At 43.2% G+C, this 72,089-nt stretch overlaps 1 protein-coding gene across 1 annotated transcript; it reads right to left on the reverse strand.

The window, feature by feature from the left end:
* Positions 1-10,147: 10,147 nt before the first annotated feature.
* Positions 10,148-21,848, reverse strand: b3galt2 (UDP-Gal:betaGlcNAc beta 1,3-galactosyltransferase, polypeptide 2). Its single transcript, XM_069153003.1, has 2 exons — positions 20,954-21,848; positions 10,148-12,659 (listed from the first exon to the last, which is right to left on the reverse strand). The coding sequence occupies exon 2, from the start codon at positions 12,281-12,283 to the stop codon at positions 10,943-10,945; it is 1,341 nt and encodes a 446-aa protein (XP_069009104.1). The 5' UTR covers positions 12,284-12,659; positions 20,954-21,848; the 3' UTR covers positions 10,148-10,942.
* Positions 21,849-72,089: the final 50,241 nt, after the last annotated feature.

Raw genomic sequence — 72,089 nt, forward strand, 5'->3', positions numbered from 1 at the left:
AAACTACTTTAGGAAAAGATTTCTTTTAAGAATCCACGTCGCTTTTCGCGGACTCAAACTCTGATCTCGCGGGTGAAAGTCTCAAACCTGCCTCCGACGAGAACCTCGCTGCTTTTGCGCTTCATCAAATGAACTCGTCTACTTTTTATGCCAAGACGACCATCACGCTGACGCGGCGTCCTCTAGTGGACCGGCGGGTGTATTACACGCTTCGCGTCACGCAAACTGGGCTGGAAAAGCCTTGAAAATGCAGCTGAAGTGTTTGTTTTCTCTGATTTTCTTACTGATCATCGGGAACCATCGGTGTGCCCGATTGTATGCAGGAATAATAATAACTTTTGATGGTCTCCCCTAAAGATGCGCCTCCTACGGTTGCGACCGGGACCGTTGCTCATCGATGAAACCAAACTAAGCTGAAAATGAGGAAGGATTCCAACATGTTGCCTCAAATCGTCCGTTTTAGAAATGAAGTGCGATCCGGGGACTTAAATCTGCTCCAATTTAAAGACTGCCACTTTTATTTACCCCCCCCTCCCCCTCCCCCCGCTGTGTTAGTTTGATCTCTGCATTTTGTTTTAATGAAACTCTGGATGTAACAAGTTAGTGCACAGCATCAATCGTCTCGATTAGGCAAGAGGGAGCTTTCGGTCATAGTCTGTTCATCCTTTATTCCTCGGAGTGTGTGCAGGCTGCAAAGAAATAAAGTTACCTTGGAGACGCTCTCCATCTCGGTGTCCTACATTCAATACTTCTGCGTGCATATTTGCCGCTTTTATAATTCCTCCTCTCCTGATTGATGCTCGGAGCTGCTGCATTTGTCTGTCTGGATGCTGCCACTGTAATTTTGGTGGTAATTCTTCTCTCCTCTTTATTCCTCCCCTTTTCTCCTCCGCCGCCGTCGGACCACGGCCGCTCGGCAAACAGGAGGAACGAGCACAATTGTGAGGCTGTCAGACTCGTCCGCCGTCTGCAAAGAGAAGCTGTCACGATCGCTTCCCTCGGCCATATATCTGGCGCTCCGGCGAACGGCCCGCGTCCTCTCCTCCGTAACGTTCAGCCGCCGGGATCCACCAAACAAGGTCTCGTGAAGGTTCTGCGGAGGAGACGGCCGCGGTTCAACCGTCTGGGTCTGTTTTTTTTTAATTTTTTATTCTTGCGTGTTCGTTGCAAGAGATAAAGGAAACGGTGCCGAGCCGACGTCAACGACAGGACCGCCGACACGTCTGACCGCTGCATCGTTTGACATAAATAAGGTTTTCTCGTGTCGTGGGATTTATTATTTTTGACGTCGGATTAAAATACATTCACGGGTTGAAAACGCCATTTGAAGCGAGAGGTCAGATTGGATGAGGAGACGGACGTCACTCCATGAAATCTTTGCTTCTCGTCGAGGCCGGAAGCAGCGGGGAACGGTCAGCTCTGTCCGAAGTAGGGATGGACATCGCAAGCAAAAGGATACTATTCGAATATATCTCTGAACTTATCTGAACTGACATCCAACTTGTTTGACTGCACCTCATCTTATCTTTCTTGGTTGTTGTTTTTTTGAAGGAGTTACGCGAAGAACTTTTTGTCTTTGCATGTTTCTGCTGTCTAATCTCACCGTTTTTTTTTTTTTACCTGTAAAGCTCCGGAGTCTGGTACCAACGTGTTTTCTGTGTGTTGTTTAAAGGTGGCTATTAGAAAGCTTTTAGGTGCATTACCGCCACCTAGTGAAGGGAGGAACGCATTACAACCGGGCGCCGGTAAAAACGGGGGAAATAAAGAAGAACGACAGCAGCCTATACCGAGAAGTTTTATATATTTGAACTCGTCTTTAAATATTCCCAACATGTCCCATCCAACACTAGCAAACATGTCAAATCTAATATTGTTTTCTTTAAGTCCTGAAATCCCTGAGCAGATTTGACGAGATGGGCTCAACACCTTCGGAGAATCATCATCATCCTCCGCACGTCCGCTCGGCTCTGCAGAGCGAACCGGCGTCTCTGAACTCCTTTTGGTTTTATGGCCTCGACACCGTTACTGTTTGTTTAGTCTCGCCGCTCTCAACACAAGGTTTGCATCCGGCTGATAAACATCATATTTTCCTCAGGAGCCGGTGTAGAGCATTACAGAGGTAAAGAGAGTGTTGTTACCGTTATTAGTTTAATGTCCATATACTAAAAGCCTGCACATTTTGAGTATCGCTGGCTTCCTGCACAGATTTGATCCTTTGGGAAAGACTTTAGTTGTGTAAGTCGATGAAAGTACTCAACACTAGAACAAAGGAAATCCAACAACAGATCGCTCATCTGAATGGTAGCTCGCTGCGAATGATGAATTGACCTGTGGTACTTTAAAGAAAAAAAAAAAACATTGGATCCCATGGTGACACTCCAGCTGTGTCCCACTTCCACTCCAAAAAGTAGTTCAACATGTAATCTGCATATTTTGGCAGTTAAAGCCTCTGCGAACACATTAGTGCAGTTTGCCAAACGTAGAAGAAATTACAAGCAGTCTTAAAGCATGAATTCGAACCAGCGTGCAGTTTGAAACGGCTGAGATTTGGTTTCCTCGCGTTCCTCACCGAACGCCGTTTTAGAGAGCGACGCCGTCAGATCCTCCCAATTAAAACGATCAGCACGCCGCAGCTCCCCGGACGTGCGTCGCCAGACGTGTGCCCGAAGCTCGAAGAGGGATCGGAACATCGCAGGAGCTGTTTTCCACTTCTGGAGGATGACGCCCCCGAGGTTCTCCAGGAAAAAAAAAAAGCGTTTTGTCAGGCTTGTGTTTTCCCGGCACATAACCCAATAACCCTCCTGATGCACTCCCGGCCTGCGATTTGTTCTCGTTTGTCATCGCCGAGAGTGCGAGGGTAAACACCTCGCTGAAACACGAGCCGGGCGGAGGTGCGGGCGGAGGTGCGGGCGGAGGTGCGGGCGTTTGCACCGCCCGGCTGCCCTCCGCCACCTCGCATCAGGCGGAGAGGGCGGACCGCCCCGAGCAGAGATCATTACTACCTCCTTCATCGATTGATGTAGATTAATGTAGCTTTAAAAAAATAAAAAAATAAAAAATAAATAAAAATACAGATTTTCTATCTTTACTTGCTGTTTTTTTTGTTTGTTTTTTTTTTCCCGCGGGCGTAAATCGTTGAAGTCGAACTTAAAAACAAACAAACAGCATTTGCTGCATTGATTAAATAAAAGAACATCGCCACTCCATTTTTTTTTTTTCCTCTCTGAGCTCGGATGCGTAAAACTGCTTCTCATCACACTGGTACTGTACACGAGCTGCTTTTTCTTCTGTTCGTCACCATCTGCGGTGTGAATCATTCACTGCTGTGGTGTTTCTGCGCTGCTTCTGGCAGCCGGGAGATCATCCGTCAATCACAGCGGGAGCAACTGTGGCATCTCCTGCCGTGGATTTTTCTCCGTCGGTGAAGTTGGTCTCTCTTTGAAGCCGGTTGCTCTTTTTCCTCGTCACGGTTCCACTTCTGTTTATTTTGGAACAAAAGGGCGACGAATAAAACCCGATTGAAGAATTCCCCCAGAAGACCGAAGCGAAGTGTGCTTCTGAATGGAGCGCGGATAAAGGCCACGTTTATACACTCTGGTTTCTGAGTGTTGAAAGAGTGATGTGGGTTTTTTTTGTATCGTGGTGTCTCTGCCACACTCGATTCAAAATGAAGCAATGACCGTGTGGCTGAAAGGCTGATTTTAGCATTTAGTAAGTATACCTTTGTCCTCAGCAGCTAGGAAAACCCCCTTTTAGCAGAAATAACCTTTTGTAGGCGTTTTGCATGATTGTCCAGCGGTCTCTGACATCAGCTTGCCCCCCCCCCCCCCCCCCCCCCCCCCAAAAAAAAAAAAAAAAAAAAGCTTTTCAGCTGAATTTAAATCCGCGCTTTGACTAGATCCTCAATTTCGTCTTTTTGAACCGTCCCTTGGTGGATTTGCGAGTGTGCTTAGGATCCTTATCACGTTGAAAGGTTCACTTCCAGTTCAACCTTTTCGACAGATGGACTCACATCTTATTCGAGTTGCTGCCCGGTCCTCGAGTCGGCCAAGCAACCCAAAAGAAGCACAACACTTCCGCAATCAACGAGAAATCTTCCGAAGGTCAGAAAAGCCTCTTTAGATCTCGTGGTGATGACAACAACGTGCGCCTCAATTGCAAAAAACAACAACACACGACCTGAGATGTCTGAAGTTTAGAGAAGACCGTTTCCACCTGTCACTCCTCGACGAGGTTCTAATCATCGGCACTTATTCTGGAACCGCTGGCTTCAATTCTAAGAATTTATAGGCGTGGTAAATACTTATTATTTACAAGTAACCAATCGTTGTTGGTTTTTTAAAATTATTATTTCAATTGAAAATGACTTTAAAATGTCAGTTTGTAGTACAGCGATTGTAATTGGACAAACCAAGACCGACTGCTTCATCAGGATCATTTAAATTGTGGTTCCAGAAACAAAAATGTAAAATTGTAAAATGCTAATCACACGAAACAGTGGCTGTAAATAAAGTCATGTTTATTATTAGGTGGCAAATCCTTTTTCAGTCCGATGATGTCTGTAACTTTGCCTCTTCTCTCTCGGCCAGCCTCGCGCTGCAACACATCTTATTTCCTGCCGGTTTCTGGGACTTTTTGCCTTTAAGTTTGGTCTTCACTAATGCATGATCAGCAAGATCGAGATCGGAAGGCAAATCAAGAAACTTCCATTGTTTAGTCATAAAAAAAACAACAACGACAACAAACTCTTTGTTGCCTCTTCAGCATGTTCAGGATCATCTGCTGCCATTGTCCTAAAAAAGGGCCGTAAGTCCTCATGGCTCAGCGTCAGCGTTTTAACCGCGTGGTCGTGTGCTGCAGCACAGAATCCAAACGAAAAGCGCCGCAGTGCCTACGTACATAACGAAATGTAAGACAGTTACAGCTTAAAGCACGATAATTCCTATCATATGTGATAACTTCAAATTATACGTTTATATTTGCATGTCCACTCGACACCGGATAAATTATGGCTCACCATATTGCACGGCATTAACTATTCTGCTCCCGGTGGCTCTTGCACTCGGTGTGTCCATTATATAACAATGGCTCTCCTCCATTATGACTACGTTGCGTGGCTAATGGCCAGAGGGCTGTAATAACCGCGCCACACGTCTACGGAGGGCTCTTCAAAGTGCTTAACAGGGTTGGATTTGTTTATCTGGGCCCCGGCAGGTTGGATGTCCAGCAGCTCTCCTGCATTGTGGAGTGTCACTGTCAAATTACATGTATAAATAGATTTGGGCTCGTTGCTGGCACCATCCCATCATTGAGTCCTTGAGTCCTGGCTGGAATCTGCCATCTGTCTGAAAGCGTTAGGGATTTGTGCCTGCGCTCACGATGCAGAAGATGCTGCGCCTGCTTTGTGTGGAGATTTGACTGTAAGGGGTTTGTGTGCAGGTTGATGGTAATAGGTGGCTCTCGAAACTACAGGTCACTTTACGAGCAGCAGAAGAAATGGGGTTGGCAAAGGATTTCAAGTTTTGGGGGCTTGACGTGCAAACTTAGCAACAGATTTTCGCCCCAAATAAGACACTACATCCTTGAAAATAAACCGATTCTGCACTCCGCCTGCAGATCAAACAGCCAAAGTAGGTTTTTTTCAGCTTTTTTTTTTTTCCCCCTTTCTATTTATTAAAAAAACAAAAACAAAAATCTCCCATCTCGATAGCATTTGGATCAAACTGTTTTTCACTTCAAATTGGCTATTTATACTGAGATCACTAATTACTCTGTTTAATACTGAAATATGATTTCAAGATAGCTTTCATAAATCCTGTTTATTCTATAAAGTCAGAAGATGCAGTTGGACTCAAGCTCAGCTTTCTGTCTTTTAGCGGGACTTGATTGGACACTATTAAATCCAACATTTTTTTGTTTAAGTTGCAACCATATTACTTTAAATATTTTGTAAAAGGTACATCAATGTACAATATAAAACGTAATTATGATTTTTTTTTTCCTTATGTACCTTTTAGAGACTGAGGTGAGTTATTTTAAGCAACATATGTAAATCTAGCAGGTTTACAATTTCCACCTACATTTAGAGGTAGTTTGCACAATCTACTTGTTAGGTTATTTATTTATCTGCAGGTCTTTCTTTTACCATCTATTTTTTGTGTGCTATAAATTTTGAATTCTGTTTTCATGGGGAATTAAATACATTTTATTGGTTAGAAAAGACCAGAAAATGAACTTCAGATCTTATTTTTGGGTATTTTTTTTTTTTTTATCATTTAGAGAGCCGTGATTATCACGCGACTACATTTTCTGTACTTGAAAATACAATGTTGGTTTTTTTTTTTTCCCCATTGCAGCAGATGATATTCATCATTTCCTTTGTCAAATTCAATTATTCTTCACCTAAAACTTCCATCGGGATTCTTCAGTCGTGCCCACGGAGAGGTATTAGTCAGGTCGCGGACTCGGCTGTTATGGAAAGGTCAGGAGATTTGTCTCCTCCTCAAGTGTATTTTCTCTTCTGTGGTTTCTGAGGAGCAGTGAGCGGTGATGTTGAAGCCTCCACTCCATCATGGCAGACATCTCAATCCGTTTCCACTGTTAGCCTCTCTCCTTTTTTTCTTTCGCCACATTTACAGCAGCACAGGTTTTCAATACTGATCAGTCACTGCTCCTTTCCCCTTCATTCATCACTACCTCCTTCCTGCTATTTTTCTCCCCCCGTCCTCCCCCTCTCTCCCCCCACCTCATCCTTTTCTCTTCCACCCGAACAGCCACCTGACTTTACTCCATGTTTTCCTACTTCATCCCGCGGTGCCTCGTCCTTTCTCAGCAGAGCAGTCTATCTATCTCGGCCTCCGTTTTTTTTTTCTCTCTGACCTCTTTTAGCCTTTCCTGTTTTTTCATGCCCGCTTTTCCCCCCTTTGTCTTCCCCCCCTCCTCCCCCACCCCGCCCTGTAACTGTTGAAACAGCTGGCTGCTACCGGATGCTGGTAATCTGGTGCTCTGATTGCACAGGACATGCATGAATGATACCCGACCACATTCCCGATATCCTCCCGCTTAGAGCCACGACTTTAATCACGGTTTGAGTATTGCATCAACTGCACCGTGCTGGAACGAAGATTTTCTTGTCTCCCTTGGTGGTGATCAGAAGGTTTGGTTTAATCTATGGCTAGTCATAGTCAACTCTTACTTTCAAACCTTTTTACTTTCCAGTTTGGTCCAAACCAAAAATAGCAATTGTGAAAGAAGCCTCTGACTGCGTTCTGGACTAAAGGACCGTAATTTGGTCCGATCCAACGAGGCGGTCTCGGTCCAAATCAAACTGAACCATTGTTGGGTTTCTTCGCACTGTAAAAAACGGTTTATTTTTGGAAAGGTTTGGACTTTGGAACCAATTACTGGAAGTTGAGGCACTTTTTTTTGTTGTCACCTATTAAACAATAGAAGAAGAAAAAGAAGAGTAGGAGAAGTAGAAATGAGTCCTGGATGTAAGAATCACCTACACAGGTCTTCGGTGCACTTTAGAAAACCGCAACGTGAAACCAAAATAACCGAATCACACGTGTACGATATCACAAAAACATGAACATTGGTCTCGATTAGAAGTGAAAACATCCCAATGGACCAGGGTTCAGATTTCATTTTAATGCTGGTGAGTCCTTTTTTATTATTATTATTATTATTATTATTATTATTATTATTTGCCAGTCTTACGTTGTTTTGTAATAAACAAGACAAGGTAAAAAAGAAAAAAAAAAAAAAGTGTATAACTGAACTGTGTATGAAATCCTCGAGAGCTTGGACCCTTTTTCTCCACAGACCTCTGTTGTACAACAGTGAGCTTCTCCTGCTCCTCTTTTTTTTTTTTTTGTATGTTTACGCGACTGTCACACGTATCTGAAAGGAAACAGGAGAAAAAAACAACAACAACAACAAAAAACAAAACCGTTAAAGGCTAGAGAGGGAACTGTTTTGGGGATGTTGCTGACAAAGAAAAGATTCTCAGCACAACACCCCAAAGACTCGTCTCGTGTCATCAATAAAAAAAAAAAACTATAGATATAAATAATGTACGACCAGGTCTCATACTTCCAGAGGTAAAACCTGGAAGGAAAAAAAACAAACAAACAACAACAAAACAAACTTTGTCGTTGGCCAGCCTCAGTTTGTAGAAATAAAATCCAGCCGAGCCTCCGACGGCAGTGATTAATACAGAGAACGTGTTACGATGCGGAGCTGTGAGGATAACCGTTCAACCAAAGGCTGCTTCGATGGGATAAACTCTCACTTTAATGTGTGCAGAGTAACAAATACCGCAGTTGTCTGGTTGCACCAAATCTGAGATGAACATCTTGATATTCTCTCCCTCCGCTGTCTTCGCCAGTTCAGCTCCCTCCTCCCTGAAGACACTCGCTTACTGATTAGCGGCTTAAAATACACCATTGTGTGAACTTTACCCATTTTGCAGCGCCCCTTAACAGAATCACTCAAACGTACACACGGCGGGTGATTAAAACGAGACTGACGGGTTGTGCAGTGAAGTCTGTGGGAAAATGAAGCGGGAGCCCCGGCTCTCCATTAGTTTAATTAGATTACCTTAATCTGATATAGGCTATTTCAAGTCATCACCCAATTATAAATGCTCTTTTTGTCGGTGGCCCTGAGCACTGGAGTGTGTATTTATTTATCGCCTCCCTCCACCCCAACACACACACACACACACACATAAATAAATAAATACACACTCTCACTTGCACAAGCTGGAAGTTCAGTACCATCTGAAGTCACACTGGCGGCCTTTCAAAATCATACGCATTCATTTTTAATTAAAATCTAAACTTAGGTGTTTTTGCTGCGGGGTGTTCTCTATTCCCCGAGGACCTCGCGGAGTTCACCGTTTAATTCATTTCTCGTCATTCAGCCTTGAGATTGCTTGTTTCTCACGATGTTTCTACCTGACCTGAACTTCTCTGAATGTTTGACTTTTCTATCTTGGAAGTTAATGATTTTCTCCAAGGTCCACTGAAGATGATATTCCCTTTCATTAATAATCATTGGTTTTGTTTTGCGAAAAGACATTTTTCAGCAGCAGCGCAACCACCGGCGGTCGTACGGGGGAGTATCGAGGTGCAGGAGTGATGACAGAATACATTAAGTACGTCCCTTAGCAGACATTAATATATAGCACTCTTACATGTCTTACAATACACGCAGTTTCTGGACATAAAAATATGTAGCATTTGAATGCATTGCCTACCGGCTATATTGATTTTACCATTGCAGACAGCTTTTCGGTGAATTACCGCCACCTTCTGACGGGAGTAATGGATTACAACCAGGCACCGATATTCAAAAATCATGACCCATCCCTAATATATATAAGAAAATATATATATATACATTTATAGTAAATATGACATTTGGAACATGTGGTTAATTTTAGCCGTGAGTAATCCGATTACTCTACGTGTCTCTGCACAAATAATAACTTTGGCAACACGAGCCGATAACGTAACCTCACAAGATAACAGGTTCAAAGTGCCCCGAGAGATTTACTAGATCCCCTTGCCAACGCTGCTAAAATGTAACATGACTTCAGAGATAATGATACCCCTGCAGCTTCCAACAAAAGGGCAAAAACCCAGTCACACTCACCAAAAAGCTGGCATTGCATTTTATAATTCTACGTATATCGTTATTTTTATTGAATTATCTACTTTTTTTTTTTTTTTTTTTTTTTTTTTTAACTCTGAGCAAGTAATCGATTTATATCCGTTTAACTGGCAGAATATCAACAGCTATTCTCCGTGAAACCTCCAGTTTATGTGTTGCAACCCGTTTTAAATTGGCAGCGAGTAAATATCCAACATTAACACGTCCATTAGAAGTGCGTTTGACTCGTGTCAAAATCAGCTTTTGCTTTTCGAGGCTGACTGAAGTGGTCGAGTTCATTATCTCAATATGATGATGTTTTTTTTTTTAGGATTTATGGTCTGCAGTTGGCTAAACTGAAATCCAGTCAACTTTTCTTGTATAATGTAAATATAGATTCTGGAAATGTGAATGTTAAATCATAACAATACGAGCTGTTCTACTGGACGGAGTCCCGAAGGATCCCCACACAAAAAGACACACAAAAAAATGAATTCAGTACATTTAATTGTTAATTGCTTCATTGCACATTTGCTCCAGTGCAGACTCATACTCAATGTAAAGCTTTAAAAAATACAATCTCAGTCATCTCTGATGTGATTCTGGGTGCTTTCGTGTTGATTTTCTTTTCCAAAATAAAATAATCGTATATGACAGATAAACCTTCTCTTTAGAGGAGTGATAGCTCTTCGACAGCTCTGTTAACGTAAACACTGAGAAACAGGGCAGCATCACTGGTCAACGGCAAAGATTCATATCATTCATTCATATTTAGGTAGTGTTACTTCTCCACATATTACATGAACATTTCCCTTTGTCTGTGTAAACACAAGTGTGTCTTCGTTTTTTTTTTTTCTTGTCTTTTTTTTTTGATAGTATTTGTAGAGTGCGACATACTGAACTACTCCCTTCAGGAGGAGAACATGAATTACCCACCTTTTCTGTTGGCACCTGAATTATCATCGACACCGCTTCCTCCCTCGAGCTGCAGCCCTTCCTGTGCATGCTCCACATGTTTCCCCCCCAATTCTCCCTTTTTTGTTTTCTTTTTTTTTTTTAGAAAGAGCTCGATAGATTTTACAATACGTGACATTTTTTTTTTTTTTTTTTTTTTTCAAATTAAAAAAATAGTTTGGATCATCGACTGTACACAATACCAAAAAACAATGTGCTTTTCCCCCATATAGTGTATAGTGCTGAGTTCGACATGCCCGCCGCCGGCCGGAGTTGCGCCTTCCGTGTTTTGTTTTTTCCTCCCCCCTTCGAGGCGGGTTCAGCGGCCGTGTCACGGCGGCCTCTCTCCGTGGAACTTCCGGTGTCTGTACCTGCCGTTCTTCTCCTTGGTCACGTTGATGCAGGCGTTGTGCTTGTTGGTCTGCAAGTGGTTCCAGTACTTGATGAGTTCGTTGGGCTGGAACTGGTGCGAGGTGATCAGGTGGCTGTACTTGCAACTGGAGTACGACACCCGCCAGTGGTTGAAGAGGAACTCGTTGGGCGGCGGCGCCGGGTCGACGCGCAGCTTCGCCAGGCAGATGCCGACGTAGACGTCCTCCAGGTGCAGCCTGCGTATGCTGAGCGAGGCCTGGTAGATCAGCTCCGCCATGTCCCCTGAGAACACGTACCCCGTGCCTGAGCAGAAGATCGGGTAGCGCTCGCTCGGATACAGCTCGGGCGGCATGTACCACTTGCTGTCCTTGTTTCGGTTCGGCGCGTAGCCCCTCATCAGGTAGCCGGTGAAGTACCTCTGCTTGGGAGGCGTCTCGGGTTTCAGCAGCTTCTGGATGAGGTACTCCGAATTGACGAACATGTCGCTGTCCGTCTTCATCACGTAGGAGGCGTGCGGGCAGTAGGTGGCCACCCAGTTCATGCCCATCAGGGTTTTGATGGTCAGGTTGTAGTAGGTGTCCTGATAGTCCTGCTGGATGATGTCGTGGTGGAGGCGGCTCTCCTCCTCGATGCTGCTCTGGAGGAAGGCGTCCGAGCTCTTTCCCGCGCCGAGCAGGAAGAGGCGGACGAAGCCGAGGCCCATCGCCACGCTCTCGTTCCCCCACGTCTGGCGGATGGCGTCGCGGGCGTCGGCCTGCCGCGGCTCCGCGGCGATGAGGAGGACGAGGAAGGGCGTGCCGTCCCGGCACTTGAAGGGCTCGTTCACGATGTATCGGTAGGGCTGAGCGCTGAGCCTCCCGCCGACACCCATCTCCTTCTCCAAACTGTTGTTGGCGCTCATGGAGTCCCCCAGCCCCATCACACCCATCCTGCCTCCTCCTCCTCCCCCTCCGCCTCCTCCTCCTCCTCCTCCCGCCTCTCCCGCCGCCCCCTCCGCCTGCTGAGAGCTGAGGTTGAGCAGGGGCTTCGGCGCCACATACCCCGCCTCCCGCCACAGGCTCCTCAGGGAGCTGCTCTGGTTGGCCTCCCCCTTGGGACTGCGGAAGCCCCTGACGGTGTAGGCTAGCGGGTTCTCGCGAGGCCCGCTGCGTCCCGGCAGCCAGTCCTGGTGGCTGAAAAACAAGAAGAGGGTGAAGAGCAGGGCCAGAGAGAGGAGGCCGGCCACGTGGGTCCGAAAGAGCGAACGCTTGACGGTCCAGGTCATCTTGATGGGACAGCAGTGCCGCCGTCTCCACTGCATGGTGCAGATCGGGGTCGCGGGAGGCTGCTGCTGCTGCTGCTGCTGCTGCTGCTGCTGCTCGAGAATGGGCGGCGGCGGCGGTCACATACAGTCACCTCAAACATGTGGTTGCCAACAATCAGAGGGTTATCTGAGCTGGCAGATGGGTCGGAGCGAGCCTCCCGGTAGAGTCGGGGGAACGTTCGAGCCCCCCGGCGCAGCTCGCGGCGAGGTTAAAAGGGCTCCTGGTGGAGCGAGGAAGGCGGCGATTCTCTGGCCAGGGAGGTTTCTCCCCGGCTCGTCTTTGGCACCGTAGACAAACACGGGGTCATGCTCTGTGTCTCGTCTCCTTCAGGATATGATAAGGGTCACCTCCTCTGTGTTTGCTCTCTCTAATCTGAAAAGAGAAAAAAAAAGAAGAAGAAACTGAGAAAAAAAACAAAACATCTTGAAAGAAGTCCCAAATCCTCCCGTTCACTGGCGCCGAGCCACACGTCAATTGTCTTGAGTTGCAGATGTGTTTTTATTTCATTCTACTTGTGGCGAGAGCTCGATTCCTAATCATTTTATTTATAGTTTGTTTTGAGTAATTCTGAATTAATTTCTTCCAGATGCAAAAGCATCTAATTAGGAGCTTTTCTGTGGCTGCAGAGCCCGACGTGGCGAACGTCTCTGTTGGTAAGCTGACTTCACAGTTTGAAAGGGAGACGCTGAACCGACATGACAGCGCTGTAGCATCTTTGATTGGACGGGGACGAGAACACAGCGGGGTTTTGAGCATGTGGCGTTTTGAGGAGAGAACATCTCGAAAGAAAAGAGTCGTGAGCTCGTCAGTGACAGAAGGAAGAAGTGATGCTGTTAAAGTGACGGTGCAGAGATGCAGAATAAGATACTGAATTCTGACGGTAAACACACCTGACGGGTATTTTATACACGACGGCAGGAGATGAGAACATTACCTCGATCTGGAAGTCACCTCACGATTTGTTAAAAACAGTGAAGAATCAAAACTATTCTGTAAATTATTGGTGGAGACAATGAGCCGGCTGTCTGGTACCCGGCCCGGTGCGACGGTGCTTCCTTCCTTCTTGCATGTCATTATTCAGCTTAACGCCTGAGGCAGAAGTATAAAATGCAGGTTTGCTCAACGTGGTGCCGGCTAGCGCTACTCGGAGCTGCATGGGCGAGCAAGTGTCATCATCACCGCCCCCATCCCACGCCCCTCCCCCCCTCCCCGCCCCCGCCACATGTCAACAGCCAGGAAGGAGACGCATCTGTCAAAATGTGTTTTCAGGGTCCAGCGGGTGGTGGTGACGGAGCCCGAAGCGGCCTCCGCCGATAACAGCCTTCACCACCCTTCACCACCCTTCACCACCATTCACCACCATTCACCACCATCATTCACCACCATTCACCACCATTCACCACCAATCACCATCATTCACCACCAATCACCACCAATCACCATCATTCACCACCATTCACTACCAATCACCACCATTCACCACCAATCACCACCATTCACCACCAATCACCACCATTCACCACCAATCACCACCATTCACCACCAATCACCATCATTCACCACCATTCACCACCAATCACCATCATTCACCACCAATCACCACCAATCACCATCATTCACCACCATTCACTACCAATCACCACCATTCACCACCAATCACCACCATTCACCACCAATCACCACCATTCACTACCAATCACCACCATTCACCACCAATCACCATCATTCACCACCATTCACCACCATTCACCACCATTCACCACCAATCACCATCATTCACCACCAATCACCACCAATCACCATCATTCACCACCATTCACTACCAATCACCACCATTCACCACCAATCACCACCATTCACCACCAATCACCACCATTCACCACCAATCACCATCATTCACCACCATTCACCACCAATCACCATCATTCACCACCATTCACCACCAATCACCATCATTCACCACCAATCACCACCAATCACCATCATTCACCACCATTCACTACCAATCACCACCATTCACCACCAATCACCACCATTCACCACCAATCACCACCATTCACTACCAATCACCATCATTCACCACCATTCACCACCAATCACCATCATTCACCACCATTCACTACCAATCACCACCATTCACCACCAATCACCACCATTCACCACCAATCACCACCATTCACCACCATTCACCACCATTCACCATCATTCACCATCATTCACCACCATTCACCTTCCACCGCCGGTTATCAAATGCTGCCTGGCGTCTAGTTGACGATCGCTCCGTCTTATAACGCAAACCAGCACGAGCACGAAGGAGGACGAGGGGACATGACTGAGCACGAGGGGACACGAGGGAGCACGAGGGGACACAAGGGGACACGGCTGGGCACGAGGTAGGACGAGGGAGCATGAGGGGACACGAGGGGGAACGACTGAGCACGAGGGGACACAAGAGGACACGAGGGGGAACGACTGAGCACGCACGTGGGGCAACGTGGACGCAGCATAAACGACTGCACGTGTCTGTCGGCCCATCGGGGGAGTTTGCGCGTTCACGAAGTCGCCGCAGCAAACAATCGGTTCGCACGAGCACGGCGGCTTCCGTGCATCGACACGTAACGACACACACACACACACACACACACACACACACACACACACACACTCATTTCTTTTGTGCACACAAAATGCACCGCGGACTTAATGACACACAACAAACACGCTGAACACGAAATCACTCGTGTGTCTGTTTAGAATCACGCAAAAGATGCACGTGCAGATAATTATGTCCACCCTAGATGTACATACATCATCGTTGCTGTGCGTGTGAAGTTAACACACACACACACACACACACACACACACACACACACACACATCACAGGAGGAAACCGAATATGCCAGCAGAAACTCGGAGGTTGCACTCGACTCTAGTGAATATTAATGCAGCAGCAGTGCAACGGTCTCCGATCCGTCCTTCCTCCCTCAGAGCGTTAATTTACCGACTGCCTGCGTTGCTTCTTTTCTTGTTTATTTGTTCGCTCCCTTTTTAATAATCCGCAACAGCGAGAGCGTCAGTCAGCGCCAGCGCCGCGCGGGGGAGGGTTTTTCTAAACTTCCCCCATTTTCATTTCTCACGTTTGCTCGTTCATCACGACGGCTGACAAGGAACACGATAACCTTTTCAGGGCGAGTGTGCTTTACCCGGCGCGGGCAATTACAGGAGAAGGAGCGAGGGGTCGGGGCCGGCTTTGTTCTTAAAGGTTAACGTACTTTACATCGGAGCATATCCGGCACTCCAAAGATTTTCCGCCGTCACCTAAATGGACATCTAGTTACAGGAGCTCTGATGAAGAGCACCACACACAAGGGGGAGGTGTGGGGGGGGACGGGGACGTATACGAGTAAACAACACACGTGAAACCGCCAGGATTCGTGCCCCCCCTCCCCCCTCCACCTCCACCTCCACCTCCACCCACCACCCACACACACACAAAACGCTCGCTCGCAAAAGGACAACCGGCTTTGTTTTGGATTTCCGACGTAAATATCAATTTCAAAGAGAGATAAGACGTCCATTTTGACTTTTTAGCAAGTACCATTTAATCTGCCAATGCCTCTGCTCATTAATTCATTTTCTTGCCTGCCATCAATGTCACTTCTATGCGAGCCAATTAGTTACACTAGCACTAATTAAAGCCCCAGCGATTCTGAAGCGGTCAATAATCAGAGGGGAGGAGGGGGGGAGTTGGAGAGGGGGGGGGGGGGTCTCTTTCACCACATCAGCCTCCGAAACCGTCGTGGAGGGAATAAACAGAGTGAAGAGAGGAAAAATAAATATATGAGTAAACACACTTTCAAGGCTCGCGCGCCGTTTTCCACAGTTTGCTTTTGTTGTTCCGGTGCCTGAAAGCGGCCTCGGCCCGACGTCCACGAGGGTCCGACCTTCGCTCGGTGAAACACCGCACTTTGCGATCGTGACACATTTTTCCCGGGGAAAAATTGCAGCTCCCGTTTACGAGGCGTTTAGAGCGGCTGCTCACCGAAGTCGGAGGTTAAATTCTGCTTCGCCGAAACAGCCCCGGCTGACGAGGCGGCCGACCGAGGCTCCCGCTTCACCCGGCGACGCTGCCGCCGAGCGGCCGCCGCTACGTTTACGATTCGTTTTGATGCTGAAGTTGCGTCGTGACGCGCGGACCTTCACCGGGGCAAAGACGGGTTCTTAAAATGAGCAAAACACGACCGCGACAAAGACATCATGGATGTCGTTTCAACTTTTCTTTTCTCAGTTCATTGTTTTTGCAACGTTATGGCAGAAAATGATGAATAATCACCATTAAAACAGCTTCTTTCATCCAGCTAACTATAAAAGCTAAAAGGATATTCATTTTAATATCATATAAAGACAGAAGTGGCAAATGTTTGGCATCTTAACTGGAAAAGTGTCTGAAATGAAATGAAAATTGAATAGAATTGAAGTGTATACTTCAGTACATCAGGCAGCAGTGGACACCGAGTACTTCTGTACTTTTACCTCAGCAGAGTAGATTCATCTGGTAAAGTATTTTATTCTCTGTAAAGCATCTAAATACTTCCTCGAGCATTAGTTTAACAACTCAAGTGTGGTGACAAATCTCAAGTTACACAAGACATGCAGATCAGAAAGATGACTTTTTTTCTGTTGAATATGACGAAGGTTTTTATATTTTTGCTGTAGAAAGCTTGCAATAACGTCTTTTCGACATCCAAACCTTTTTGCAGGGAAAGGAGAACTCGGTTCCTTCTGAACGTCGGGGGCGCTGCTCTTCACCGAGGCGTCGCCGGCCTCGCGTCGGCCATGAAGTTTGCGTCCGATTCTCTGCTTTTGAGTCGGGTGAGAATGAAGTTGTTACACCCACAAAAACAGGAAGCCAGTATTTGCCACTGCTTTGTTTGTTCAACGGCATTCTTCGATGTTTGCGTTTGACGAAACACCGAAACCAGACTGAGTTGGTTTCACCGCCACTATAGCAACAACTTTTTAAACGATTTTTTTTTTCTATCTGCTTTTGTTCTCTTGGAGGTCCTGCTGAGGTCATCTTAAAACCAGTCTTCCAGGGAGGTCCGTCCCGGGCTCGGTGCTCCCCGAGGCCTCGTCTTCATCCCTCCTCGTCCCGATCGCTTTTCCCATCGACTCCCGTTTCGGCCGCTCAACAGCGCTGTCATTTTCCGACGGTTGTTTACCATCTGACTGCCGATGAAACCGGTAAATCAGAGGTGGGGGTTGAAGTTGGTGTCGCTCTTCCTCATTTCCAGCTTTGGCCCCGATTGTTCTTCAGCAACGAGAGGAGCAGGATATTTACAGTCACGAGCGAACCGCAATGTTTCATCAAAAATGGACTGATAAGACTTTTCTTTTTTTTTCCAGACCAATCAGATCAAACACCTTTATCCAAAGAGTGGTTTTAAACTGGTTGGTATTGTTTTAATTTGACCGATATACAGGTTTGAATTCAAACTGCCAATGTATCCGTTACATTTTGCTCACCATTTGATTATTTATCCACTAGTTTTATTTCAGCCTTATATATACGAGTTTTCCGTATTAGCCATTAGTTTAGCTCACCATTTCAGCGGTTTCCATTAGCCAACTTTTATTTCAAACATTTACTTACATATCTACTTCATCTTCAGTTCAAACTACTAGTTTTGATCGTTTCTTATTATTCTGTGGCTTATTTCAACGGTTTATCCGCGTTAGCTAACCATTTCAACTGTTCATCGTTATTGTTCAACCTTTAATTGTGATCGTTAGAAAACCGCTGAGGAAACCGAGATTACGCAAACTATTTCAGCTGCTTATGCATTTTAGCGAACTATTTCAACTATTTAAATCAGCAAAGTGAATTTCGACTACAGATCAACTACCTTTTCAACTCCTTTAACAGTTTCACCTGTTCATCTGCAGCAATCTTGTTATATTCATCCTCTCCTTATAGCGACCTAGATAATCATTTGCCCGTGACTTTAGATGTCTCTGCTCGTTTGCTTCCAGGTAACTGCAGAACTATCCTTGGTTGAAATAGTACATTTGCTTTTTGGCTTATAAATCTTAATCTAATTTATGAGTGAAATTTCCTCGAGCTTCTTTAGTGGTTCATAAACTTTATATCCAAACAGATTCTTAAAATTAAAATTTCAAGTCGATGTATTAAGTGCACTTAAAGGCTGTTTGAGACTCATTTAGTTTTTCAGAAGTACTATATTATTCTGCAGCATTAATTAAATAGGATCAGTACTATCACAATGAAAAATATATATTTTGAAATGAAATGTGTTTTATTGCATTGTAGTGGTGCAGTTTCTAAATTAAACAACTGGTCAACAGGTGACGGTGTCCCGCTAGAGGGATCATTGTGAAATAAAAATGTCTCTGCGACTCAAACGTAACCCTAAAACGTACTTCTTAAGATATCTGCAGATAAATAATACAATCCGTTCACACGACTCAAAAACAACAGAAGAAAAAGGAATGTGTTGTGCTCGGTTGCAGTTAAAAAAATTCAACAGCAACATCTCTCTGCAAAAAAAAAAAAAAAAAAAAACCCACCAAAAAAACCCAGCAGTGCCCGTGTTCCTTTATATAATCCACAGACTTCACAGTGTACCTTTTTGACGATGACAAACTTGCTGTCCAAGAAACAGAGAGAGAGAGAGAGAGAGAGATTGTTTTAGGAGGAGCATGAGCGAGCCAACCCCTTTGCAAAATGTTGTTTGTGGAATGCGACTTGAAGAGTAAGACCGCAGGGATGGGGAGGGTTGTGTTTTCACTAAGTGTTGCAGAGCGCATGAGTGACACTGGACGGCCAGCTGTTTTTTTTTTTGTATTTATTTATTTTTTTACCCTTTATCACTAGAGGCTGGTCAGATGTGGGCCAGGCCACTCGAGCCCCTCCGTCACACAACATGACAAACATCTGATGCTTAAAGGGTCAGTTCACCCAAATTAATAGAAAAACTTCTGCAGCTATCCGAGAAGGCAGTTCGGTTTTTATTCGCCCTGGTTTTGAGGCGGCCGTCTTTATAATGAGAGGGAGGTGCTTTGTTTTGATAGGAAATCGAATCGAATGAAAACTGTTCCAGTGATGACTGAGAATAACAGGAACTCGGTTTCTTCATGGACACTTTGCAGGTGCATTTTTAGAGCTGAATCTCTTTGTCCATCACTGATCAACAGATAATGAATCAGGAACTGTTATTATAATCATTTCAGATCAAAATTACATCCAGTTTTCAAGTAAAATCGCCAAGTGTCGGCTGTTTTTCTTTGCTTAATGTGACACTAAACGGATTATCTTTGGATTTTGGATTGCTGATGAGATTTTAGGGAAACAAATTTTTGTTTGTTTTCCTGACATTTTATGAACTCGATCATTTTTTTTTATCAAAAAGTGGAAAAGGCAGAAAATCTGATAATTATGTAACAGTTGCAGCTCTAAATTCAAGACATATATTTTAACATTTCAATGCGATGAGCTCCACAAATTCACCAACATCTGAGAAAATGCGTTGAACTGGCCCTTTAATGCACAAAGCCGTATAATGAAGAGACACAACACGACATTGAGATTAATTTTGACCTTTAAAAAGGCTGTAAGAAAAGGATGGAGCTGCCTCTTAAAAAAACTACACTCAAAAAATACAAGAGACCTCTGGGAAATAAAGCGTCGTCAGCACGGAGCTACTGTAGCAGCAGTAAATATTATATGACAGTGATTTTCTTCCACTCACGGAGAATGAAATCTACATCTTCTCTAATTGTGCCAGTGGATTTAATTCTTGCGGCATGTTCTGTTTAACTTTGCTGATATAAAGCAGACTCTTTTTTTTTTTTCTTCCTCGAGGATGTCGGTTCAGACGCCACAGCAATAAATTATGAGGTGGTTTGAAAAATTAGACCCCTTTAAAGTTTAAAGTCTAGTGGGCAGAGTGAACACCCAGATGGTAAGGTTAACTAGAGTTTTTTTTTTAAATTTTATTTTCATGTCCATCTCAGCATTTAGCAGATATCCCCGAGTATGCAGCGTCCTCAGTGCCAAATGGTTCAGGCAGCTTGACGTGATGAAGTGGATAAAAAGCCCTGTTAATTGAACTGGATCAATGGAAACTCTCGCCTCTCGGCAGGTCCGTGGGGGGTGGGAGGGGGTTCCTAAACTTTAATACGTGAATGGATACACTGTGGACTACTGACCCCTATTCGATAACACTGATTTTACCCCTCAGGGATCTCCATACATTGAAGCAAAAAATAACTCCTGCTCAGGGGCGAGGAGGTAATAGAAGCTGTCACCAACATGCATCCTTCGGGAGTGAAGTAATGGGGAAAAAAAAAAAACATCTTAAGTATTCTTAATTTTCAAGAGTTGCACCTGCCTGGAGGGGGAGGAGGGTGGGGAGGGGGCTGCCTGTCACTGCAACATTTAAAGGAAGCCACTGGAGGTCCAGAAAGTGTATGAGATGCATGCTCTTGGGACAAAGGTGTGCGGGGGAAAGTGATTGATGGATAGGTGGATCTTAGTCTGGGCGGCTGGGGAAGGTGGATGTAATGGAGGGGAGAGGAGGGCGAGGGAAGGCTAAATGAATAATGAGGATGTGGAGGGCTGATGAGACGTGCAAGTGCTGCGTACCTCCTCCTCCTCATGCTGCTGCTGCTGCGGCTGCTGACAGGGCTGCGGTCGGCTGACAGAGTGCGTGAGCCCCGGTGCCTTCACCCGCCATCACCGCCTCCTACACCCGGGCTTCTTAATGCGTCCCCTCCGTCTGCTCCTTCCCCTCTGGTCGCGCTGACACTGGATTTGTTACGTCCCTCCTCGTCCTCATCCCCACAGGCTCAACAAACCTGCAGGTTTTTTTTTTTTTTTTTGTGTGTGTTTCTCCTCCTGCCGCTGCGCCTCCTCCTCCTCCTCTCCTCCTCCTCTCCTGCTCCTTGTGTCCGTTTAATACAGCTCTCCTCTATCTCACTACTTCAAATAGGTTTCTTTGTATCGCCTCGCTGTTTCACTGTTGTTGCCCGATCTCATCCCAAGTTTATCCGCCCTCCTCCGGAGGTGTTATTCAATGCAGAAATGTAAAGAGGAAACACCACAGCGTCCCCGAACGTCTATCCGGAGCCCCAAATCCGCTGGAAGGGTGGGAGAGCAGCGGCGACGGAGCAGCAGGAGCGCGGCTGGTACTTCACGATGCTCAGCGGGCTGATGCGCCGAAGAGGCGCGGCGAAAATCAGCGGTGGAAAACAGAATATAAAAATAATATCATCTCCCACCTCCTGAGTCCAATCACTGCCAAAACATGTTCCCCGAGTCCTGGAGGTAACAACAAAAACAATAAGTCATCTACCTTCCACCTCCCCGCCTCGCTGTCAGTCCGCCCCTTCTTGTGTCTTCCCCTCTCCCGGATCTTTTTCTCCTGCTCCGTCTCGGGGACCGAGCTCCTGTCGAATTCCTCAGCCGGCCAAGGCAGCTGCTGGCCCGGGAACGCTGGCTGTCAGGCAACGCTACACTGACGGAACTCTACCACGTCACTGCATTCTTAGCGGAGCACCTCACGTGACCCAGTTAGTCGCTCATGCTACGTTCATGGGGCGTGAGTTAAAAAATAAATAAATAAATATATATATATATATATATAAAAACACCCTTCACATAAACACGCCCCAACTCAAAGTGTGTTCCTTCACACAATGTTATAATTAACACTTGATAAAGGTACAGTCCGTATAATTACTGGTTATATTCATTTTTCTGGGCCACAGTAATAAAAGCCTTTGAGGACAACATAGCCTAACGAGAAAGTTATTACATTTAAAGGTTATACATTTGAAATATTGCTGAATTTCATGGCTCTCCTACAATATGAGACATTTAAATTTCAAGTATTTTTTTTTTTTAGTTTTAGAGACTTTTAAGTTCCTTTTTGGTTTTTCCACGTTGATAACATTAAAATTCCAAATTCCTTCATAAAAATAGCGCTGCAGGCCCTTAAAAGCTACAAAAACAAAACCTGAGGGCCTCAAACCATTTCTTTGGAAATATATTTCAATTAAAATAAGTTGCCTTTTGAGTAGAAAACGGAAGCTGTAGCCAGGTGGATACCCGTTTGTCTGGATGCTCTCGTGTACTTTTGGCCGGAGATTGTTTGAACTTTGGCTTCCAACTGTCACGATAGTTGGGGAATGTACCAGATGGAAAGGCAAGAAGATCTACTTATCTTATTTGCTTGTGGCTCAAAGATGTTTCTATTCTCATTTACGACATCACTGTGTCCTTATCTTGTGACCTACGCCCAAAATCAAATACAAAGGGAATAGGGGTGACTGTCAATTGTTTGTCACACTGTATAACAGATGCCCTCCGTAGGAGTGAAGTGGAGCAATGCGGGACACCTTCCTTTGAGTGTACATGTATTTGCTCCTTCTTGCCAGAATAAATGTCCGATATGTTTGATTTTGAATCCAGCCTCTGAGTAAATTTTTCCAACAGCGCCACACTGCTGTTTCAACATGACAGCAAACACAAAGTCAGGTCCAGTTTGCTGCTGAAGCCTGTTATCACCCTTTCCGATGCCTTGGGGATGAGTGCTGTGACCTCACCGCCCTCATTAACAGTCACCGTTTTGGAATGATATGGAATAAGAGGACAATCGTACGCACGTCCGTTGAGAACACTCAATATGTCAACTTTAATCAAATCAATAACTGGTTTAAAGATGCGTGTATTTAATTAAACTAACAAAGGAATGAAATGTTGTCATCCGTCTGTGAGTGCTAAATGGAAAATGTGCAGCTTTTGTTGTGCGAGTTGTCACTTTGAAATGTGCGATTGCGAGCTGCTTGCGGGATCAAAACAATATCAAGTGTACAAAAAAAAAAAAAAAAAATAATAAATCCACCCTTTTTTTTCTGGCTGTAATTAATTTAACATCAAATCTTTGCCCATTCCAACAAACCTCGAAATCACAATCGGTGTCTTCCACATTAAAGCTGAGCTGCACGTGTTCTTTAAAAGAGGGAGCTAAATTCTTCTACATTTCCCACATCCACATGAACGCAGCATCCCCCCCCCTCCCTGTGTGCAGGGTGCAGGGGTTGGGGGGGGGGGTGGATTTAAGTCCATAAGACTGGAGGCACGGTGGCCAGTGGTTGTCTGGTAACAGCTGGATTTGCCACCATTGTGCTCTTTGTTTAACACTAGCCTGTAATGCTTCTCCCCGGACGCAGCCTTTCTTTCTTTTTTTAATAACAAACTGAAAATGTGACTACATTAGTAATGCATCATTATGCACACATGATTACAAACTATATTTTGCATTATTTCACAACTACACCACCAAAATAAAAACAAACAAAGCAATGTTGTCCGTGACCTGGTGGCGGCGCCGACTGTTCCGCCTCCACGACGATGAAACCCTACCTGCCTCATTAATGACTTATAGACTCCGTCAGCCCTCGGTCATGTTTACACTCGTGCGCCTCCAGAGACCGACGGGTTTCTCGAATGAGGGATGAAAGCGGCTCGTCTCTCTTACTCTCGGCAGAAGTGGAGCAGATGGAATTATGGCTCACTCAAAAAAAAAACAAAAAAAAAATCAAGCTCTTGTGAGCTTGCGTTTTTTTTTTTTTTTTTTTGACTACCACTACCGCGGGGAGACAGTAAGCCGGCGGGAGAGCGGTCGTCTCGCAGGCACTGTAAATATTGTAAGGTGGCACCCGCAGCATGCGAGCACAGGTGACTGAATAATTAATAGGAGCCGTGTCTTTGACAGAAATGCTTTGGAGGCCATTAGCTCGGCTACCTGGCCGGCGAGAGCGTATTTGTCAAAAAGAAAGTAATGCCAGGGCGGTGATTGATTTCCCCGTGGCTGCCAGGTTAGAGGCGGCGCGCCTTTGTGCATTAATATCACGTGGCATCTATTAGATAGGTGACTTCCTCAACTTGTCTGGCCCCGGCGTCTCGAAAAATGTAAATTGTCATCATTAATTGCTGGAGCTCGGGGAGTATCTCCGAACACCACGTCTGGCTCTCCTCCTGCTGTATCTCCGAGAGGAAAAAAAAACAAAAAACCGTCCGCTGCGCGCATACAAATGCACAGATATCCTCGTGTTACAGTAGGCGTACGCACACATACTTTATTACTTTTAAAATGTCTCTGAATTTGCGTTTTTCATGAACTATATTGCAGCTGTTGTAATGTGATCTCACCAAATGAAAAAGAAATACACCCAGGTCATGAAGAGCAAAGTCAATGAAAGCATGTGTGCGCTTTGGCACGAAGTGAGGCGCTATTCACAAAATGGGACTGCTGTGAAAAAGCTAAATAAAGATAGAGGCCACATTTGTCTTTATTGTGTTTTTGTTTTCGTTTCAAAGACGCCACTGAAAAGTGAAAAAATAGGAAAGTACAGCCGGGTTTTTTTTTTTTTCTTCTGTGCAAACAGTCCGGCATTTACATAGCAACCTGGAAACCCTTTCACATTTGAATAATTTCTAATTTCTATGCTTTCAGTCATGGTCAATTCGCCATATTGGCCAATTCTGAAAAAAAAAAGAAGAAGCTAAATGACACGGCAAATAATGCAGCTCTATCTCCCTGTTTATTACGAGTTTCCCCAATAGGTCAGCCAATTGCTTTTTTTTTTTTTTCTTTGCTCTAATTCTTTGTAAAGTACATTTTCCTGCGGTGTTTTTTTTCCGTACTTTACTTTCTTTCTTATTCTCTGAGACGCTGCTGCGAGAAGGACAGGTTGGTTATCTCAACGCAACGGCTTTTAAGAAATGCAGCCTCAGATGAAATGTGAGCTGTTATTGCTTCTTTTAAAAGAGTGCAGTCGCAATATCCTGTGGCAGAGCCTCGAGTGCAGGCCGGCATGTCTCTGTGAATGTCTTTGCCTTCACTCAGACTCAGGCCTTCCGCTCGGCGAACATATATCAGGGGGGGGATCAACTCTGTTGTAGCAGAGGACACAATTAAGAGCATTATTTCACTCGATTTCATTGGATTAACTGGGCACATTGACTAAAGCAGGGGGAAATACCTCCGCACCGGCAATCAACACATTTTAATTTTATGCCTGCGTGCCCAGATTAAGTTAATAAATGCATGATGTCAAACGTTTGGCACTTGCGCAGTAATGAGGAAGAAAAAAGAAAAAAAACAAAACGTCTTCAATGGTGTGTCAGATGCACTCGGCCACATTGATCACAAAGTCAAAACGTAATGCGTGTCAGATCCATATGAAAAGGCATTTCCCGGGCAGATCCAATCAGAATAATGCATGCGATTCAGACAGTTGGCAGCCTGTTCAGATAGTAGCACGCCTGTCACAAGAGATTGTCTGGATTCCCGCAGATGGGCAACAAAAAGAGCAGCGTTTACTGTCAATAGATGGAGATAGAATAATGGGGACCGGCGTACATGGAGGGTCGTGTGCGGTTGTTGTTTTTTTCCTTCCTCTTGGGATAGAGAAATCTGATATCTGTTTGTATACAGGTGACACATTTTAATTCCACGTGAAAATCTACCACAGCGACATCCAATCACATGGGCGGGGACACAAGATGCTCGTCGTTGCCCGAGCGAAATGAAAGTCAGAGCTGTCTAATTGTCAGTGCCAGATATAAATGTGGTCAGACAAGTCGGAGAACCGGCCACGAAGTAGGAATGAAGCCATGTAAACAAGAAGAGCCGCAGGCGAACGCAGTAAGTCGTGGGTAGACGGTTACAAGGCTACATGACATTTCTTTTTTTTTTTTATGGCACAAGAATATTGTGATCACATAATTAAGAGCCAGTACAGTCAAATTTGAAAAACAAAAACAAAACAAAAACCAGTGAGATGATAAATGTAGAAGGCGTTTGTAAAGACGAAAGAGTTAACGAACGGACCGCTTTGGAAATCTGAAGTTTAATCTCGAGAATCTGTCGAAAAGGTCAAAAAGAAGAAAAAAGAAAAAGGAGTGTGAATCTGTGAAATATGAGGACCAAAGTATCTGTTGAATGCAATTAAACTTTTTATTGATTTAAGTCTCAAGGTCACTTAAGGTCAGGTTTGTTTTCCCCTGAAAGTCCGAATCAAAAAAACCAAGGTTTATGTTTTTGGTACATTTGATCCGGTTAGTTTTGGTTTCACAAACGATTTTTCGAAGAGCTTTGCATGACATACACACCTACAGAACGTCTTGTTATGATCACCTTCGTGGGCTGCGCTCCCTGAACCTGACATTGATTGGTTTGTAGGCGGATGTGCGCTTGATGTTGGCCTGTTTTCAATTTGGCCTGAAATGGAAATAAAATAAAATTATGAACAGATTAATTTCGTTCACATCATACTATTATTATTATTATTATTATTATTATTAATATTATTATTATGAAAAAAAAATTCCCCCCAGAAAATAAGTTATACATTTTGGAAATGTTATGCGTTTTGTTAGGTTGGCTTGATTTCTTCGTTGGACCAAATTCCTTGAAATTGAAAGGATGACGATGGCCTGCATCAACTTCCTGTGATTGGTCCAAAAGTCTGAACTGGTGTTTTTATACTGTAAACAAACCGAACCATAGTTCAGTTGGATCTGGACCGCGACTAGACCTTCTTTGGTTGGACCAAATGTTGGTCCTTTGGTTCAGACCATAGTGTGAAAGCACTTTTAGGTTTGATTGATATTCTACTTCTTCAAATCCATCTTTTTTTTGCCATTTAAACCAATCAAAGCATTGTCGACTTGTCCCGTTCCATGTAACATGTGATAACATGCTATCAACAAGGTCAAAAGCTTGTTTTAACCACATGGTTGCGTGTTCGTAGCCTATTGGTTAATTCCCACACCACATATCCGCCGCCCTGTTCCCACTTCTCGTCTATTACTGGCACTCAAATAAACACTAAAGAACAGAGAGCAGAGCCTTTCTTAGACTTATCTACATTAAAGAGCATTATGTTTTTCCTAAACCTTCGTGCTCAGTGAACAGCCTCGCAGCACTTTCTCATCATGCATAATAAAAAGATATTTATCTGTATTCTAACACACAAGAAAGAAAATTATACGATTTCATTATATTTCAGCTATAATTCCCTTCCAGGCTGATGCAACACATGATAACATAAACAACTCATATTTAAAGCGGTGCTCGACTGACTCTTGTAAATAGATAATCATCCTAATCCATCACTTAATACATGCTTCAGATTTCAACATGTGCTCTACCATTATTTGATTAGTTTGATATTAATATGTTTTAAAGAGGTGTGGAGCGTAGGAGTGAGGCGGAGTGGTTAGAGAGGCCGTCTATCAGTTATATTCAAGGCTCTGTGTGGGCCTCCAGACACCTGGATAAAAAGTCCTCAGCCAAGAGACGAGTGTAGACCAGCTGCTGTACGATGACCTCTGACCTCCCTGTGAAAGAGGAGCTGAAACTGTAACGGTAAAAAAAGGAAAATATATAGATACCTTCTCATTTGAATGTTCCTTTTAAACACTAATTGGTGCTTTAAATATACAGCAGGTGGAATGATCTGTGTAGACGGCTGGAAAAGTGGAGGAGAAAGAAGGAACATAACTATTAGCAACGTAAAGAAATGGCCAGACTTGGAACGGCGACAATTGCTTGAGGCTACATTTGAATTAATAATGATCAGTCTGTGCAAATACATGGAGAGAAAGCAAAAGAATCCTGGACTCACCCATTGAGACTCGACTGCTGTTTTTTTTTAGTTTTTTTTTTAAATGATTTGCTCCCCGTCTGCCCTGTTAACACAAACTCAACACTTCCTGTATATGTTTCAAATTATAAGCCCTCTAACTCTACCAACTCTTCATTTCTCATCGAGGCATTTATTGTGCCATTTCTTTAGTGACGTTAACTTAAGACACTGTAATGACTCGTAGAAAAACTTTCACGAGTGAAGTTCAATGGGAGTCTATGGAGCCAAAGCCTTTTCGGAGCCAACCCCTGGTGGCCCTCGGTGGTATTGCAGTTAAAGGCAGTTCCGCAATTTTTCCCGACCCGGAAGCTACGTCCATTTTTATATGGTCTTAAAGTCCCCATGCTCCTCCGGTTTCATCCAATCTTGTATTGTCTCAATAACACGCTTGCAGTGGCGTACGCCGGCTTGATTTACCACATAGGGTTTTTCAATATCACGGAACAGACAGAGCATCTCACATCACCAGCAGCTTCACATAATAACATAACTCCATCAGCAACATGTGGTCGATTATATGCAGCGGGAATCCTTTTCTTTCAATTTACTTTCGGTGGAAAAATGCCTGGTTTCACGGACAAAGTGTTCGTTTTTCTCGCTGGTACTTTGCTTTGTACGTTTCACATTCCTGCAGTCTGTTCGACGCACGTACAGGCAACTGCTCTCTAATGAAGGACACATGATCGGCTCTTATTCTACGTGTGCAGCCATCAAAAGCGTTGGTGAGAATCGGCGATGATTAATTCATGCCATAACCCCCTCCCGAGTGCTTTGTTTGTGATATCACTGACGGGCACTTTATCGGCCTTCCTCTTCTTTAGTGGAAAGATGATACAGCGTTGATCGAGTTAGCGCTTCTTTCTTACTGTCGAGGCAGCATGAAGGGAAACTCTGCACGTTGGTGAGCCCAGCTGGAAGCAAGAGATAGAAAATTAAATCAGGACTATTTTGAGAGCCAAATGAACTTTCTTTTTCTATTGTCAGTGAAGACCTCAACTCCTCTGCAAAGGTGACAAATATCCTTTCGATGCCGAGTTGGGCGTTGACCGAAGGAAAGTTCCTGTTCATCTATATCATGTTAGAATTTCAATTTGTACCACGATGCATTTACTCCTGTGGATATGAAGTTGCAGCCAAAAAGGAGATCTGAGTTTACTCATGAGGGCGATGGCGTGAATTTTCTTTGTAATTTTATACATGTGGGTTGTTTCTTTCTTTGTTCACAGATGTGTTCACACACTGATGCTGCATCACTGTTTGTGTGGGTCTCTCCGTCCCTGTGTTCTTCTTTTTCTTGTTGTTTTTGTGAGCGTCCATGTGTGGGTGTTTGAGTTAGCTTCACGCGTATTTGCCCCCCCCACCCGCTCTCTCTCTCCAACCTCCCCCGCCCTGTGTGTAAGTGAGCATGTGTGTTTGAAAAACGGCGGCCGCTGTGGGTGTGGATGTGGTGGGACGGGTAAAACGCAGAGGTCAGCTATCACTTTGAAACATGCCGGTCCTTATCTCTGTCACAAGGCCTAATAGAGTAATGAATCAACATAAAGCCCGGGACTCTCCTGAATGGACCGCTGCTTCCTCCTGCAACACTCGCGCCGTACTTCAACTACACTTACTGCCTCTGTAAGCATCTTTGGCCCTCCTCTGTTGTTTATGGGCGGGTTTCAAAAGTGCCTGAATTGCGACTACTGTCAGAGGTGTATTCACACATGAGCAAGCTCTAACGCCTCGTCCTACACTCGGCCGCTGTGAAATAACCACGGCCACAAATAACTGGAATGGAGGGAAGGAAATAGTGCGCGAAAGGGGGGGGCGCAAGCAGATATGTGATCACCTTATTATCTAATCTCGCGACCGGTCACTGATCACTGACTACATTCATTTACGAGCTTTGTGAGCTTTTGAAAAGAAAAAAGGGTTATTAAAAATTGAGGTGCCAGCAAGCGGCAACCGGCAGCCGTTGGTTCGTGAACGGTTGCTACGAGTTCGGATTTCAAAAAGGTATTTATGACCTGATTTATGACCTGTTAAGTGATTTATGACCCCACAAGCCCCGCCCCTTTTATGACCTCCTCCAATCAAGGAACCCTTTTCATCTTAGTCCCACCCTCCATTATTGAGAGTTGCAGTGTAAGTCCAGCCTTGAATATTCACAAAGCACAAAAAGCTTTGGATTATATAATCACCTTCATACAGTTCTATACAGTGTTTAAAAAAAAAAACCACTAAAAAAACAATCAGACATAAATGTTTCACCACCGCTGAAGATGAAGAGTCTTTGTGGCAACACCGCAATCTTGAAGTGAAACAAGTGTGAGAGATTCAGCAAGATAGTCAAATACAGAGTTCGAGCACTTTACATTTTTTCTATCCAGTCTATTTGGTTAACCAACAAGGAAGGTGAGTGTGAAAAAAAAGAAAAACACACGCACACTAAGCGAACATATTCAAATTGAATATCGGTACAAACAAAGTTTTCCAACCTGAAAGACCATGTTGGTCCCTTCGAATGCAGCCAATGGCGTTAAGGACGGAAAACAACAAGAAGGTTCAAATTTATCGCATCAATTTTAATTTTGTTGACCCATTCAGCCACCCCAACCTCCTCCTTTGCTCTTTTCATAATTACTAGTTCTGCTGTGAAACCCTGTCATAGTTAAAAGTAACTTTGGGTTTGCTTGCACAGGCGAGCGATTGTTGTTTTAGGCAGGCCGGTCTCCGCCGAGGGCTCATTTCACCACATGTGCAACATGCCTGCTGCAACAAAAGATATTTTCTGCAAACTATAATTGACAAGTTTCACTAATCAAAACAACCCATGCGCCTGCTATCCATAAATGGACCCCCCTCAAACTGAAGCAGTATACACAAGGCTGTAGTTAAAGAACTACTCAGCACTGACAGATAGTTTCTACACCTTTCCTGAACAAAAAAAACGTAGCAGCAAAAGTGTATATAGAAGTTGAAGGGGTTTAGTAAATGGTTCAGTTTGGAAGCAGCACTCTTAATTCTTGACATTTTTTTTATCTCCATCAGAGCCCGTATGAGGTCATATCCACACCAGGAGACAGAGAATTAAAACTGTTCCTATTATGATTGGTGACCTTTGACCTGTCAAGTGGTTTATGACCGTCTTTGATCTTAGCTGAGCTTAGCCCCCATACACACTTTACCCCGATCATGTGGTTTTAAAACAAAACAATGAGAGTGGACAAGGTCGGCTTTACATGGAGCGAATGGATTCATAAGGTCAAAATGACAGGTAACCGAAAAATTAAACCATCCAAGTCTCCGATTATCGAATCCATTGGCCCAGAATCAATGTCCATGCAAGCACTGTTTAGCAAACAGTTAGGGGATTGTGTCAGACAGTCAGCCTTCAACCAGAGAGCACACAGGTCTTTGTAAGTCAAGTGTGAGAGATTCAGCAAGATAGTCAAATACAGTTCGAGCACTTTACATTTTTTCTATCCAGTCTATTTGGTTAACCAACAAGGAAGGTGAGTGTGAAAAAAAAGAAAAACACACGCACACTAAGCGAACATATTCAAATTGAATATCGGTACAAACAAAGTTTTCCAACCTGAAAGACCATGTTGGTCCCTTCGAATGCAGCCAATGGCGTTAAGGACGGAAAACAACAAGAAGGTTCAAATTTATCGCATCAATTTTAATTTTGTTGACCCATTCAGCCACCCCAACCTCCTCCTTTGCTCTTTTCATAATGACTAGTTCTGCTGTGAAACCCTGTCATAGTTAAAAGTAACTTTGGGTTTGCTTGCACAGGCGAGCGATTGTTGTTTTAGGCAGGCCGGTCTCCGCCGAGGGCTCATTTCACCACATGTGCAACATGCCTGCTGCAACAAAAGATATTTTCTGCAAACTATAATTGACAAGTTTCACTAATCAAAACAACCCATGCGCCTGCTATCCATAAATGGACCCCCCTCAAACTGAAGCAGTATACACAAGGCTGTAGTTAAAGAACTACTCAGCACTGACAGATAGTTTCTACACCTTTCCTGAACAAAAAAACGTAGCAGCAAAAGTGTATATAGAAGTTGAAGGGGTTTAGTAAATGGTTCAGTTTGGAAGCAGCACTCTTAATTCTTGACATTTTTTTATCTCCATCAGAGCCCGTATGAGGTCATATCCACACCAGGAGACAGAGAATTAAAACTGTTCCTATTATGATTGGTGACCTTTGACCTGTCAAGTGGTTTATGACCGTCTTTGATCTTAGCTGAGCTTAGCCCCCATACACACTTTCCCCCGATCATGTGGTTTTAAAACAAAACAATGAGAGTGGACTAGGTCGGCTTTACATGGAGCGAATGGATTCATAAGGTCAAAATGACAGGTAACCGAAAAATTAAACCATCCAAGTCTCCGATTATCGAATCCATTGGCCCAGAATCAATGTCCATGCAAGCACTGTTTAGCAAACAGTTAGGGGATTGTGTCAGACAGTCAGCCTTCAACCAGAGAGCACACAGGTCTTTGTAAGTCAAGTGTGAGAGATTCAGCAAGATAGTCAAATACAGAGTTCGAGCACTTTACATTTTTTCTATCCAGTCTATTTGGTTAACCAACAAGGAAGGTGAGTGTGAAGAAAAAGAAAAACACACGCACACTAAGCGAACATATTCAAATTGAATATCGGTACAAACAAAGTTTTCCAACCTGAAAGACCATGTTGGTCCCTTCGAATGCAGTCAATGGCGTTAAGGACGGAAAACAACAAGAAGGTTCAAATTTATCGCATCAATTTTAATTTTGTTGACCCATTCAGCCACCCCAACCTCCTCCTAACCTCCTTGTTTGCTCTTTTCATAATTACTAGTTCTGCTGTGAAACCCTGTCATAGTTAAAAGTAACTTTGGGTTTGCTTGCACAGGCGAGCGATTGTTGTTTTAGGCAGGCCGGTCTCCGCCGAGGGCTCATTTCACCACATGTGCAACATGCCTGCTGCAACAAAAGATATTTTCTGCAAACTATAATTGACAAGTTTCACTAATCAAAACAACCCATGCGCCTGCTATCCATAAATGGACCCCCTCAAACTGAAGCAGTATACACAAGGCTGTAGTTAAAGAACTACTCAGCACTGACAGATAGTTTCTACACCTTTCCTGAACAAAAAAAACGTAGCAGCAAAAGTGTATATAGAAGTTGAAGGGGTTTAGTAAATGGTTCAGTTTGGAAGCAGCACTCTTAATTCTTGACATTTTTTTATCTCCATCAGAGCCCGTATGAGGTCATATCCACACCAGGAGACAGAGAATTAAAACTGTCCCGTCTCAAACAAGCCACACCAAACCCTTTTTTCCTTTTCAAATGTCATGGCTGGAAGGAGCCAAATAAGGAAGAACATGTCTGAAGACAATTGATGAAAATGGAAAAGTAGCTGTTCGATGCTTAAAGAAGCGACTGTCAAATCAGTCAGTTGCACACACAAAAAAAAAATCAAGCAAATAATGATTTGGTTAATTGTGTATTATGTTATAAACTCAATACAGAAGAGATTATTTTCAACCCATTTTAGTCTTAAGGCATTTAGAAACAACCAGAAAATACAAAATACTCGCTTGTGAATATTTTAAAACACAGACACAAACAATCAACCAAGCGGGAACCCACCTGTCGGTTTGTGAACTGCTGATATCAAGCCTTGAGTTCCGATTTTGCTCGTTTTCTGGAGCCAGAAGTGACCATATGTGGACAAGCTATGGATATGACTCGATTTGATTGGAAAATGTTGTATCCCCAATTGTTTTCCCCGAGTCCGTTGATAGAAGCAGTCTTTAGGCAGTTACCGGTCTTAGTTGATTTTTATTAAGCGTAGTTTACAAGATATCTTGGAGAGCCCAACATCAACAAACGTCTCTTTGTTGGATTCTGCCACATACAGATCAAGCACACACTTTTATACAGTCCTGGGCATGTTTACGTAGAGCTAATGTATAACCTCTCGTGCTGAGCCTATTCTACTTACTTATTTACTAGTCTCATGTCTGGGTCATTACTAGTTCAACGGTTTTCTATACCATATATAGAGTTGTTATCCTATACTTGGACTCTTGAACTCTCCCCTGTTTTGCAACAGGTACACCCACAAGGTCAGTTACGCTCCGTATTTCGTACACGTGCTAAATTCCTGCATAAGCAATGTGTTCTACCATGATTACAGCCAACATATATTACAAGCAATGTGTTATACAATGATTACAGTCAGTATATATTTTGAACGTACATCATATGAGCCCACATATGCTTTAATCAGATCTATATCCCACAAAAACCGAGGACACTACACCCGCCCAACTATAGCGGAAACCTGACTGGGCCACAGACCTGTCAATCGGGGCATTACAGTTTCAGTATCCTCCGTGTTGGCCTCATTTTTTGCAGCAGCAGAAGAAGCTACGTTCACTTTTATGTGTGGAGGTGGAACGAACATCTCATCACAACAAATGTGACTCGAATGTGATTTGGTTGATGCCTCTAGTAAATGGTGGGAAAGCTCCTAAAAAAATCAAGCTCCTTCTGTAGTCGTTCTTTCACCGCATATTATCGTTCTGTTTGAAAGTACTCATGACGATAACAACAATTCAAAGAAATACACTGACGTGAAGATTAAATCGCACATAAAAAAAAAAGCAGAATAAACCTTGAACCTTCAATTTCCTGCACATGTGGTCATTCTCATGTCACCACGTGTTAAAAGGCCGCGTAACAAAATGGTCACCGACACCCACTTTAACAGGCGGCCCCTCCAGCGTTTCTTTGAGATGGTACAACGTTCCTCAAAGGCGAAATGAATCAGACGAATGCATCAGAGTTCGTCTAACAGGCTCAAAGCGAGTCTGATGTGAAGTCGCATTTAATATGTTATATATTCCTTAAGCACTTCCTCTCCTTATGGAGCCAACATCTGATCGCTCTTATCTTGAATGTTAGCCTCAAGGGTTTCGCGAAATCTAATAATGAAAAGTAACAGAACTACACCATCTGCTTTTTTTTTTATTTTTTTATAGATCACGCCTCTCCTTCCATTACTTCACCTGCTTCTGAGGAAGATATTTTTAGCTCATATAAGACACATAGCACATATGCTTCATCTGAAGCCCACCGGTCATATTTGATGCCCTCGCTCATGCATCCTGCATGATGATGCTTTTATGATGCAGGCCTGTATCTGAAAGTAAACCTCGGCACAAATTGTCCGTGTTACCAGCCTTCAAAGAGAAAGCGTTAATCAATTTCCATTGGCTTTGAAATGCAGGTTCTCTGTTTGAATTCTGCGGGAGCTCACGGCCTGAATTTCTATCTTTTTTTCTTTTTTTAAAATATCAACAGAAAATGGTTATCCTCAAAGAGAACATACACTGTAATCCCTCTTTCTTTTTTTTCCCTTCCTCTTTTATTCTCACTCTCCTGCTAATATTTTATTGCAGTTGAATAACAGTCAGCATTTCAGTTCTGTACAGTAGTAGCACGAGTTGGGGTTTATAAAAATAATAAAAAATGTTGGTGCAGCTTGCATGGAGAGGTGTCATATGTGATCACATCTGGAGACGGGAGAGGAGGCGGCGTGCACGTGAAGCTGATGAGTTGATCTAATAGATACATCTACCAACACATTCGAAGCTCTAACGGTTTAGTTCATAAAATGTATACTTCTTAAAGTGACTTGAGAGATTTTGTTTTTTACATGAAGAAAAATTCAGTGGTGTGAAAGTTACAAAATCTTACGACCAGATGCTGTAAAGTGAATGCCTGTATTCTCAATTGCTTAAAAAAAAATATATATATATATATATATATATATATCGAGGACATATGTACAAAAGGTATTTCTATAATTAAGTCTAAAACGTCTCTTTCACAACCCAAAGTCAAATAAAATCAGCAATATGTCCAGAGTGGATCTCCGCCCCGATGACTTCATTACCAACCTCGTCTTTCCTACTGACTAATAGACTAAGAGGAGGTTATTACAAATCAACATGGCCTCCACGTGAATACTACTGAATGTGGTGCCGTCCACCCCCACCTCGTTGTTTTGGTAGCACATCTAAAGCAGCAGCATTCGGGCGGATGGTTGACGCCTGCTCACGGCGTGATGCTCAGATTTACTTCTTGGCTGCGACGTCTCTGAGAAGAATTACCGAGATTGCTTAACGTGAGCTCGATGCTCGCTGCAGCACCACTTAGCCCTTATCAAACACAGCAACGCCTTTGAGAGGAGAACATAATGCCTCTCGTTGGTTTTGTTTCGACTCTGTCTAACTCAGAAGAGGCATGCAGTTTGGCATGCACACGCGTTGGCTTCTCTCTGTGGAGCAGACACGTATAAATCCTTTTACACGCGATCCTGCCAAACTACCCTGTAGGCAGGCTTTGCATTTGAAATGTACAATTAGTTATCCCTGTTTGGTTTGAATGCAACATTTCAGAAACATCAAGCCCGGGGGCAACGCGGGGAAGAATGGCAGCAGCAGCGACCCCATACACTGCACCCTCTTGTTATTTATTCCGTCGCGGTCTCCCCCCCCCCCCCCCCCCCAACCCCTCGCGGGCGAAGACTCGGTTCGTCCCAGGTCATACGAGATGGGGAAGAGTAAGAATGAGGTGTGTTTTGCGGTCATGTCTTTGTGGAAGTCGTCGGTCGCTGCAGTGTGCGTTTTGGCAGCAGCATAAACACGCTCCCCGAGCTCCTCGGTCAGGGTTTGTGGGAGTAGATGGGATAAACCGTGGTGCTTCATCTAATCAGCAGGGCCAGCGGCGTGCTGTACGGCCAGCTGTTGGCCAGTTGCGGGCGGGGGTGAAAATCTGCTTGTACGACTCGCTTCCCGGCACTGACCCCGAGCGTGCCCCCATGCTGTGCCTAATCTACAAAGACATTAATACAGACAGAGCTGGCTCACAACGAGGCTGTTAAGGAGGGGGTAGGAGGGGTGGGGTGGGGTGGGGGGGGGGCTTTTTAATCTGAGTAAGTGTTCTGCTGGCAAATAGAAAGCTTTTTCTGTGTATTCCCCATGAAGGATTAAAGTCAAGTTCAACATGCTAAATGGTTATGTTAAAGGAATACAATTTTAGCAGTGTGTTTTTCTTTTTTTTTTTGTTCCTTTTTGCGAGTTTCCATTTTCTACATCCTCCTACGATGCCGGAATTATTTTGGAACAGTTTAACAGCAGGAAAAGATGCATGGAAATTCCCCGCAGAATCATGTTTGACATGTTTTTTTTTCCTGATATTTTAAATCTAGGCCAGAGGAGGCTTTCTGGGAGGTCAGGCTGTGCCACCTACACGTCTTTGACAAACGCACATTTGAAAACACAATCGTTTTGTGCGACGCCAGAGCTTAGCTGATGAATTAAGAGGAATTGTGTGAATGGAGCTTCAGCTTTCTGCAGCATCATCCTTTGTCTCCCAGCTCTGAAATTACACAAAGCTTCGACAATAAAGGATTCGCTGCCATCTGGATACTAAAAGCAGTGAATTCTATCAAATATCTGTTGAAGTAGGAACAAATGTATGTTGGATTTTTCTGAAATTGACGAATGGGTTGGTTTTATATTGTATTTTCGTTCTTGTTTACCTCAATTAATATTCAAGGTTTGTATTATACTCGCACCTTTAAAAAAAACTCCAATGGAGTCTGACTAAAAGCCCGTCACTCAAGGAAATCGCAATCTTGCGATCGAAATTAACCAAATTTCAAGCAATTTCTTCGATATTTAAGGGGGTTTGCAATTTTTCAAAATTTCTTTGACATTTCCCGCAAAAAATGATCCTCAACCGAAGCTAACCTTAAAGTATTACAGCATAAAGCAGCCTTTAAAAACAAAACTCGATATATTAACAAAACTAACTCAGAACAAACGGAAGAAACGGAGTTGACGGGGTTTGTGGGAAAAATCTTGTTAAAATGAGGAATATTGTATGTTAATTTAATTCTATACATACATTTCAGATTATAAAAGACTGCACCTTTTTTTTTTTTAAAGCTACGTCACTTTTTGAATTCTTTTCTGACTTTGAGCTCCAAGGTTCTCTAAGTTCAACAGAGAAATAAAAGAAAAGATGACAACTAAAATATTTCTGTGATGTGCAGCATGCTTATCATCAAAGCAGGTGATCTTTACCAGGTAGTGCTTACAGAAAAAGAAAAAGAAATCCTTGAATTGCAATTTTTTTTCTAATTACCGCGATTTTACCGCACGAAACTCAAATAAAACTCCACAAATGACGTCACCATTTTTGAGAAAATCCACCACAAAATTAAGCATTTTTGACCAATCCAAAAAACAAACAAACTCAGAGACAATCTTGGAGGGACTGAAAAGATAAGAAGCAGTGGAAATAGAACAGAAGTAGGAAAGGAAATGGGCTAAATTGTCTGAAAAAAAAAAAAAAAATTGCAGTTTGCGTTAAAGTGCGAGGAGCTGCAGGTGAAAGCTGAGATCTGTCGCGGCACTTCTGAGACGCTCTCTTAGCTCATCTGTTTTCAGTTCATGCACGGCGGGCAGGCGCACAGATCGCGAGGTGGAAATAACACCTGTGCAACATCAGTCAAGCTTCATAAATAGACAAATATTACTGCATAAATTGGAAGCTGTTCCCATCTGCTCATGTGGCATTATCTGTTAATGCGTTTATACTTTTCAAACCGCTGTGGTGGAGAGCCTTCTGCTAAACAGAACCATAAAGATGACTCTGCAATTTGGGTTTTTGTCATCTAGTACGCCCTAAAAAGAAAAACGACATCTATTTGAGGTCAGACATCGTCGCACTTTAAGGACGAAAAAAAAAAAATAGAAAAAAAGCTTACCGTTTAAAGTTTTCTTTTCTTTTTTTCATTCTCGACTCACTGATGCAACCTACTGGGCCGTTTGTTTGGCGCCTTCATTTTTAACACCGCTCACGTAGACGGCACTGTTAGTGACTGTAAGCACTCATGCCGAACTGGATCGACTCCATGCTTTCCGCTCACATTTCCTCGAGGATACTTAGCCTATGCAAGGCCTCATCCTCTCAGAAAAACACATCAGGAAGAAAATGAAGCTGACTGAAGGGGGTGGGGGTGGGGGGCTTTGTCTATTCTCGCCTGTTGATAAGAAATAAGGGAGCGTCAATGAACTAATCCTAAACCGTTTCACTCCAAACAGCGATGGAGCTCTTCAGCTCATATTCCAGTGTGTCTGGCTGACTCGTAGCGGCAGATATTAAACATTATTGAATCTTTCCAAAGACCTGGACTGTAGAGGTTTTTTTTTTTTTAAATTTGATACAGCTGATGAAAGCCGCACTGAAAATTGAGGGTGGGGCTCGGGTTGGCTTCAAATGGTTCAAATCTTGGGGCTGAAATGAATCTGGTTTTTTATCAGGTCACCGAAGCATTTCCATGGCAATCAGAGAGGACGGCCTTGAACTGAAATCAAAGCATCAGAGAGGATCACAGAGCTTCACCAGGAGCAGAACTTAAAAATATATCTTTTTTTAATATAGCCAAGATCCATTTTCTAAAAATAAATCTATCTGACAACATTTAACGTCTAGCGCGATTCCCCGGGGGAAGAACGGCATCCCCCGATCGGTTGAAAGAATCGGGGAGGAAAGAGGGGAAGGAGTGAGAGAAATCCTGTGTAATTGGTGCGAGGTTGAAAGGAGAAAAAAAAAAGAAAAAAAGAAAACGGTCCAGAAGCGAGCACATACGTCTCTTTAATGAATCCGATGTGATGAAAGGTGAGTGCATATTTTCAAACACGTACATGTTTTAATTGGACTTTTTGGAAGTGGCTTCCGTCTCCTTTTCTTCTTCGCGTCTTTTCTTTCGGGAGGCGTAAAGATATCCAAACAAAGGTGTGTGGCGTTGTCAGTAATCCTACGATGAATCCATAGGATATCCCAAATGAAGAATGCTCCATTTAAATAAAACATTTATTTGATATGTTATAACCCCGGCCAGCAGAAGTGGACGAATTAAGAGTCAAACTTGCGCTCTGAATCACTGACGCAGACGTCTGTCTGCATGTACGGTTTGGAAAAAGGAGGACCGTTCAGCTGCTATACAAATTCTGCTCCCTGAATACATGTCATTTGGCTTCAATTACTGTCCTCTTAAGCAGCCTTTCACTGCGGCAACTGCCATTCCTCCATTCATTCAAACACGGCAGCTGATAAAGGTGCACAGTGGAGCAGCAGTAATGGCACCAAAAATGATTCATTTTTCATCAGTGTAAGTGCCGGCTCTTTGGAAAAAGAGCTCGAGGAAAACATTCAGCGGTTGCTTGTGAAGTGTGATTCCTGTAATGTCACAGTTCGAAATAAATGGAATTGGTCATGCTAAAATCTTCTTTAAACACTAATCTGTGTTGCTAAATTAAATGTGCTCTAATTCTACCGGGAGGCATTAGTTTGCAATTACGAGCAGCTTGTTTGAGTGGTGGAGGTTTTGACTGCGGAGAAAACATTTCGGAGGCCAATGAAGAACTTTTTTTTTCCTTTTGAATTCCTCTCCTGGTGAAAAAAAAAAAAAATCTCATTTAGCTGAAGAAGGCAGATTTGTCCTCGTGTCCAAAAAGGCAGGAGCTGCTTCTGTCTCACTCAACCCTGAATGGAGAGGGATTGTTCTGCTGTTGCATAAGCATGTGAACACATTCATAATTACCACATCAGATGGGGCTCAGATGGAAGAGCAGGGTGCCCACTAATGGCAAAGCTGGAGGGTTCAATCCCCGGGTCCTCCTGTCCACACACCAAAACGTCTTCGGGCAAGACACCGGCAACTCTGTGATCTCAAATTCCCTCCCATTTAAACACCACTGGTGACAAAGGTGGGGGAAAAAAGCACTATACATGTAGAAGTGCAGTACAAATAAAAGTACTTACAATTACTATTATTTTATCGAAGAATAAATTTATACCCAAGTGTAGTTAGTTACAGTGGTGTTTTGTTTTTTTTGCTCAGAGGCAGACTGCCTTGGCACGGCGGGTTAGAAGTTCCTGGACGTAGCTGCAGCTCTACGGGCCTCCAGTTACAGCAGCGCACACAACGTCGCCGAGTGCAGCCGTTCTCAAAATTGATTTTTTTTTTTTTATAAAAATGGCCTCGAAAATGTACGACAAGTTGTCTCTCACTTTTTTTTTAATGACATTTGGACAGACAATATATAGTTTAATGTCCGTTATAGACCCTCACCAATTTTGTGAGTTGTATGTATAGATAGGTGTGTTTCTGAACTTGGATTAAGCGTCAGAGATTCGTTCGAGATTTATAATCGAAGTCATTTTCATCTTAATGGTTGTTTCAACACATTTCAAAAGACACCTTCAATGTCCTAGAAGAAAATCTACGAACTGAAGCATTGATACGTAAACGTCCGCTGAGTCCGCGTCTCCGTGTGTACGGTCGGATGATGACACCAACGGTCGCCCGGGTAACGGGCTGAGGTCGCCTTTACTGGCGCTGAACGTTCTCCCTACGTCAACCCCATTCGTTTGACAGATTGACACGAGGGTGTGTGTGTGTGTGTGTGTGTCGAGCTGTGCCGGGGGGGGGGGGGTTGAGGCGGAGGTGTTGATCAGTGAACTGCAGCTCTGTGACTCACCCCTGATGATATCCATCTCCGGATGTGAGGACACAGTCACTCTGACTAGCGTCCCTGAACATCTTAAGAGATGAGTCCTCATCTAATTCACAACACTGCTCGGTTAGTGGAAGTAATGGCTATTTGCATATATACTTGATCTGGGATGAACGTTGTACTAAAACATTGATGCAATCTTGTCCACCCGAGCAGTTTTAGATATTATAATCCTAAACCATACACTCTCCACCGATCTTATATCTTTGAAAATCACAAAAAAAAACAATTTGCATTATTAAAGCACTGCATATTAATTTTTTATTTGTACTTTTGGTTAAAAAGAAGTACGAAGAAAAGAGAAGCTAAGAGTGACGAGAATTTTGCATCTACAACTGCACATTCTCAGTCAGTGTGGGAGGACTCATGAGAAAACAGTATGGTCAAAGTAAATTTGCATTGTTGGACCAAAAAAAAAAACAGGAAAAAAAAAACAAACAAAAAAAAAAACCCTGTGAAAGTCCCATGTTTTGTTCATCCATCCAACTGCCGTGACCTCCTTTAACTATGCAAACTTCTTGGCTCTGCAACAACATCACACCACGTTTCTGTCCTGCGCCAGGCAGAGAAGAAGCATTTGTTTTTGTAGCGTTGGTAGGTGTGTTGCTTCTACTACCGGTGAGACGATGAAATTACAGTCCAGGAAGGTCTGAAGGCTCATCAGTCGCCAAAAGCATTGAACGGCGGTCTACGATACTCGCAGACTTGACGAGTCTTTACTTTGTTTCCTGGTAGCAAACACCTACTGCATTGGAAAAAGTATGCCCTTCAAAATAAAAGTGCAACAAAGCTGAAATTCTGGAGACTTCAACCTAAAAAAGTTGGGATTTATTCAACTTTAACTTCTTTATTTTTAATGCACACAACCGCAACCCGCCTAAAATGCCCGACTTGCTTTGTGACCCAAGAGTTGAGAACCACTGATCCAAGACAACGTTTTCTGTCTTCCATCCTGATTTAGACATAATTAATAATTCATTAAATCAAATTGTGAGCAGCGTGTGGTTTCGTAACAGGGCCTTTGAAACAGCCTGTTCACCGTGGAACCTTTTACCCACCACGAACACGCAGCCTTTTATTTAGAAGTCAGTAATGTTTTATCGTTTATCACCAAGGAAAATAAATGACCGTAAACCATCAAGATAATGCCATAAAAACCAAAGCGTCATAATGAAGGGTGATTTTTTATTTTTTGTATTTTCTTAAAGGGGACAATTATGCTATAGCTCCATGCTGTGCTAAGTACAAATTAATTCTTTAAAACTCTATTAGTCAGTGTGAGACCGAGCCTCCCGCCAGGAACTGTAAATCCAGTTTTGACACCCATTTGACAGACTTGTTTATTGTGGCTCTCCAAGTGGAAAAGGTCCTTAATGTAATTATAAAAGGAGGTTTTGAGGTCTTTAAAAGGTTTTTAAGAGTACAACTCTTATTCACGTTAAATTAACTAAAAATACATCTGCGTTGAATTGTTGCTGCAATGCTACAAAAAACACTCACCTGTAATTCAGTGGCGTGTTTTCCGCCGTGTTATCGCACCATAAGGTAGGCAGGTAGGTAGGTAGGTATTTACTTTATTAATCCCCGAGGGGAAATTCTTTTGCTACAGCAGCATACAGAAGCAATAAGATAATAATAGAAATAATAGAATAAAATAATAGAATATAATAATATAATAATAGAAAAGCAATAAAATAGCAGTAAAAAAATATAAATATAAAATGCACAGTATATACAGTACAGTATATATCTATATATATTATATACAAACAAACCATGAAACACAGTCAACAGTGTTATTGTACTGTGATGTATTTTGCCAGAGGTGAGTTATTGTACAGTCTTATTGCAGTGGGCAGGAATGATCTCCTGTATCTGTCCTTGTGACAGCGGAGCTGGAGGAATCTTTTAGAGAAAGTGCTCCGCTGTCCCTGCAGCAGGTGGTGGAGAGGGTGGACAGGATTATCCAATATGGACAATAGTTTGTTCAGCATAACAGTTTACCCAAACTTATAAACAATATGACCGGGGAGGACTCGCGGAGGAGTTCCAGAAACAGATGATTGAGCCGTGAGAGTCTTGGCACCGCTTGCTCTCGCGGTGCTCGGAGCCTCTGAGCTGTTGATTCTCTGTTCCTGCCGTCGTACTCCAATGCCCTCTTCTACCTTGTTTGCTGTCATCATGTGCTCAGATGGATAATGAGCTGCCGTGTCTGCACTCGGGCCCTCTCCCACTGTCGGCTGGTAAGGCCTCGGCTCTTTGCAAACCTCCACCCCCTCACCTGCCCAGCCGGCTCCACCGACATTAAATTACGAGAGAAACTCCGGCACTTTGCTGCATCCGACTTGTCAGGTGTACGATCGTGAAAATGCAGGACTTTTTGTAAGGGTGGTAAAATACAGAAAGCTCCCGTTAAACATAGGTCATTAAAATAAAATGAGTGTTTGTATACTTGGTTGTATCCACGGAAGAAACTTTATGTAATTTGAACAGTTTAAATGCATCATTCTGGGAGCACATTTTACTCAAACACTGCAGAGGTGAATCCTGGTAAAACATAAAGCCCTCATTAAACTCTTGGCTGATTAAATCTGTATCAATGAAAAAAAAAAAATCAGTTCCAGGTGCAAAAAATAAATTATCATTTTAAATACATGCTAAACCTGATGTATAAAACAGCAGATGAAAAATCCCCAGCACTCTAATTTAGTAAATTTCTAATTACTTTGTGTGCTCAATTTGTTTATTCCTTTTAATCACCGGAGGCACTTTTTTATTTCCCTTCTTAGTTGTTTTATTTAGTCTTTGTAAAGTCTGTTTCAATGTGATCGCTACAAACTAGACATAATAATTACCTTTCAGTGCCTGAGACGTCCCTGCCACCGGTGTTTTACCGCTGATGAGTTAATTGGTAATAAGAGTACCATAAACAGCCATGATGACGTGTAATGTCAGACAAACTGTTGACTTCTTTTCTCTTTTGCTCCTTTTCCACCGTCTGGTACCGGCTTGAGCTGAGCAGAAAACCACAGACTGTATACAAAAGTGTTCGCAGCTTCCGGGTCTAAAAAAAAAAAAAAACATGAGGCCAATGCAGAAGCGCCCTAAGATGCAATACCACCGGGTGCCACTAGAGGCTGGCTCCAAAAACCCTCTGGGCTCCGTAGACTTCCATTCAACTCGTCTCATAAAATTCTTAAGTCAATTAAAATTTTCCACAAGTTATTGTTAGCTAAAGTCGCTCCCTTCTTATTAGTTTCCAGGCGATCCGTCTGAAAATAATCCCGTCAATAATTTGAAAATATACGCTTCAATAAGGTGTGTTTTTGGGGGGGGGGCGTGTCTATGTGATTGACAGGAGTGTGGTGCAGTCAGGTTCTGTTCATTCGCTGCAGACAGATGTGAAACTGACACACGGCGTCAAATAATTACAGGGACGTTTATGTACAATTATGGCCTATAAGAGAGGGAGTCAGGCGTGTTGTACGGGCATATTTCTGTATTTGCACGAGAGTTTCGGTTGTTAAGCTACAAAAGGGTTTAGCTTTAAATTCATCGGGAAAGGTTACGGGGAGGTTCTCATTCAGAGTTGGTGCGCAAGTTCAGGTGTCTGTTTAATATGTGAACAAGCACAGACAGGATCTGCGCAACCAGACAGCGTAACTCCCCGTCACCGACGCGACCTGAAGTGATAGTCACAGGGATTGCCTCTCACCTTGCGCCCTCACTTCCCAAGAGCCAGATTGACTGTTTTGACAGGTGGTACTTTTTTTTTTTTGTAGAGGATTTTGTCTCGGGAGAGCCGGAGTGACAATCACGTTGAGTAGTCGCACTCAGGTCGGCGGCTGAAGTCGTCAGTCGTGCTCTCAAGAAATAAAGACCACGTGTGGCCACTTCGACTGAACGAAAAAGGGGCTGCAGAGGCCGCTGACAGACGAGATCAAGGAGGGAGCTGATGGCTTCGTGCTCGTCGAGAATCTGCATATTTACTTTATTTCTTTCGGATCCAACCTGCCGGAGCGTTAAAGGAAGACAATGTCACCCGTGCGGGCCAAGTGCGGCACTCAATTTCCTTCAAAAGGATATCGAGAAAGATTTATTGAAGTACATCCATTAAAGTGACATCCCACGTCGCTAGGACAATAGGACAATTTAGTACTTTATCTCCATGTGAGCTCGGCAGACAGTGAACCATGGACAATAGCTGCCTCAGGGAGCCGCATTTAGTGCCAGACAGTAGGTCATAGGTGTTTGATGTACAGTTTTTTATTTTCTTCAGACAAGGCTCTCAGTGAATTTGAATTTGAATTTAGTGTGAACGTTCCCTGGATCACGTAGCGTACATGATTCAGCGCTGACAGACAGTCCGGCAAGTGTTGTACTAAAGTCAACCACTCGGGCTGCCGTAATTCACACAAAACCAGCAGTGCAAACACGACCAACGTTAATTCAAGCATTTAGCAGCAAACTTTTCTAGTCCTCATACCTGAAGGACAAATTCTAAAGGTTGTTTTTAAAAAGAACTGAAAAAACCTTCTGTAAAATACACAAATCAGCATGTGATGGCAGACCTCTCGTTGAATAAGCTCAGTGTACATAGGAAAACAAAACAAACGTGATGTACATCAGTCACAATTCAAAAGAAAGGGAGGACCCAAATGTACAACGCCAGGAGGTGAGAGGTCAAACCAAAAGGGGAAATCTTAATGATAGCAAAGATTTCCGTGTACAAAAATAGAAACGGAAAACCTTCGCTATCGGTTTCAAACAACCAAAACACTCGGAGCAGGCTAACTGTAGAGTTCACGGTCGAGGCAGGAAAACAGAAGAAGCGACGAACCGACAGAGTGAAGGAGGACAGGAGGTGCATGAGCAGAGGAGGCGAGAATGATTAAATGAGCGGACAACAAGGGAGACCTTCAAAATAAAAATCAGGACACAAACAACAACAACAAAAACAACACAGACTTAAAGAGGGACAGAAACCCCAACGCCATGACAACACCATGACGGCCTTATGTTGAAAATGTAGGAATAATCCCGTGTTTTACAATTGGCTGAATGGGATTTGTTGAACCTTATTTTGCCCATCATTCTTACTTGTAATAATAATCATGTATATTGTTGAAATGCAGCAACATCCATAACATTTAAAAAATTTATTTTTTTTGATAGAGTAGGAAACCAAGGAAATCACCACCCAAACTGTGTGAGATGTAAACATCAGAGTTTACAGATCAGCTGCCACCAAATAAAAAGGAGTTTTATATCATCTTTGGCTTCTTATGGGGGGAATCCGTGCACCTTTGTCACACCCCCACCTTGTTCTCCTTCAATCAGGTCACGCAGCCCGTTTTCATATCTGCAAACCAGAACCTAGTGTTTCAGATGTGTGGAGCTGGCAGACAGGAGGATCTTTTCATTTCTTCTTCTTGTTCCCCCTCCTATCATCGGGGTATAAAAAGTTAAATTTCCCATGCTGACCTAGAAAAATTATTTCACTCATAACTGCTGCTGCAAGTCCCCACCCCCCCCGTTAGATTTGTAAACCCCGGCGCACCCTTCATGCGAGCGTTTATTCCATCCTCCGCCAGCTCATTTAGCTGCGCGAGCCATACAGGCTTCACAGATGCATCTGTCTCCATCTAGTCGACCATATGCGACGCTCTGTCATCGGAGGGGTGTGTTGGATTTTGAAGACGGCAGCTGAGGGGAGTGACCGTTTTGAGCAGTGGTGAGTAAAATGTCCTTCAGTGATCCCTCAGACAAGCTGCTGGCCGCAGTACGACGGAAAAGAAAAGAAACTGTATTGAATCCGCTGTTGTAATGTTGTAGTCTTACAATCTTCAGAATGAAAATTTCTCAGAACTGGTAACAGATTGAGTCCCAACATGTAGGCCGTTTAAAGTCCCGCGAATCATGTAATTTCTGTTTATTTGCATAATCTGTGATGGTTTGACAGGTGGAAAATCAAACTCGGGGTTAAAATACTTCTCGGATACAAAAGCCCATTCTAAATAAAATCAGAGTTGGGAGTCACTGGGACGGAATAAGAAGTTGAGGCGGGCTGAAAGCAGCAACTTTCCGCACTGCTGCAATAAAGAAAAGCAAAAAAACAAAGCAAAAAAAACAACAACTTTTAAACACCCAATCCACCCAAAAACACAGCACAGCAGAAAGCCAACTGAAGGTGTTGACCCCTCTGCAAACCAAACCGAGCACACTAAACCAGCCTCTTTATTTCACCTCCCCAGCAGGTCTGATTGCCACCAGGTGAGGGAGAACATCACAGGTGCAACAAATGGCTCCTGATGAGCAGAGGTGAGCGAGCCTGTGACCTCGATCTGAGGATCCCTCTGATTATGACAGAAGTCCAGCGGGACTCGGAGGTCTTTCGGAGGCAGTCAGCTGGAAGTACCCACACATGGTCAGGCTGCTTTCGGCGGTTACGCTTCACACAGATTGATCAAAGTTCCTGATTATCTTTGATGCACTTTCAAATTAAAAGTGTGCCTTTAACGGCTCCATTTATTTGCTGTGCTATTATTTCCTTTATTGAATTTAGGACACCTTTTATTCCTGCTCCGTAACAGAAAAAAATAACTGTAACTCTCTTTATATATGAATTTATTAAAAAAAGAGCCGCAATGGAAAATTACCCGACAAAAGAACAGTAACTGCTTTAAAATATAAAGCACAGGCTGACGTCATTTATGGACAAGCTGCACGCCAATTTGCATGTATTTACTGTCTTCATTGTTTGGTTCTTTGTACTTCTTTCCATGAAAGTACTTTCACAAAAAGATCTGTCCTGATTAATAGCACGCCAAGAAATCCAGTTTAGAGTTGTGCTGAAGAAAAGTACAGTATGTGCAAATGTTCTTATCACAGCGCTCAGCCTATTCCAGTAATAAGAAGAGTAAAATGAAATGGAAATTCATGCCTACAGGAAACAAGAGTTGCAGCAGTTGTAATAACTTTCTGAATTTTCCACATATTTTGCTCCAGCTGTTAATGGCAGATCTGTTAAGAGCTTTTCTTCAAATGGAAAAAAATTAGAGTTCACTTAGTCACGGAGAGGTGAATCTTGGGGTAGTGCAGGCGTTTTCCACTCGGAGAGGGGATTAAACTCCCTTCTGTCAATATTAAAGGTTCATCCGAGGGCTTTGGAGCTATTGGCACATCAGACTGCAGGATTTCATCATGGCAGTCTGGAGGAAACAAGGTTACAGCCGCCACGTTGTCTTCTCTCAGCTGTGGATATCTTATTGCGTCTTTGTCTGCCACCTCAAGTTACAGTCTGTTGAATGCCCAGGTGTTTCAGGACTTTTAGCCCAAGTAGAAAAAAAACAACAACTTTATGAATAACTATATATGAATAACTTTTAGAATTAAATTACAAACCTCTCTCTCTTCCAAAGTCTCTTGAGAATGTCTTTTTCCTGTCCAGCTATTATAAAGAAGAAACCGAGATGAGCGTGAAAAACGAAATGGTACTTTCAGCATGCTGATATGCTCACAGTGACAATGCTAACATGTTTAAAGTTATTTAAAGCAATTAGCTAACTAGATAACTGTATATCTTTGAAATCACAATTGAGGTGACCTTTGACCTTTCGGATTTAAAATGTCCTCCTGTCGCCGTTTCATCGACAGACTGTATATAAAAGTGGATGTAGCTTCCGGGTATGTAAAGTGGGGCTGATGTGGAAGTTGCCTTGAACTGCAATACCACCGAGGGCCACTAGAGGTCGGATCCAAAAAGGCTCTCGCTCCATAGACTCCCATTAAACTTCTCTCGTGAAATGCAAAGTCAAAAAGGTTTTTTTCCACAGGTCACGATGATGTCATTTGCTAAAGTTACTTATTCTTTTTCTGGTGGTTCATCTGGAAATAATCCCATAATTAATTTGATATAAAGCGCCAAAAAGCGGTATGTTATGGGGGTGTGTCTGTTTGATTGACAGGCATGTGGTGCAATCAGCTTTCTGCTATAGAAGTGTCCACGGGGTTCCCAATCAAATGGAGTTAGATTCACCCCTTGCTCCTCCCCCAGCTCGTCCAAATAACTGTTGTTCGTGTGAACTGTTGTCATAATTAGCTCATGAATTCTTGAGCTATGTCCACAAACATGTCTTGTGAGGACAAAGTCAGCTTTGGCCACCAAAATTGAACCAGTTCCTCTTTGAGCCCGAGTGAACATTGGTGCCAAATTAGAAGAAATTATTTCACGGTGTTCTTGAGATATCGCGTTCATAAGACGACCTAAAAACACAATGCCATAAAAACATTGTATGACTTGACAGTTGATGAGAATGTCATTACTTCGACCTGATGATCGCGCTAGATGTAAAGTTTAAGGTAGTGTTTAGGATTTAGTTGGATCTATTGACAGAAATGTCAAAGGATCATAAATGTGTTTTCATTTGATTAAAACTACGAATCGATGGTGTTCGTTAGCTTCCGATGAACTCTTCAGATCCAGTTTAGGGAGCAGATCCTGTTCCACAAAGATTCATGTCAGCGCTACTGTACCGAACTTAATTAAATTGTGCTTCAACAATAAACTGGTAACTCAGTACGGCAATCACCTTTTATTTCCCCCTAAATCCCTTAGAAACCAACGCAATTTTGGCGGCTCCACCGGGTCTAAGAGCGAGAATGTCCTCCTGCTGAATGAACTGTGCCGGCACGATTGTTTCTACGGCGAGAACTGGAAAACACAAGACGTATTATTATTCGGAGCAGGAGATCGCATTACACCAGAGGAGGATCGCATGCTCGGCAGGATGGTCACTATGAAAAGGCTCTGGTCATCTGCGAGCAGAAAGCCCCTAGCAACAGCATTCCCCAGGAGAGGAAGCTGGCAGGGCAACTGAATCAAGCCGCCGTGTCCTGATTGCTGACTGTGATTACGTGGTGGGAGTCGAACACCCGTTTGTTCAGGTCAAACCTGATTCTATTCAGTCCGTGTAACCCCATATCACAAGTCAGGAATTTGCCACGCAGCATTCAACATCCTGTCCTCAGATTTTTTTTTCTTTTATTCAGGCTCCCCTTCAATCCTTCAACGGGGGGGGGGGGGGGTAGGAAAATGGCCTTGTACCGAATGGAAAATCAGGATGTCATAATTATAGGTCGATTCGAAACGTGTGTGAAGATTAGGTTCGGATGGATGTTTGAGAAACCAGTTGACCAGAACCACACGACCTCCTCTTCACCGCGAAGACCTCGAAAGACACCAGACGGCACAAACGCACAACGAACGAACGGTCGGGCGATTTTGGTTTTGGAAGAAATTAGCTGACATTCTTAATTTATGACTTCTTTTTGTGACAAGGTCTTGTTATTTTCTTGGACAGTTTTGTATTAGAAAATGTCTGTTTGGATGATAACTGATGGGAGATTACAATCACATACAATATGTGGAGCTTTTGACATTTGCTATTTCATTATTTATTTTTTTTTCGCTTTGGCAGAAGATTGAGTTTGTCAGTGTGACATGCAGTGCTTCACAAGATACAATTCACAAACTCAAATTGTTTAACAAATAACAAAATAACCTGAAGATATATTTGTATTAGTGGTTATTGAGATGTTTCAGTCTGGACCAAAGTGGAGGATTTCCATCCCCGGAGCCACCAAAACTGCTTTCACGATCAATAGTACGTTTTGAGTATTTTGTCGGATTATGATTGAAACAAAAAAATTCAATAGATGCTAATAGCATCATTAAAAAACTATCAATAACGGGAGCAGCACACTAAACACCACGCAGGGATATTAGCACACAGGCTAACATCACTGTTAATGATTGGAACTGTCCTGATAACGCCAAGAAGCAGCTTCATGGCCATATAAAACCCTATAAAGCACATGTGAATGTACACGCAAACCGGTCTATGATTAAACCCCAATTTTATAAAAGGAGAGACTGGTGCGTATTTGATCTGGTAAGCACTTGGAACGAGGCGAGAAGCTGCGGGGTTATTTATGTAACCAGAAAAAGGTTCTGTGAAATGAACAAGCTTCTTTTTCAGGATTTCCAGCGGCTGCAGCAACTGCCACATTTGAAATAGTATAGTTTTGACTTGACATGGATCACAATAAAGTCTGGGCTTTGGTTGCGGGAGACTTCACTTCTTCACTGCTGCTTTCCTCTGGTGTTGCTCTTTTGTGTTATTTACATGGAATTACACTCCCTCTGCAATATCAGATTTTAGTTTTTTACCACCACCAATAAATAGAGGATGAACACCGGTCTAAAAATGTAAACAATATATGAATTAACAAATCTGGATTTGTGTGGCACAGAAATCTGTAAAATATGTGCAGTTTAACGGAAGTATCTTCATCAAAGCTAATAATGCTTTGCAAGCTGATGGACCGTAAGTGATCATAAAACTGTGATGGGTTTTAGGTCATTGCTTTCTGATTACCCCGGCAACACACTTGTCATTTTTTAAGAACTGCAAAACTTGCCGTGGTGTGCAGCCCCTTTTTTTGCCGTTAAAATTTATGGTGATGTATGCATGGGAGTAGACTAATGGACACACAGTTGCAGTCTGGTTTAATGGGTCTCGTCTCGTGTGCTTGCCAAACAAAATGCCCGAGGTATGTAGAAAGAAGGGTGTAAAGAAAAAAAAAAAGAAGGAGAGACTGGTGCATATTTGATCTGGTAAGCACTTGGAACGAGGCGAGAAGTTGCGGGGTTATTAATCACAACACCGTATTCCACGAGTCAACGGTCTTGTGCGGTGTTGTGAGGGTGCGCTGTACATTTCACTCCTCTGGAAAGCAATTTATTGGGCCGGCTTCTTGCCGCAGAGGAGGATTGGGAAGGGGAGGCACTCCGAGCGACTTCGCTTTTTTCTACATTTATTCAGCCACAGCAGCTATTTATTGTACCGCATGTGAAGATTTGCTGATAGATCAGTGGAACAGAGTTTGGCAGCGTATTGGAGCTGAAATGCTGATTGGTTCAGGTTGGGGGATGACATTTCTCTGCCTGCGTTTAACTTAAAAGGGAGTTGGAATTCCCGAAAGACAAAAAAAGACAAAAAAAGTTTATCAGCTACATCCTCTCTCCGACTCCCGCTCCACTAATTCACTTTAGGGATTGAGCCATTGAGATGTCAAGGGAGGGTACTTGTAGTCCTTCGGTGTGGAAAGAAAGGACGCTCTCCAAATTGATTTTTTCTTGTTGCTGAAACACAAAGCATTTAAGGACGACAGCATAGGAGGCACAGTTTGTCTTTATCAGTGGATCTAAAGTGAGATACACTGAAGTGAGAGGTGAACTGTGTTTTTTTTGTACGCTGCTGTGCTTCCACGAAGACGCTGCATCGAAAAAAAAAGGCCCTAAAAACCAGATTCCATGATATCTAATGTTCATCAGTGTCGTTTGTTTGCCTGAAATAGACTAATTAGTGCCTGTAACCAAGTTCACTTTCTGCCTGAGAAACAATTTTTTTTTCTTATACTGTGTATAAACACACACACACACACAGTCTTGTTTTCACTATCCCTGTGGGGACCCTCGTTGACATTAGTTCATTTATTTGTGATGGTTAAGGTTAGGCTAAAGAGACCAATCCTTAACTCTCAAAATGCAGACTCTACCCGTGGGGACAAGTTGAGGTCCCCCACGGGTTGGTGTGCATTCAGGGTAAGGTCCTCACCAGGATATAAAAACAAGCCCACACACACATGCAAACTTGTTCCAATATCCTAATGGGGATTTCCATTGACATAGAGCATTCCCTGGCCAGTTACCCTAACCTTAACCATCACAACTAAATGCCAAACCCTTACCCGAACACTAAACTAAACCTAAATCTAACCTTAACCCTAAAACCAAGTCTTCACCTTCGAAAAGCAGGTTCCGACACTGGGGACCTCAATATTTGTCCCAGCTGCGACACACGTCCCCATTTGTTAGTGTGTATTCTGGTTTAGGTCCACATCAGTATACAAGAACATGTGCGCACACACACACACACACACACACACACACACACACACACACACACACACACTTGTTAGCTGTTCTGAAGTCTCGAGTTCGAATCGTGGATGTCGCTATTTTGGAGCCAGAAGTGACCATATTTGGACGAGATGAGGTGGATCTGACTCGATCTCATTGGGAATTCGAGGATGAAATGCCCCGCCCACCAATAGCGGAAACCTGATTGCACCACGGGCCTGTCAATCAAACAGACACGCTCAGAAACATACAGTTTTGAGGCCTAATATCTTCATTAATGATGGAATTCTTTTCAGATGGACAACAAGCAAACTAATAAATACGAGTGACTTGACAACATAATGTCTTGTGGAAAAAAATGTATTGACTTTTTTTCCCAATGAGACTAGTTGAATGAGAGTCTATGGAGCTGGAGACTTTTTGGAGCCAACCCCCAGCGGCCCCCGGGGGTATTGCACTTAAGGCATTTTCGCACTGGTCTCACGTTTCAGATCCGGGAGCAACGTCCACTTTTATATACAATTCATAAATGAAACACTTGAAGCTGGAGCAGTTAGCTTATCCATAAAGACAGGAAACCTACCAGCAAATCAAAATCTCACCAATTAACACGTTGGATCTTTGTTTCATAACACTCTATTAGTCTAACATTATTTAATTGCACTCTCTTGTTATCATCTTGTCAGTTGACTGCAAAGTGATTTGCATGAAAAGGCTTTAGAGAAAGCTGCTGTTCAATTAAAGTTAGACTGACTTATTTTTACACTTTAGATTTTTAGCTTCATAATTTGCACACAGACATGAGAGGGGTACTTTTGCCTTCTGACTTTTAGCAAGAGGGTGAACGAGCATGTTTTCATACAACAATATTCAGCTACTATTGCAAGTATATCATGTTTTTGTAGTCGGCTTATTTTTATTTATCCCTCCTATTTCTGTATACAAACCATCACATCAGCACCAACCTCCACAGCGACGGAGATGTGAGGATGAAGTTTGGAGAACCTTGAGCTCGTGTCTCTGCGGTGAGACAAAGGAGTTATTGTTCATTTTATGCTGTTCACGCAGAGTGAAAAATTTGATTTCCGAAAAAGCTCCTGAAGTCACAAACTGCAAAAACACGAGCGTCGGCACAGAAGTGGCAACTGTTTACAGAAATGCAGCGAACATCGTGCTTTAATGAGGTAGATAAACACGATCAAGTGTGACTCGATGCAAACAACAAAGATCAGTAAATTACGGCGAAGAATCTGAATCTTCTCGGTCCTCTGACAGCTTCTTTGCTTTGTGCCTTTTCCTCACAACAATGAAGACAAACAACCAGGAAACTGACTCACCTCGGGGCGTCTAAAGCGACTCCAGAGAATTTCATCTTTCATCCTTTAAGTGATGTATCACTTGGACAAGGATGTTGTCACTTCTGTGCTAAATACTCGCCAGGAAAAAAATGACTGATACTATTAGAATTTACACACCGGCAAGAAAAATGTCGCCAAAAAAACATAAAATCCCCACGGGATGGTGTGCTGCGAGTCGAGGCTGATTCCGTGTCACTTTTCACCGCCGTTACTTCGTCGTGATGCCGCTTGCGAGATATCAACACTTGTGACGCAGACAGGTGTGTCACAGGACAGAAGGGGAAGAACAGAGGAAATGAAAGCCAAGTCCGCTTTAACACGTGTGTTGTTGCTGCTTGACATAAAATAATAATGTTTTAACATCGAATTTTAGGAGGGAAATTTTGCTTTATTTTAGCTGGTGCCTCCGATGACTAATCAAAACAAATACTGTGCTAAAAAAAAAAAAAAAGAGCAACATATCCGCCAGTAGGTGCTAAATATTGAGAACACTTTTAATATTTTGTATGAAAGCAAGCAAATTAAACAGCTTACTCGTACACGCTGTCCTTGCAAATGATACAACACGTACAAACAAGTAAATATATGAAAGATTTTGTTTGTATTTTAACTGCTTGTTAATGAGGAATCTGGGTCGGGCCAGGAATCGTTGTGCAAACATTTACTGTAAAAGTTACGAAATTTTAAGTGAAGAAAATAGAACTTGAAAAGGAAAAGTCCACAGTAAACTATGTTTTCTCTCCACTCAGAGAGAAACCGGTCGATGTTGAATGAATCGCGGATCACTGGCTCCGTTTTCGCTCGACTGCTCTTTCGGTGTAGAGTAGGACTCGAGCCAGACAGATGCTTCCAGGTGGAAGCGGACCAGAGGGCAGCGTAGTGTTTCTGGAGCGCCGCCACCAAGAGCTCCAACCAGAATCCAACCTGCGCCTCACCAAACAGCACGCCATCCCACCCGGGGAAGACCGCGCTCCGGGGGGGCTCCCCGACCACCGGATCAATAACGAACTCAAAACGCTGCGGCCGTCCTGCCGGGAGTGACGGATGAAGGTTTATGCATTGTGAGCAAACTGATTGGGTCCCATGTGTCAGGAAAAATAAATTGATGCCAGAAAAGTAACTGTATTCCCTTTGAATAGTAATTGCTACACTTGGCTGCTTATCCACTTGCATCTCTTCCACTGGCATGTCTCCAAGGCTTTCTTCCAAGTGCACCATGGGAGTCCCCTTTTTGCTGTACCTTATAGAATTGAAATAAAGCTCCTAGCCTGTGACACTTACTTATATTTTAAAAGGGAGTTTTAATCTTAATATGACAAAATGGTATGCAGTGGCAAAACCTAATTAATTACATTTATTAGTGCTGGACATGCGTACATTATTACTACAGTACATTTCAGAGGGAAATACTGGGAAGTACATTGTACACCATAATTATCAGGCTGGTTAAGCTAATTCGCAACTTTATTAATGTAGTTATTTTAATTATTATAATTGGTTTTAACCGACTGAATTTGCGTAGTCTGACCGCCGCATGTATTAGCAAACCATCTGAGTCATATTTCTGGGCACCGGACGAAATTCAACTCAATATTCTCTCTCCTTTCAGCTCTGTTTTGGTCTCCACCCACTCTCCCAGTTATGTGGCTCTTTTTTGCAGCCAAATACTCCACCATGTTTATCGGCTCATTATCAACTTGGTGCTGAGCAAGTAGGTGATGGTGGGTTTATTAGAGCTGTGGTCAAAAACAGTGACTGTAAAATAGTAGCAACAGAATCGGGTGGGTTTTTTTGGTGGGTTTTTGTCACAAATGAGCAAAACCTCTCACACTAAATAAAACATTCACTTATGTAGGATGTAAAATCACAATGCAACTTGGCCCCAAAACACTTTAAAATTGGAAAACAACAACATCTATCTTAATAAATGATAGCAGGGTCGGTCTATAAGCGGCATAACTAAAGGACGGTTCAAGGTCCCCTGAGCTGGTACTGACTATAACATTTAGCAAATAGGAAAGCCGTTAAGTCTAATCTTTGAAGTGGGGAAATTGCATGCATAACATAAAACTATTGATTAGACAACTTTAAAATGGAAAATATGTGATGAAGCTCAGAGAATTAAAGAGAATTCAGTGGCCTGTAAAAGGCAGAACTGTAAACGTCACAGTCTCACATTGGGGAGGATTAAGCTAATTACTGCAGCTGGCTAATTAAATGACTTTATGAATTACTGCTATACAGTTTGTCCATTTGCTTAATTGTCTTGGAACAAAATGGTGCGCATCTTAGCATCGTCCGTTTTTAATCAGAGCACTTGAAAATGATTTACCATTTTTAAACACCGCTTTGCATTGCGATCCTCGACGGGAGACAAAAATAATCATTTGTCATACGATGCCACCCGCAATGAAACGACAAAAAAAAAACGCTTTCATTTTTCTATTTGTCATCGCTGACTTCTATATCAGTCCCGAGTTTAGAGAATCAGGACGTTATCGTGTCCGACTGAGCTGCTGCCGGACCGTGACCGTCACAACGACGTCGTCTATAACGACGACATCACAAGCTGCCACTCTCGGACGTCGATGTCAGCGGGAATTTATACCCTGTCTCCTCCAGCTATGTGATCTCTCTTCTTGTCTGCTCGCAGCTGTGACTGACAGCGGCGAGATCAGAGTCCAGATCCAGCCTTTGTTTTGCACATCTCCCCCGCTGTGTTCAATGCTGCGATAGACGTTAATAACTTGTTATTAAACCCTCCTCCCTTTATCTCCTTCACTTCCTGTGATTCATCGAACCAAATAAGCACTAAGGGAAGACAAAAAAAAAAAAAAAAAAAAAACGCTGTCCTGAGCTCAACTCTTAAACTGACACTTTACTCCTCCATGTGTGCGTTGGGTCCGTACCCCCCCCCCCCCCCCCCCCCCGCACCTTTCTACCTTTTACGTACGCTCCTTCACCTTCGCCTCAAAACACGAATAAACAGTCGCACTCAAATTGCACTTAAGATCCTGCGGCCGGGCCGCCACTTATTTTTTTTCCCAGAGAAGTGGATCAAATAAGGCCGAGGGCTGCTCGCAGGAAAGAGTCAGCTTTGGTTTCAAACGCACGGCCTTGAAAAACACAATATAACCGTTACTTCGCATGCAACGATAAGCTCTCCTGACGTACGTCCTGTAAAGGAGAAAAAAAAAAAATCCTATTGTGTTTCAAGGTTTAGTGCTTCTATTGTATTGGAGGGGAGCGGGAGGGTAATTTAAAACTCCATAGCTTTTCATTCAACCCCCAGAGGTGTGTTTTCAATTCGACAGCCACCGCTCTTGTTCCTAAAATGTGTCATCATTGTTGTCTGTTCACGGTAATTAAATTGGGAAATGTGCGTGTAAGCTTTCTTATTCCTGATGGTAACTTACCGACTATTAAATCAAACTTGGAGACTAACTCACGTTTGATGAGTCGAACGCGAAAGCAAATTAAACATGTTCGTTCCTCACTCCAATTCTTCATTATGTAATTAGCCTCATTTTATTAAGAATGGTGATGTGTCATTAGCTTCAGACAGTATGGTTAAACGTGTCTCTCCAGTCTGACACTTGATTCAAACTGAGTTTTTTTTCCACTACCTGTGTTATGTAAATGGTTCTTCATTCGAGCTGCATGCAGCACTAAAACAAGGATCTGACTGGGTGCCTCAGTGAACCTCGATTGGGTTCAGCGCTGAAACAGAAAGCAAATGCTATATGGCGATGACATCGTGGCATCAAATTAAATCCTATAGATTATATGAAGCTAAAAAGTGAAATAAAAGTCACGACCTGTGTTCAGAGAGGGAATTTGGTCGCTGCACACAAAGTCAATGGAAAGATGTGATTAGATGAGATTTCCCTCAAGTCAGCAAGTTGAAATGTTTAATCTTGGTTTTTTTTAACCTGAGGCTTCAAGAATCTGCTTCGTAATCCTACAGAGTACAACGAAGGGAAAGGGGAGAAAGACTGAAGGAAAAAAACAGAGTTACTGACGGGTTCAATCGTCCTGTGTTTTCCAAAAGAACAGTTCTGGTTCTCAAACTGGTTCTGTTGTAGAAGCGTGAAATCAGAGGCTTTATTCGTAGACATTTTCCATTGTTCGTTTTCCAACAATTTTACTACTTTTGGTGTTTCGAACCTCTTTTTTGGTGGACACTTCCATAATGAAACTGGTTCTGTGTTACTGGAAATGTTCTCCTCATTTGCCAGCAATTCAAAGTCAGTTAGAAAACACAATACTTGATTGCGACATTGTTATGTTATAGAATTGCTCTTTTTGTATTCTATGTCACTGATTTCTCATCCACAAAAAAAGGCAAAGAAGGCACTGAAATTGTAACTTTGAAGTTTTCAATGGGCATTATTGCCCCTTTTTACAGTTATCTGCATTATTGTTTCTTTTTTTGTTTCTAATAACTAGTCTTTAAAGTTTTAAACAATGGAAACACACACGGAAAAAGAAAGCAGAAAGCTAGACAAATTAAACAAGATGAAGAAAAAGAATAGAACCAAATGATAATATCAAATAAAAAGGTATTTCCCACAAAACAACATGCAAATAAAAGTGAAGTACATAATATACAGTCTATCACAGTACCAAGTGTGATGATCATTTTGCGATTCAGACGGAAACGGCTGAGAAAATGAACCCCTTAAGTCTAAAAAAAAAATATCAGATTGAATTTATTTTTCGACCCCCTGACCGCATATTTTATCAGAACATGAACAGTCACAAAGGTTGTTAGAAGAGGGGTACGGACGATTTCCATTTCAGCGAGATTAAGCTTCTGGCCAGCAAGGTGCCGAATGCAATCAGATCCTCTTCAGAGGTCGGGGGTGATAATAGGGGTGCGGGATCCCCAAACAGTGCAGTCGCAGCATATGGATCAATCAGCTTCCCAACTGTTCCCCAAAAAGGTGTAAACAACAAAAAAAAAAAGATCTGACGCGAAGGTTTGTGAAGATGGACAGGACCAAAACCATATGTGCATGTGTAGCTGGAGCGAGATGACATCTGTCACGGATTCAGCGTGCATCTCTGGCAATCTTTCGAAAGTCGGACCTTTGTGAAACGATGAATAATTTGCACGAGTCCACGTGTGGCGCAGATAGACGTATACATTCTGGTGGGAGCTTCTTTTTTTTTTTCAGGGCTCATCAGTAATTCTCTTCCCGATACAGTTCTTATTGAGTCTAGAGAGGCCAGACGTACTGAGTGTATCTCTGCATAAAGATGACTTTGAACTCAGGGATAGGTGTGAGAAAGCTGCCCAAAAGTCTCGGGCTGGAGGGGGAACGGAGGGGATTTATTCCTGATAAAACCACAAACTTGGAGATATTTAAAGAAGGGGTCTTTAGGGAGACTTTACTTCTGGCAATTGCAACAATTGTACAATTGAAACGACGCTAGCGAATATCAGCGAATCGAAGCTGACCGTAAAAGGCGACTTAAGGACGTGGTCCAAATTGGACCAAATTTGGTGGTTTCAAATTTGAAATGGACGGTCTGTCAAGGATGGCGGGGAAGGTGTGGTTTGCTGCTGGTGGAGCAGCGGATGAAAATAATCGAAAACCAAAATAATTTCCAACAAGGTTTTTAACTATTATACTCTTTATGTATCGAGAAGAAAGGGGCCAAAGTGATACTGGCTTGGAAGACATGGATTGATGTGGGGGGGGGGGGGGGGGGGGGCTCAGCATTAATGGTTCAAATAGGTTTGCAACGTTTTTTTGTTTTTGTTTATACCAGGTCAATAAGCGTACATCAGCACTCTGGGGTTGATTCCTTCACCGTATTGCCCTCCTCTTCAATTGGCCGCGTGGGAAATCTGGAGCCTGCACGGTATTAAGTAAAACCTCATGCTCCAGGAGTGTAGTCCAGTTCCTGCTGACTCATAAAAATGACATAGCGGCCGTGCTGACATCAGCTGAATATAATTCTATAAGAGGACCCATTTGTTGTTGGGTTTCGCTGCAGCTTCATTCAGTTGTCTAAAATGACCCTTCATTTATTTTAGTGCCCTGCTGGGAAGGAGGGCAGCACCTGAGCACTCAGGGATGATTCTCCGGAAGACGTGCCGTCAGAGCTCAACCGACACATCGAGCGGACGCCTTTTCTCCCCTCTCCTTCTCTTGCTAATGCATGAAAACGTTCTCTCATTCTCTGGCAGCAAATGGAGCTCTTCGCTGCTGCTGCTGCTGCTGCTGCTTTCAGAACGGATTAAGGAGGGTCTTTCTCAGAGTTTTTACTGTCGTCGTTCTGGGGATAAACATTGCAGCATGTGTCACATATGGAGCCCTGTATGTTCATTTACTGCATGCATAATTCATGGCTCTGGTAGCACTTCAGTCCTCTGTGTTTGTCATGTTTCTTGGCTACAGAAATCAGTTGTGAGATCTTACACGAGGGGGGGGGGAAATGATGCTTTTTCCCATTATGTATTACACTCAGTGATGCCTTATCATTTGATAACACCCACATACTCTCACATGCTTCAGTATGCAATTGTCTTCTTAAAGCTTTTGACACCATACCATTTACATCAAATTTGCACTTGACTTTTACAGTGTGTCGTTTTCCGAGCTTTATTTTCCCCCCAGTTCTTCCTCTGTGTCTCTTTCACGCTCTCTGCCAATGTTCTTCTTCTTCTTTTTTTTTTTTTTTTTTTAATCTCCATCACTATCTATTCTTTTCTCGCCATGTCTTTCCCCTGGCGTCTCTGAGTCGTGAGCAGTAACAGGTGGCCCCTGACAGGAAGTGGGTTGGCTCGTGCTTCAAGTAACCCTTCATTCTTCTGGCTTTCTCCGTGCCAAACACTCCCTGCTGTGATATGGCATGTCTGTGGGCCTAACGGCTGTTTTGCTGCTTTTTCTCAGAGCAATAAAGTCAGCAAATGTACAGCTGTCACCTTCAATTCCACCCAATATCTCTTGCAGTTACTCTCATGGCCCCTTTTTCAATGCTAATGAAGGAAAAGAGACAATAAATGTGACTATCTGTGGCCCTTTTCTTTTTTTTTTTTTTTTTTTAACAACAGCTTGAGTTTTAAAGGCACATTTATTCACCTGTCAGTCAAGCGTATCCACTTCTTCCTTGAACTCTGTTAATGTCCTGTATTTTGTGTTTCAACAGCATCTCTGCTTATACTGGTAAAGGGATGTTCATGTTGGTACTAGATGACACCAGACTGTCAAAAGTCCCTCCCTACTTACTACAAAGTCTACAGCATTAACTGTATGCCATTTTATTTCAGCATTTAGTCTGAGTGTATAAATGTATTGGTGGTGCAATGGTTAAATTTGTAGACCCTGGCTAGCTCAGCCTACCTAGTTTGCTAGAGTGTTAAACAGCAGTACGTCCAAACGTGTACAAATAATATCCACTGTTGGTTTACATGGATGATGTTGTTGTTTGTCACTTTTTCGTATTCTGAAAACAGAAAATAGAACACATTTTCCAGGGGTAAGGCCGTGTTTGTGAAAGCTGTTAGCCCAAAAAATGTCCAATACATTTCCAAATTTACTAATTCCCAGCTGTAGAGCTGCTAGCATTACTGTGGTCTTCTGTTTTTTGCACGTACAAAAATTGTATTGTCTTCTTTTACGTATCTGAATCAGAGATGTTTCCTGCACCACATAATAGCATTTGTATATGCACTTTTCTAACCAGGCTCCAAGTTGACTGAGACTGAAATCCATTTCCCTCTAAAGGTTTGTGGTCCTTCTTTGTATGCGGCGTGTGATAAAGCGAAGGCCATTCTCAGTTTTGTGAAATTTAGGCACAGTTTCTATGTTTCTATGCAACTGTGTTTGCACATACACATGGTTAATGTTATCCCCAGCTGGAAACAGCACTTTCTCAAGGATATTAAAACTGGCTACTTTCATGAGCAGACCCAGAGGAGCACGGCAGCCTCGATGCTGTGTGTCTTATTGAAAAAGAAATAGTAAATTGGTGGTAATGCCTCCCTCTGTCTCCCTTTATTTCTCATGTTAACACTTGACCCAAAGTCTACGCGCTATATCTTTGAACTCATATTTCAAATAAAAACACAGCCCTCTTTTCCTCTGAGCGAGCTCTCGCTTTACGGAGAACGTATCACACGACCGCCAATCAGCAGAAAACAATTACACCTGTGCACACGAGACAAGGTCCTCTGTACTCGCTTCAAATGGAACTTGTGAGCTCGCGGTTACAACACGAGTATGCTTGTTGCGGACGGTGTCTAGAAGCCAGAGGCCAACAAGTCAGCGGATTTGCAGCCAGGTAGTGTCATGCAGGAAATGCAAGAGGCATAGGTCTAATAACAGAGGCAGAAGATGAAACTATGAAGAAAAACTACACGAGTAAAATAATAAAATATTAGCTTCCTGTGCAGACAGTAAACGCAACCCTGTTTAAATGCAGCATTAACACCGCTTTCGGCAAAAAAAACACACCCACAACCGAACCTACAGACAAAACACCAGGCTGAAATTCAGAGCTGGAGAAGTGCACCTGGTTCCACTTATGAACTCATCAGACTTAATGTTTTCACAGGACATAAAACCTATAAAGTATTTGCAGTTTAAGAAAAAAACATCAACATGTAATATTAAAGTAATTATAGTTACATTACATGACCACTATTTCGACCAATCTTGTCTTCTCGTGCCCATATTGTGACGACACAATGGGAAGTCAGTTCTTTCCCTCATAACCTAAAAGTAAATCAGCTTTTTATACAGTGAAGCTTGTAGCACCTTCAAAGTATTTCAATTATGTGGCCAGCTTCGAACAGCAAGTGAAATAAGTAACAATCTGCCTTTCTTCACTTGAATTTATATCCACTGCATTTTTACTCTGAAATGTTTGTTTTTTTATCTTCTTTTGTTTATATTTATGCCTTGGATCTGTCCCGTCACGTGATGGCGGGAATCGTACGAACAACTTCAGAAACATGAAATTGCATAAGATCTTAAATGTCTCAGAAAAGCTGTTCAAATGTCAGCGCGCGCACACACCTTTACGGTCTGACACTAAAAGTTACCTTTTTGTTCACTAAAGCAGGTGCATATGGCCAAAATGCCAGCTGCTCTTCCTCCCTCTCCGCAGCCCACGTGAAAGCGATGGCTGAAAAGGTCATAAAAAAAAACACCCGTGTACTTTTCACCAGGTTTCCCTTGATTCAGTAAAGTCTGAGCGGTGCGGTCAATAAATCGAAATGACAGCCCCGGATCATTTGTTGCCGTCTGCGGGTTCCTACCTCTCTGTTGTTGCCACCCTCCCCCCCCCCTACCCCTCACCCCTTGAGCGTATCTGCCATGGCCGTCTTCATCCGGATACTCTGCGCAAATATTGATTCCAGCCTGCGTTAGCTCAGCTGGCAGCCCGAGAACACTGCTGTTACCCAGAAAGCCTCTGACAGGCGCTTGACGAACAGTATGTGGTCGAGGGTGTCGGCGTCGGCTGAAAGCAGCGCCGCGTTTTTGCAATGTGATATTATGACATGATAAAAAAATACAGCTTCTGAAAACAGGAAAGACATTTAGGTCGGGACTTCTGAATAAGATGCGCGCGTCAGTGGAGGGATAGGGAGATGCCAGTTTTCATTTTCGTTGTTTTCTCTGTGCTATAAGAGTATTATTCTTAACCTCACTCGAGCTTTAACATATCCATTTTCCTTTCCCTTGATTTCTTTCTCTCTCCTCTGGAGGAAGAAGTCGCATGGTTAAGCTTCTGAAAGGACACAGGCAGGAACGGTTCCTTCTCTTTCAGCACTTCCCTTTAGGTCGCGCTGACATATCGATCCGAGAGCGTTCAAAACCCGGGCTGAGGCAAAGACGCCTGCGTCCGTTCGACTCGCCGTGGACCCCCCCCCCCCCCCCCCCCCCCCGGTTCCCATGGCAACCTTAGGCCGTGCGTGCTCTTGTCTCCAAGGAGCCTGCAGGTTTCCGTCAGTGGCAGAGGTGTGGTAATGTGGTTTCTCTGCATGCATCCGTCCGTCCATCCGTCCCTCCCTCCGTCCGTCCCTCCGTCCGTCCATCCATCCAGCCATCCTTCAGTCTGTCGGGTTTCTCCCCACAAAAAAAGCCGAACACGGTGAAAAACTGCAGCCACAATTTGTCTCTTTTGATTGTTAGCTGCCACACTCACCTCCCCTCCCCATGTTAGGTGAACAAATACGCCGCCATGGAGGGAGATTCTTTTTTTGTACAAGGTGACACTGCTGACTGTACATCATTTCAGCGTTTCGGGCCATGCTTCTTTTCCACTTCATTGCAATTCTTGCTCAAAACATTTTTCTCTTTTTCTGCTGGTCAAGCACAAAAAGCAGTTTGTGACAACATCAGTTTGCAGCGCGGAGCACTCGCTGGTATTCAACGTCGGTTCTGTCAGTAAAAGCTGAACTCACATTTTGACTTCATTTGTCATAAATGAGGAGCACAAATTGAGCAACAGAGCTCCATTATTCAGCTGCAACCCAGCAGAAAACAACATCAAGCTAATGTATCGTGACTGAAAAACTTTGGTGTCTCTTGTTGGTGGGTGTAATTAACTCATCTCACCTAGGGGTGCAGGCGCTGTGTATTAATCACGAGAAATGGTGGTGCCATTGATGCCTGTGTTGCCAAGGAGAAGCACAAACTGCAGGAGCCTGAAGCTGAAAGCAACTAACTACAATTTATTGGTTTATTCTTTAGTCTAAATTTCATCTGCTCTGACCATCATTTGGCTGGAAACATAGCTGAAGGGAAATTCAGGCTGGATCTTTCAGAGAACTCAAAAAATATTCAGCACCAATTTTTACCTGGCTGTGAAATCGATAGTCCCCCCCCTCCCCCAACCCACCCACCCACCTCCCTACCGCAGCTGTACACATCGCCCCAAAGGTTCGCTTCACACTTTACTCATAAAAGATTTTTTTGCACAGAGTGCAGTATAAAAGAAAATGGATTTGGAGCCCAGTCTGGGTCATCGTTGTCCGACTCCAGAAACACACACAGGTGCTTTTAAGAAAGGGCAACAATTTTATGGGGGATACAATAAAAAACGTCTGTCATCTTTAGGAAATGAGAACGCTGTAAAGATTCACACAAAGGGGAGGTCGGTGCTGCAGCGGAATAGTATGGAAATAATAAAAATGAAACCGTTGCTATCTTTTCATTGGGATGGCAGCACAGAGGGCACAGAGCAGTGATTCTTTTTTTTCTTCTTAAACGCAGTATAAGACCCGCACAGATGTATAACCTTTTTGTTTTTTTTTACTTAAAGTAAAAAGTTCACTATACATTTCTAATATCATTTGATTCTTGTAAAACAGGACTGTAAACCCAGAAAATGACAAAAAAAAAAGTTAAATATACAAAGAATACTAAGCTGGATTCTGGTATTGACTTCAAAAGATGAACTGCAGGTGAGAAAGTACATCAAGGAATGACTTGTTTTGGATTATTTATTGGACTTTGTTTTTGTCTTTTTTTGTGGCAGCGCTGCAAGCGTAGTAGATCTATGATTCTTTATGCCTACCAACCGTTATCCCGGCAATAAGAGAGAATCGAGAAGAAGGATGAACATGTGATGAGTCCAGATTTTGTTTTATATTCACTTTGAAGTTTTTATTTCTCAATAATTCATTGTAGTTCCACATTGATTGATTTTATAACTTCAGATGTTCGCATGTCGTTACCTGTTTTACCAGAGCTGTGAAGTTTATACTGAGGCTGTACTCAGTGGATGATCCGTACCGCGCCCGAGTACGCGTGACCCTTAAAGTTTGCTCGTCTGACTATGCCCCCCCCCCCTCTCCCGCCCCCGACTATTTTTCACAGCTTTAGTCCTCGCTGTGGTAATTTGCTCAGCCGCCCTAAATGGCGGACCAATCAGTGACGAGTGGGTGGGGCTAAGTGCTTTGACGCCGAAGTAGTCACCGACGATGGGAGCGGTGGTAGAGTTTCGGCTCTAAACATATGGTGGTAAATAGCAGTTGTCCGCTCCTGTAGTTTCAAAATGAACCCAAGGTCTCCGCCTGGTAAGATGCAACGTCTGCAAATGATCCTCAAAGGACTGTGAACAGACTCGTGTATTCCCACAGTGAATTTGGGTCTGGTAATTCCAGGCTACATCAGAACTGCATTGGTGTCGGGACGGTAATGCATTCATACTATCCTGTCTGGATTTACATTTGTTGTGATTTAAAGATGAGACACTCAAAATGTGAAAACACCGCAGTAAATTGCTATGCACTGAAGGGAGATGAATTCTGCCACTGACAGAAAACGGCGGTGAAAAGTTTAAATTCCAACCTCTACCTCGGCTTCCTTTGCGATCATAAACAACATCAGCAAAGTGATTTTTTTTTTTTCCATTACTCCTGTCTGAACATCGGTTTATTACTTATACACCTGCCTACAGAAAGGTTTCTAAAACTGTGATAACTAAACCGTTTCTTATTTATTCATCAAATTTAGATCTGCTTGTTTGTGTTTCTTTGGCATCCGGTGTTTATGTATTCCAACACAGGACTTTTTCTATCTGTCGGATAATGACATTCTCAACTATTACCGTACTCCACCGAGGTAAAGTCTGATGCCTTTTTGCAGTTATTCATTGGATTACGAAAAATATTGCATGGGAATAAATGTCAATATAAATCAATTGCCATGGCTAAAGTGCGACCCATTAATACCCTTAACTGAAGCAAATTAATGAAAAATGACAGCTTCAAGGCAGACCTCAACAATCGTGTCAATATATGCATTTTTTTTTTGCAGCTTCTCACAAATTGCAGCAATTTGTGGTATAAGAATAAATTCGAAGAGCAGCCATGTTAGACTCTGCGTGCACCCGGCATTGAAATAAGTATTTTCAGTCGGAGGGTGGGCCATCTGCCATGTTATGTGGACTCCAGCTGCCCCTGTACTTATTCTTTCAAAGGGTGAAGTTGAGCTCCCACCATGAGCCATCCTAAAAGACAACATAAAGACAGCACAAAGTAAACATCGCTCCGGCTAGTCAATCAGCCCCCCCACGCCCCCTCCCCACCCCCACCTCCGTCCAATCAATTGAGTGCTCGCCTTCAGAGAGGCCTGAAAATAGATTGAGGTTCGCTTTGTGTGGCAACAGATGAGAGTGCACTTAACTACAGGGAGAAAATGGGTGGCATTTCCATCCTCGTCTCTGCAAATGTACATCAAGAGGGCTGCATTCAGTTCTGGTAGCATTTGACCAGCCCGTTATGCTTTTAGAGTCCATTCTCCCGGTCGTCCTCTTATTCACTTGACATCCCAGCGATGCGCTCAGAAAATCGCAGCGTAAATGTTTCCGTATATCTGAGCCGCAGTTTGCGATTGGAAAGCCTCACATTAAGGAAGTGCTCTGAAATAAGACACCCCAGCCGGCAACATATTCATGGGGTAGGTTTAACTTAGATATAGGATGAAGTATCACTGCTGCAAACAAAGTCTGTCCTCTACAAAAGACAAAGACAGACGTCAAACTCTCCGATGGCTTTGGTGGCCATTGGTGGGGAGGCACGACGTCACGTGTCTTCAACTGTAGGATTGTTGTTTTGGGGTTTTGTTTTCTTGCTATGTTTTTGGGTTGTCCATCTGACCCATTTGTGTGAATGCTATTTCTCAAAAATGCCTTCTGGAAATTTGTAAAAACTTGGCGCAAACTTATTTAGATGTTGGCGGTCAAAGGTAACGGTGACCTCTTATTTGTCCCAGTCTCGTTAAAGCAATGTCTCGGTAATGTATTGAAGTAATAACTTGAAATTTGGTGCAAATGTTCGCTTGGACTTCAGAATGAATTGATTAGATTTTCATGTCCAAAGGTCACTGTGACCTCACAAAACACGTTTGTGGCCAAATTCAAGAATTTATTCGCTAATTATGACAAAATTTTACAAAAATGTCGATTGAGATAACGTCCACATTTTATACCCAAAATGTCAAAGGTCAACTTCACGGCGATGTTGCAATGTTCTGCAAAAAGACTCCTGGTCATTATTCAGCACCATTACTCAGGAACAGGAGGTGAGATTGTGAGGATCGTGTCGATTTTCTGTGCTGTCGGGTTGAAGAGGTGTGAAGTACCCACATTTTAGAATTCGTAGATTCTTTGCAGCAATATCCATCTTTTAATCATCGTCTGCTGTCAATCATCTTTATTGGCAGAGCATGTGAACACATATGAGGATTCTTTCAAAGTCTGCACTGCATATAATATGAGTTTCGACTTTCCTTTACATTAAAGAGTTTCATTGGCCTACTTCAGATGCGGCGGATCAAAAGACACGTCAGTCATTTTTAGAAAGAGTCACCTGGGATGTTCTGAAAGAGCAAGCTGACGAATGATATCCTGTCATTTAGGAATGAGAACTCAAAGGAAAACAGAACTTCTTAAACACAATCCGCTTCCCTACTCTCCGTCTATTCCCTCTCTTCCTTCAGACAAAGCACTGCTGCGAATGACAGCATTGTGTTTTGCAAAAAGTGACATATTTTTGTATACTTTCATGGAGAATATTATTAACATATGGAAATTTTCTTTATTCTGTTTGGGAAGTGGGTTTTGGCACGTTAAAACTGACATCAATTTAAGCTGACCTCAGCAACTGTTGTTTTTACCAAACAAGCTTCCAGCTTTCAAACCTCCAGAGCGAAATATATATTTGATAATATTTGAGGGTGGGCGTTACTTTAAGCTACGACTACGGCATCCTTTTTAAAATCTCGTTTGAAACTGATTTACCTTTGGCCCTGGCTTTAGAAAGGGGTGTAAAAGGAGGGGAAAATAATCAGTTTTCTGTGAATTCTGAGTAGTATTAGTGTCATCGTACAAAGTAACAGCTTGGCATTCTGTCGATTCACTGACGGCTGTCTTGAAGATTAGCCACATCAGTAAACCTTAATACCAAACGGGTAAAACCCATCGGCATGAAATAGGATTGTAACAGATAAAAACTGTACACACAACAGTCCCTTCCTCAGCAGGAAGTACATGTTAAAGGGGAAGTATTAAAAACCAATGCATTACCGTGAGCTACATTTGCAAACAAGTGTATGTGACTTTAGTCGTCGTAACTGAAAGGTATTTTTTCAAGTAATAAGTTTGTAAGTGTCCAGAACCCCAGTACAGAAATTTGGCTGACATTGTCTGCAACCTCACTTCAGAGAGAAAGAAAAGGAAACTGGATGCAGACTCTGGGTCTGAAAAATAAAGCCATTGTGAAGTGCCACCAAGTGCAATATAACTGAGGGCCAGAAGGGGCTGGCAACAAATACCTTCAGGCTCCAATAGACTCTCATTCAGAAAGTGTCCAATTCTCTCATTAAATAAAAAAACTATTTTTTTTCCACAAGTCGTTATGGTGTCATGAACTAAATTCACTCCTGATCAGTGCTCTGGTGGTCCCTCTGAAAAATAATCCCATAATCAATTGGATATTTGGCCTTAAAAAAAAAAAAGTTATGTTTAGGGGCGTGCCTGATTTGACCGACTTGCCTGGGATGCAGTCAGGTTGCCGGTATAGATTACAGTCAGATCCACGCCCCACCCCCGTCCCCTCCACTCTGGCTCGTTCAAAATGCTCACTTCTGGCTCCAATAAACCAAAATGGCAACGGCTGAAATGGCACATTGAAGGCTTCGAAAGGGCAGTTAACAAACCGGTGGGTGAGGTCATGGCGGGTGGCCACTTGGTTGGAAAGAAAGTAGAAAGAGCAGCCTGTCTTGAAGTGTAAACCGTTATTCCTATTTTAATGATTATTGCAGATCAACTCTCACTATGATGGCCACACCTTTATTAGGGACAAACCACACCAAACCACTGGTTCATTTCATAATTCTTTTTACCGTCGCTCATGAATAAAACCAAGTCCACCTTCTCTGTGGAAATGCATTTTCTATGCTTAGTTGCCGAGTCATGCTCCGCAAAATGCTAAAGTCACAGTCGATGCCAAAAAGAGTAACATCTGAAAAATAGCAGCCATCATTCCAACAGCATTAACTCTCCAGAGCTCAACTGCACAATATCCTGTCCAAGAATTACATAAACACTTCTGGTAAGGGCAGAAGATATTTGAGGAAGACGGGAGTAATCATAAAATCCTCCCTCTATAACAATACATACTGTACACGAGGTCTGAAAGGGTGAGAGACAGTTTCTGATTAATTATATTCTGAAAATGCCCATGGGTGTCATACAAATTTTTGCATCCAAACTCCCCCAACATTTCTTTTTCTATTAAACAGAAACAAATTAGAATCTGTTCTGTTTGCCATCTGCTCTGTGAATGTTATGAAATACAGGCCATTATTTTGGGGGCGCTAAAAGCCTCCAGGACAGCGTATTTAGAAAGAGATGAGGCCCAATCTTGCTCAGTTGATTGATATTATCTCTATCGCACCAAGTCATACTCCCCTCTGGTCAATTAGAAAAGTCACCTTCGTGACAAATTTTGTCACTTTCCACAATGCTGCGAATCAATAAGAAGGGAAAATGGATGGAAAAGGGAATTTCAGCGGACACTCCCAGACTTTGCGTCTCCTCTTTCCCCCGGTTTGTAATTGGGAGACTTGCCTAATTAAAATAGAGTTCTCTGGCAGTCGATGGCGGCCGCCTCTGCTGTGGTTCTCATCTTCAGATGTTCAATGAAGAGGAAGGGGTATTAGAGCCATAAGGAATGACACAAAGCTGGCCATTCACACATAATTGCTCACCCAGGGAGGATGCAGTGAGGCTGGTGGCTTGACGAACGCCCGCGGTGTCAGTTCCTGTCAAGATGATGAAGCTCTCCAGTGCCCAACGGCCTTGCTCCGAGGTCCCAGCGCTGCCCAAATGGGACGTCAATTTTAACTTTATAAATCCAAAATAGATGAAATATGAGGTGGCTGTAACTTCAGACGAAGCCTCGGTCGGGTTTCTTGTACAGAGGCCCTTAACTGGGGCTTGCCTCAACAAAGCTGAGGGTTTAATTTATGAAGCCAATAAATCCATGTGCCTCAGGAAAAGGGTGGTTCTGTTTGAAACAATCATCCAATGTTGATAAGCATC

Source organism: Embiotoca jacksoni, unplaced genomic scaffold (assembly GCF_022577435.1).
Source record: "Embiotoca jacksoni isolate LCO1_2020_lvr unplaced genomic scaffold, fEmbJac1.0.p SCAF_19, whole genome shotgun sequence".
Taxonomy (NCBI): Eukaryota; Metazoa; Chordata; class Actinopteri; family Embiotocidae; genus Embiotoca; species Embiotoca jacksoni.

Bases quoted from the DNA above. Each gene is read 5' to 3' on its own strand.
- b3galt2 (XM_069153003.1), bottom strand. From the start codon at position 12,283: ATGCAGTGGAGACGGCGGCACTGCTGTCCCATCAAGATGACCTGGACC.